Below are 72089 nucleotides of genomic sequence, written 5' to 3'. Positions count from 1 at the left end.
CTGACAAGAGGAAACTCATTCCTGCACTTTAATGATATCAGGAAGCTTATTTTCATCCTTTTAAAGTATTTTGAGTTATTATAATACTAAACTATAAAACACAGAAAAACAATTACCAAACGATAAACACGACGCATACGAAACCACGCACAAACAAGCAAAATACACTAAAAATAATTTTAGCGCCTAGCGGCTAAAAGGTAAATCTAAAGCAATGATAAACCATATAAAACACATGTATTTAAGAGGATTAATGGAAAATATCGTACGAGAACGAATTTTTAAACAAAAAATTAATTAAAATAAATTAAATTAATTAGTGAATTAAATAAATTATAAATTAAACATTTCAGATTAGTTTGAATATTACTATTATTATTGTTGTTGCTGTTATATGGGTATCTCCATGAAATTCAAAGACTCATCACATGAGACCCGCAAATATTATTTACAACATACCTATCATATTTCCCCACAATGCCTCCAAAATCTCACAACGGGAGTCACAAAATCTGTATTCACACAATACCTATCATAATTCACCTTAAACTGACTCACCCAATTCAGGAAATCCATTCAACTCGTTCATTACCCTCGTAGCAAAAAAAAATCTAAACCTCGCATCCTTGCTAACTGCAAGTTTATTCAACTTCCAATGATGACCTCTTTTCCTTCTCCCCCAACATATAATGAAAAATTCAACCACCTCCATTCTATAAAACCCTTTTAGCAGCTTTCTATCATATATCCTTGCTATCTTCTATCTGCCAATTTTTGTAACCCACAGATCACTAATCTATCCTCATAGAAAACATTCCACAGTCCTGAAACCATCTTGGTTATTACCCGTCTCTGAATTCTCTCAACCACTTCCATATTTCCAAGAAACTAAGCGACGAAATTTGAACACAATAATCCAGATGTGAATATATCAGAGCTTTATAAAGAGGAATAACGACTTCTTTGTCCCTACTCGTCATACTTTTGAGCATTCAAGTAATCTTCTGTGCTGTTTTTCCAATTTTTGCAATATGCTCTCTGAACTTCAATTCCCTATTAACCATAACCTTCAGTTCCCTAACCTCATCAATTTCTATTGGCGAAATTTCATCAAGAGAATACACTGTTTGAAACTTTTTCAATTCAAAGAGATTCACTTTCCATTTTGCGCATTAAAAGAACGACCATTATTCAAGTCATCTTGCAAGCTCGCTACATCGCTTTCATTTACTATTGCCTTCCCAACTTAACACCAAATTGTCTCCAATATCAATAACATACAAATTAAACAGCAATGAACCAAGAGCAGAGCCTTGTGGCACATGGTCACGTTTCTGCGCTTTGACTCTGTTCCACCACAAACACTATCCTTTGATGCCTGTCTGACAGTCACTCACTTATCCATCTTATTAATCGAATATCCATTCCATTCGCTTACTTATCACATTCTCATGCGGCATTCTGTCAAATACTTTTACAAAGTCCAACGATATCACGGTGTCAGCATTACTTTTGTCCCAATCTAGCATTACTGTATTATAGAAATAAAGTAAATTGCTAAGGATAAAGTAAATTTACAGTATAACCAAGTAAAAAAAAAAAAAAACATTCAACATTTATCACTGATCCAGAGTATTTTGATAATAAGGTAATTGTATACGGAAAATATGTTTTCTGCATTACTTCAATCTTGGTATCTCTTTTGGATCTGGTTCCTGCTGATGAGACTCAATAAAGGTCGAAACCGGTTTGGGTAGTACCATTAGCATACTGTATAGCATTATACTCGTCAGAACGAAATTCTACCTTGCATTATGGGATACTAAGGCAATTAATGTGAAGTCATTAGTCTCTATATAGAAGTAAGTTAGTCATGAAGAAACTTCACATGCAAACTTGCTTACCTTACATTTGAATAAAGAATTAAACCAAGAATATAATTTTTTGGCATCTTTAATTTTTAATAATAATAAAAATAAAAATAAAAAAATAAATCAGCTGACGCCTTTTATTCCCTTACAGGGAATAGGCGAGGCCTTTATACCCTATCTAGCGTGGCTTTGTTGCCTTATAATAATAATAATAATAATAATAATAATAATAATAATAATATAAAGGAAACAAATCAGCTCCTATACAGCACAGCCTATATCATTTCAGTGAAGCTTGGTTGCAAACCGAAAGAGCAAAATCCGAGGATGACACAATCTGCACCATGGAAAATCCGGTTAGAACGAAAAGTCAACAGGCTTCGAGCTAATCTAAGCAACTTAAAGAGTTTTAAAGAAGGACGGTTGAAAAATAATAACATCAAAAACAAACCGATTAAAACATATCATTTGGCCAACAAAACAATTGCTGAAGTTACCGAAGAACTAAAACAAAGAATGACAGCGACTGCACAGAAAATTAAAAGATATGAAGCAAGAATAAACTATTATGTACAAAATATGCAATTTCGACAGAACCAACGTCAGTTCTTGCAGTCTCTCCACAGAAATACAAATGCAAACCATCATTCACCCGGAAAAGAAGAAACACTCAAATTTTGGAAGTCAATCTGGGATAATCCTATTGAACACAATAAAGATGCTTCATGGATTAAGGAAATAGAATCAGAAATGAAACAAAAACAAATGCAAATGTCATTATCACTAAAAAAATGGTCAGTGCTCAAGCTAAAAAATTAAAAAACTGGAGTGCACCTGGCAAAGACGAACTACGTGGATTTTGGTTAAAACATCTAACCAGTCTACATGATCGAATGGCAGAACAATTTAATTATTTGTTGTAGTCAGGCTCAGTGGAAGACTGGATGATATCTGGGAGCACTTTTCTCTTCATGAAAGATAAGGATAAGGGTGCAGACCCAAGTAATTCTCGTCCAATAACATGCCTACCAACTATGCTTAAGCTGTTCGCTGCAATCATAGCAAATTCCATATACCACTACTTATCAGATAATGAGATTTATCCGATTGAACAAAAAGGCAATTTTCAAAAATGTAGAGGAACAAAAGACCAGATCCTTATTAATAAAATGATTCTCAGAAACTCAAAAAGACGAAAAACTAATTTAAACATGGCATGGATAGACAACAAGAAAGCATTCGATTCCCTCCCATACTCCTGGATCCTAAAATCACTAAAAATATTTGGAATTAGCAAAAACATATGTTCGTTTATGGCTACTGCTATGAATTCATGGAAAACAACAACATTAATAGTGAATAATGAACGATTTGGAGATATCAGCATAAACGTGGAATTTTCCAAGGTGATTCCTTTTCACCATGCTCTTCAACATTTCTTTGATACCTTTATCTATGATTCTGAAGAAAACAAAATTTGAATATGAAATTCCTAAATGTAATATTAAAATTTCCCATCTGTTGTATATGGATGACTTGAAGCTATATGGAAAATCGGCCCAGCAAATAGATTATTTACTGAACACTGTTCGTATTTTCAGTCAGGACATCAAAATGGAATTTGGTTTAGATAAATGCGCAATTTTATCTATTAAACGAGGAAAAATTAATGACAACAGCAATTTTAATTTTGATCAAGAGAAATATATAAATGCAATTTCAGCTGACGAACACTATAAATACCTAGGAATATTAGAAACCAGTGATATTCTCCACTCGAAAGTTAAACAACAGGCAGCATCAGAATACATTAAAAGAGTTAGAAATATTCTGAAAACAGAACTAAATGGGTTAAACACAATTAGAGCAATGAATTCTTGGGCTATACTAGTGATTCGATACACAGCTGGCATAATAAATTGGATAAAAGAAGACCTGGACAAACTGGATCGCAAAACTAGAAAACTAATGATTATGCATCACGCATTACATCCACGAAGTGATATTGACCGGTTGTACCTACCGAGGAGGACGGGGTCCGCTGCAATGAGACAGACTGTGGAAGAAGAAGAAATTGGTTTAAGAAATTACACCGACAATAGCTCTGAGCCAATGCTTCAAGCAATTAAACAAGAGCACCTTCTAAAAGCAACAGGAAACAAATCCGATTACAGAAAGGAACAACAAAATATCCGATGAGTGCGCTGGAAAAATAAACCCTTGCATGGCCAATTTCTTCGAGATACTGAGAACAAAATTGACGTGAACAAGACATGGCAATGGCTTCAACACGGATACATTAAAAAAGAAACAGAAAGATTTATTCTAGCAGCTCAAGAACAGGCATTACAAACTAATGCAATGAAAGCAAAAATTTTCAACATCAATAATAACAGCAAATGCAGATTATGCGATCAGAAAGATGAGCCTGTAGAACATCTAATAAGTGCCTGCACCAAATAGCTCAAACTGACTATAAATACCGCCATGATCAAGTGGCCAAAATAGTTCATTGGCATATATGCAAAAAATATGGCTTTCCTAATTATGATAACTTGTGGCAGCATAAAATAGAGATTACATTGGAAAACGAAACAGCAAAAATTCTCTGGGACTTTAGAATACAAACTGATCGGCATTTGGAACACAATAGACCAGACATCACAATTATCGAACATCGACAGGTTTGGATTATCGTTATTGCAGTACCCAGTGATAACAACATTAAGAACAATGAACTGGAAAAATGTTAATAAATATCGAGATCTGGCAATCGAAGTTAGGCGACTGTGGCTTAAACACACCAAAGTCATCCCAATAGTTATCGGTGCACTTGGTGCAACTTCAAAGAAGCTGTCCAACTAATTATAGCAATTAAACATCAACGAAGTGACCCCATATGACCTACAAAAAAGCATTACTTGGAACGGTCCATATTTTACGATGCTACCTGACGGACTATTCTTCGATTCTTGGGTAGAATCTGAATTGTTCTGAATCACCAGTCAAATTTTTATTTATAAGAAGATAGGGCTAAAATAGCCTCGCATACTCGCTATAAGGGAAGAAAAGGCGTTAGCTGATTATTTTTTAGATAACAACCAGCATACTTGCCTTAGCCATCATCAAAAGTCTACACTATAGCTATCAATGATTTTAGAGGCATCTGGAGAAAATACTGCGGACAATCACAGCCTTCATTCTAAACTCCAGCATTAATGTTGTTATTTCAAATAACACAATTCTGACAGGCGATTTTTGAGATGTGGGGTTAAATACAACAGTTTCCTGGAGAATATCTCCTGGCCTGCACAAAGAGTGAAAAATTCGGATACTACCTGAATCCCCAGAAAGGTTTCTGTAGTCAGCGACTACCGATCTCTCTTCTAGTGGTCTAGAATTTTGTCGCAAGAAACGTTGCCACAAGGTTATACAGACCTTCTTCTACTCTACTGAACTATGGTCGAGGCTTATTCTCCACTTATTATTGTTATTATTATTAGTAGTAGTAGTAGTAGTAGTAGTGGTAGTGGTAGTAGTAGCAGCAGTAGTAGTAGTAGTAGTAAATAATTCGAAACGCATTTAGATGTTTAGTGATTCAGATAACCTGATATGAGAGTGGCAACTATTATTATTATTATTATTATTATTATTATTATTATTATTATTATTATTATTATTCAGGCCTCCATGGAGTCAAAAGACTCATCGCGGGAGGTCCTTCCTAAGAAACACAAAGTCTATCAAGACTCATCGAGGGGAGGTCGCCCCCTAAGAAACACAAAGTCTATCATACCACTCCTTGAACTCATTGACCGTTCTCGCTCTCAACACTCCATCAGGCAATGCATTCCATGGTTCAACCACCCTCCATGCAAAGAAACCAATCCTCACCCTCTTGATCACAGTTTCCTTTCGTAACTTCCAGGGATGGCCTCTTGTCATCACTCCTTCCCGCTGTTCAACCAAGCGAAAGAACTCCCCAGTGTCAACCCTGTAACCACCTCTCAACAGTTTAAAATTCTCAATCATATCACCTCTCCTTCTTCTATCCACCAAACTCTGCAGTCCACATTCCCTCAGCCGATCCTTATAACTATCGTTGTACAGTCCTCAAACCATCTTTGTTATCCACCTTTGTACCCTTCCCACAGTTAATTTATCCCCTTCAAATCCTGGGGCCAAATCTGAGAACAATAGTCCAAGTGTGGTCTGATCAGGGTCTTATACAACGGAATAATAACTGTTTAATCTCTGCAGGTCAATGTCCTTCTCATTATTGCAGCAGTCCTCTGTGTTACCTTCACCACCTTTGCAATATGTCCTCTAAATTTCGGGATTCTATCAATCATCAACCCCAGATCTCTTGTCTCGCCTACTTCCTCCAGTATTACTCCTCCCATAGAGTATGCAGCATCCCATCGATGTTTCCTAAACCTCGAGACCTTACATTTTGCTGCATTAAACTGATACCCCCATTCGTTTGCCCATCTATCTAGCTTATTCAAATCCTCTTGCAGGGCTACCAGATCTGCACTATTACTAATAATCCTCCACCAGCTTCGCATCATCTGCAAACAACTGAACATCCCCCTGCAATCCACTGACAATGTCATTGATATAAAGGTTAAACAATATAGGCCCAGCATTGAGCCCTGTGGGACCCCACTTGTAACCTTCTATCTCCTTGAAACTGCTCCACCATACACAGCTCTCTGATACCTATCGGACAGCCAATTCGGAATCTAGTTGACCAATCTGACATCTAGACCCATTTGCTGCAACTTAGATATCAGCTTATCATGTGGCACCCTGTTAAATGCCTTCGCTAAGTCTAAGAAAATGGCAGTATATGCCTTTCCATCATCTAATGCTCTCGTAACTTTATCATAAAAGGTTAGCATATTGCTAAAACAAGAGCGCCCTTTCACAAATCCATGTTGATTCTCAATAACATTACCCTCATCTGCCCAATGCTGTATACAGTCCTTCACTACTTTCTCCAAGATCTTACTAACTACTGATAACACACAAACTGGTCTATAATTAGACACTTCCAGTCTGCTACCGCCCTTACAATGGCACTATCTTACCTTCCTTCCATTTCATGGGCACCTTTCCAGTAGCCAGACTTTCATTGAAAAGCGAGGTCAAAGGCACTGTCAGTTCCCTAGCACATTCTCTCAAAACTCGTGGTGAAATACCATCCAGTTCCACAGCTTTCCTGACATCCAGAGTACTCAGTATTTGAAACACACTCTCCTCCTGTACCTCTAAACCTCGAACCTGCCCAATCCCTCTAGCATTAAAACCTCGAGACCTTACTCCTCCAGGATGAAGTACTCCAATAAAGTAGTCATTGAACAATTCCACTATGTCCTCTGCATCAGTCACTCTATTCCCATTTTTATCTCACAATATGAATCCACAGTCATTTCTCCTCCTACTGGCCACATAGCTAAAAACTTCCCTAGGAGTTCCTTTGGGTCTTAGGGCTAATCTCCTCTCATATTCCAGTTTCGTCTTCCTTACCATACTAGTCACTCTTCCGGCCTGTGTCTTATACTCTTTATGCATCTTCTCTTCTCCTGTCTCCTTATATCTCTTCCACAGCCTCTTTTTCGCATGCAATTCTTGTTTAATATTATTTGTCATCCACTTTACTCCAAATTTTGTCCTCTTCTTCACTCGTGGTATACAACTTACCATTGCTGCTAACAAATATTCTTTCATAATTTCCCACGCACTAATGATATCCCGGCCTTCCAATTCCTCCCTCCATGAAACTTCCCCAGACTGAAAAAGTAGCTGCCACTATTTTTCTCATACAGTCATCTTGTATGTATGATTCGAATAAACTCGCCTAAATAAATAATGTTCTATTTTCTTTATTTACGTATCTGTACTGAAAAATTTGAGAATCATGAAAGAAATTATTCCATTTGCAATACAAGATAATTCTACTCCTTAACGAGAAGATGAAGAAAAAAAAGATAGGTGATACGAGTATATAAGGACTTGTCAGTCGTTTGAGTATTCAGCCTTTGTTTTATTTTTATATTTAGTTTTCAATTATTTATTATATCAGCATAAAGCTTGTGGGAAGACGCATTTGATTTAACCGTAGTAGTTTTATAGTAAAAATGTAATAGTAATACATGGAATCATGGAATCAAATGCCGTCACACATGCCAAACAGTTGAGGAAATTGATTCCAGATAACAAGAAGTCTTTTTCCTTTTCCTTTTCTATTCCGTTGAAGAAAAAAATCCTTAAAAAATTTGCTAGTTTTGCTTAATAAACGTGTAGGGCTATAACACTAGGAATAGGAAGGACACTTTTCATCGTTTAATGCAAGCCCACCTCTCCACTTAGTGAAGATGAAAGTTACTTGAAAAGTATCATGTTTGGTGTATATAGTTAACGGATTATTTAACCTTTAACCTTTCCATTGGTACTATTGCTTAAGGTACAAACTTTCACAGGTGTGATTAAAAAGAAAAAAAAAAAACTGTCCTATTAATTTGGCGTCGTGAAAATTAAAAGGTTACTCAAAACACATCTGTAGTTAGTTAAATTTAAAAAAAAAAAAAAAAAAAAAAAAATATATATATATATATATATATATATATATATATATATATATATTTGACAATTTTACATACAGTATGAAGAGTTTATCCTATATATTTCCATAAAATATTAATTTCTTTATTTTAAAATTTTTAATGTAATTTGCTGGTTGGGTTGCTGTAGCTATATGACAGAAAGAATGCCAAGAATAGTTATTTTTCTGTAATTCTTATTTTCTGTACTTACTTTAATCAGGACGGATTGCTTTTCAAAGCTGAGTATTTTCCTTGTTCTAAAATAAAATGCATTCCTTACTCATGCGGACCTCTTCCATTCCCCCCTCCCAACTAAATCATGTGTTGTATCAAAAGAGATAAATAGCAAAGAGCACGGGTAGCACATTGAGTTCTAAGGATATATGAATGTCAAGCCTACCAGTAAATGAAATGGAATGGAGATTATTCCTAAAACACAGGGGAAAGTCAAATTATATAGCACCAGGAAGTAGCAGAATATCGAATCTTGGGTTGTTTTTATTTACATCTTGGGTTTCCGTGTGATATACCTCTCCCTATTAAAGTATTAATGACATACACGAAAAATACAAATATACCGTAAATAAGACAAGAAGTAAAATACAACATATAAATAAAATATAAAAGAAACTATATAAATTTTCTAACATATATAATATATTTTATATACATTTTTAATTATCTTCAAAAAATATGCACTATTATAAATCAAAACAGGATGTTCTCGTTCGTGTTCGACATTCAATGACTTCGACTTCAATATACACCATTTTTATGGTGAGAAAAAAAGTTTGAATTTTATTGTTTGGTGTGCATGGCGAGTGTCGCCATCTAGAGATTTGGAAGCGTACTAACTCCCACTCCAAATAAAATAAAAAGTCACGATGTCGTTAATGATACCGAGCAGAAAGATTTTATATAAATTGGGAATTTTAATAAAGAAAAGTTTAGCTTTCTTTTAAAAGTTGCGTTAAGTAAATTATAGGATACTATCTTTAAATGTATAGTTTTATAACACAGTGACGGCTGAACTGGATAAGGGTAATGGGTTTACAGTGATTCTACTAGACCTTGCTAAGGCCTTTGACAGGATACCACATGGAATTCTAATCAGTAAATTGCAGCATATGGGAATGGACATAGGGTTGGTGAGATGGATAGGAGGGTGGTTGACAGAGAGATATCAGAGAGTGGTTTATTAAGGAGTAGAATCCACAAGACGGCGTGACTAGTGGTGTGCCACAAGAATCTGTTCTTGGACCACTGCTGTTTAATTTGTTCATTAATGATGTAGGAAAGGATCTGAGAGGAACAGTTCATTTGTTTGCAGATGATGCATCGTTGGGTAGGGCAATAGTGAATGCAGAAGATGTCAAATCTTGCAGGACGATTTGGATAGATTGGAATTCTGGGCTAAGGAGAATGGATGTCAATTTAATGTGACAAAATGTAAGGTTATGTATTTTGGGATGAAAAGATTAGCAGCAGTATACCACATTGGTGGAGCTGTACTCCAGGAGATTCAGGAGGCCTGGGACTTGGGAGTGTTGGCGGATAGGGAGATGAAGTTTAGGGGGCACATTGCAAAAGTAGCTAAATCAGCTTATCAACTCACTTGGTAGTTGAAAAATACCTTGACGAGCAGAGACAATCAAGTTATTGTACCTCTGTACCGAGCCTTGATAAGACCCATCTAGACTACTCTGCCCAGATATGGGCACCAGGGTTTCTTCTTGGTGGGGAGGAGGTGGAGAGGATCCAGAGACGAGTGACCAAGATGATAGCAGGTCTATGGAATGAACCTTATGAGAACAGGTTGAAGATTTGTGGGTTGCAGAAATTGGTTGATAGGCAGAAGAGAGGATATATGATTGAGACATTCAAATTGCTGAAGGGTTTTTATAGGATTAATTCAGAGGATATTTTTGAGATTAGGACTGGTGGTGGGAGAACTAGGGGACACCTATGGAAGCTGGGTAAGAGTGTGGTTAGCAGGGGTGTTAGAACTGGGTTCTTTACTTTTAGAGTGGTAAATGAGTGGAATAAGCTGCCAGAGTCTGTTGTGGGTGCTATGACGGTGAGTGAGTTCAAGGCAAGGTATGATAGATACTGTGAGAATGTCGTATAGTTGTGTGAACATGATGTTTAGGGCCTACCTCGATGAGTCTAAGGACTCCCTGGAGTCGCCCGTAATAATAGTAATAATGTGTCATGCACCTCTCATTTTGTCTAATTGTACTTAATATTAGTTGGCAGAATGTAAGTCACACATTTCAAGAGAATGGAAAGAACGGAATATAAGTTTGTTAATCCAGTTAGTTTGGTATGCATTGCATATTAAAAAAGCTTGATAATGATATCAGATAGAAGAAACGATAGAGAATTATAGTGAATAACAATTATTATTAAACTGACAGAAATACCCCATAGCAGTGAAAGACAAAATTAATCAAAGAATATTTTGGAGGAAGCAACCTTGGAGAATTGTAGAAAAAATTATCTAAAATATGTAAATAAATAAACAAAAATTTCCAGATAATCACTCCACCAGGTGTGGGTTAAAATAGATTTTATAGATTATAATGCTTTGAGATGTACAATCCAAAATCTGTTACTGATAATGCATGGCAGAGCCAATTTCCTGGAAAAAAACATACAAACAAATTCACCTTCAATGGGTCAAAGAATTGGGTATCAATTTCATGATGATTTATTTGTGTCTGTACCTGCATAGCTCAGTCGAAGTAGCACTTGCATCATCTGCGCTACGCATCCCGAAAATAGACTTCAAAACCCGAAGTTCAAGTCTAGTCGCCAACTGGAGGAACTTTTTCTAAGCCTTTCTTAGACTGGTGCCCCTAGTTAGTCGATCTCTGGCATGGACAAATGGGTGTTTTCTCTAAGAAACTTGGGTTTTTCTTCCCTCAAACTAACGAAAATTGACTGTTCAACCCACATCATTTCAGAGAGTAACATATCCTGTTAGGGTTAGGTACCAAGAGATAGCAACACTTGTTTGCTCATCTCTTCATCAGTTGCTGCTTATAATTAGTGATAGTCTTGGGCCAGCTATCTCTGAATGGCTACCACTGGAGATTGTATTGTCCACTCAGTCTCCAAAAGCAAGAAAGAGTTAAAAGCCCTTGCTTACTCCCTATAAGGGAATAAAAGGCATTAGCTGATTTTGATTTTATTTGTGTCTATATTCTTTTGCATGAAATCTCTTCACATGTAAGACGTCTCCATTGCACAAGTTAGAACCGCGAGACATAAAACTCCATGATTGGAGGAGACTTGGATTCGACTATCATCATAATGACAGGGATCTTTATATGTGCTCTTTCAATTGAAGGTGAATTAGCCAGTCTCATGCGGAAATAAGGTTCCCAACTGAAGCTAGTATATTTCCTCCAGAAATAGGACATCGAATACAAGCAATTAATAGACAAAAGAATACTATTAAATAGTGGTAGATAGTGCATTGTGAGGTCTAGAATGACCTCCTGCAATAAGCCCTCAAACATCACCATGCAATAATAATAATGATAAAAAAAATAATAATTTCTATTGTCCACTAACTATTCTTGGTCTTGAAATGTATTGATTTGAACTCATTCAAAAATTATAAAAGGAAAGCTTTGTGTAGAGTGCAATGAAAGCTTTTTAATGAGGTTTTCCAGGATCATGTCATGAACTTTAAATGCTGCTTCTTGCTATGTTGCTTAGGTATATCCAGAACAAAAAAAATACTAAACTATTCCCAATAAGCAAGTTAATAATAAAAAATAAACAAAAACTAATTATTTTAAATGCACGGTTGACATGCACAAAGATGGATGAATTAAAAAAAAAGAAGAAACAATGAATGTATATTGGCAGCAAATAAATTTTAGCCTCACCAGTTAGGTTATATTCGAAAGTGGTATACACTTCTGGTACATATCATATAAAAATGAAACGTGGACATGGACTAAAATATTGATCAACAAGTTTGGGACTGCCCAGAAAAAAATGGAAAGATAACTACTCGGTATTATCATTGAAAGTAGAAAGCGCAATTCTTGAATCAGAGCTCAAAAGATTCAAATGGCAATGGACAGGCCATACTGTAAGAAATAACACTCAAAAATGAACAAAGTTGATATCTGGATGTTATCCCTGAGATGCAAGTAGTGCTACAAAGACCAAAGAGATGGCGGGAGGATGAGATTAGACACATGATAGCAGCTCAGTGGCTAGAAAAGCTCAAAACAGGACAATGGAGGATTTTGGAAGAAGCCTTCATCCAGGAGTGGGCAGAAAATGGATGAGGAGAAATTGCAATTGCCATATTCATTGTCTATAGCACGGTTTCCCGAACTATGTTCTGCAGAACACTAGTGTTCTGTGGAAAGTGAATAAGTGTTCTGTGAAAAATTATCAAAATTAATATGATCCTGGAATGGTTTTAAACATGTTTGAAAATTAGGCACTCCTCATTTGGCATGTGGATTGTGCTATTATAGCCACCGCGCACTGGCCTTGACTCAACCGCCCACGGTTGTCGAAACCTCCGAGCGCGAGTTAAGTACGGAGGTATCTATTCTAGGAAACGTGGGGTCACAAGCACGGTCAATGCGGTCTGGCACGCCTGTAGTGTGCGCCGTCGCATTTGTGCGATTCGATACAGTCTGCTTCGGGGATAGTATGTGTGATTAGCTTTACATTGAATACGAGCTGGTTTTCTGATGTAGGTTTCCCTACATCAGAAGACCTTTGGCCCAATTGCCCAAGAATACCAACATTTCCCGCTAGAGGGCGCAATCAGTACTTTATGAGTAATAATAGCTTCCTACTTCTTCCTCACTTACTTGTTTTGTTGTGCCTGCGTGCACGTGTCTTGTACTTAAGTTCTTGAAAATGGCAACCGTGACGTTGCCGAAATATTGAAATATATTAATTTTTTTTTAATGTATATCCTAGTACGTTGTAATTTCCTTAAATTATATACTGAAAATGCATTTGAATCTCATCAATTGTGAGACGAGAGAATGATGTCTACTTCCTTCAGTGCATGAAAAGGTGTCATGGGATTTATTTTGTTTGGCCTGGTTTTTTATTTGTTTTGTTGAGCCTATGTAGTTCAGTAGAAGTGGCGTTTAAACTCCATAGGGCTTGACTGCACGAATGAAGGCTTGGGTTCAAGTCTAGGCGCCAACTAGAGGAACATTTTCTAACCCTTTCTGACCGGCTCCCGAGTTAGTCGATCTCTGGCACTGGTAAGCGGGTTTTTTCTCCCTTAAAGAAACTCGAATTTTTCGTCCCGTAAATTCAAGAAAATCGACCGTTGAACCCACACTATTTTCAGAAATTAAAATAGTGTGTTAGGATTAGGGAGCACGAGATGGTTGCACTTATTAGTCCACTCTTTACTGCGTGGCAATTAACTTATTGATAGCGTTGGGCCAGTTATCTTTGACTGGCTACCAGTGGAGATTGAACTGCCCACAGTCTCCAAAAGTAAGATAGGACTAAAACGGCCTCGCCTACTCCCTATACGTTTGATTTTTCTTTTAATTTTGTTCGGCCTATGATTCTGTGTTGGTTTTTTTTCATCTTATATAATAGGCATGAGTAGCAGAAGAAAACACAAAATTAATACAGATAACATATAATACTCATTGTCTTAGTTAGTTTTCGTATTTTAAAATAATCCACTTAACTTCAACCAAGTGGAAAAGGAAGATCCATAATTTACAGTCAATAATTTATTGTCAATTCCTTCGTGTTTGCTGTATGTTAGATGGCGCTGGCAACGTAGCATTTTTGTTTTTTTAAACTTAGAGTTGTGTGTTGTCACATGAGTTTAATTTACTATAACCATATAATTAATAATGTACTTTAATATATTAGGCGGTATTGCTGTCACGTAGAAGCTGACTACAATTCGTCTAATTTCTTTCAAGCATGTCTTTCAAATGAAAGTCAGTATATCATAGGTTACGTCATTCCTAAAACAAACCAAAGTTTTAAAAATCAGAACATGAACAACCTAGTGACCTATTTGTTATAATCGCATAATAGATAGCGGTACCGGCATTTTTCGGTTAAGTGATATTTTATATATTCTCCTTTGTGATGGGCAAATGTGATGTATCAGTATGCGTTTCAGAAGAAGAGGTGATTCTAAAACTTGCCAAATTAATTGAGAAGAAGGCAGATGAAGCTATTAAACGAGAAGGATGCTTTAAAGTTGGTTTGTCAGGTAACATTGCCCATTTATTTTCACTCATATTCTGTTTTGGAATGCATTGTTTATAATACTTTCTGCATTTGTTGATTCTTTACGATAATTCGAAGTCGTGAAAAATTTACGAATGTCTTCTGACTGCTTTAAATAGATCTGGAAGATAATAAAAGCATTATTGCAAAATTCCAAACACCCACAATAAAGAACCTCCTTTATAAGAACATTCAATCGGAAGATGAGCCTGTTTCATGCAGGAGAGACAGGATTGTGTTCCCAGGAACTTGCCCCCCCCCCCAAAAAAAATGCAGACTATCGAAGAGTACATGCAGTTAATCAACATAATACTCGCATAGCGCAATTATGTCGTGTAATGTAGCTCCAACCTTAAAACATACGGGAGAGGACTCCCATTCATCTGAACGGATATATATATATATATATATATATTTATTTATTTATTTATTAATTATTATTATTACTCCCCCAAGACCTCATAGAGTCAAAGACTCATCAGGGAGGTCCTTTTATCACACACACAGCTCATCATACAGTGCCTTGAACACGTTCAAACTCTTTGCAGACACCACACTCTCTGGCAAGGCATTCCAATCATTTACAACTCTGCATGAAAAAAACCTGCCTCTCGCTCCCCTGCTCACACCCTCTTTATACAGTTTCCAGGGATGACCTCTGGTTGGTCGATTGGTAGAGCCTCTGCTACTAATGGCTCACGCAAAAATTTAAGCAAGTTTGAGCACGGTTAGTAGTTGGAAGGGGAGTAATCATTCGATGCTGTTGGCACACTCTCCCTTGATGAGTCTTTGGACTCCATGGAGGTCTCACATAATAATAATAATAATAACAACAACAAAAATGATATTAAAGTAACTGCTTTAACCACAAGAAAGAATATACTAGTAGCAGAGTTATAAAGGTAACTTATGTTCTTATATGTTCGTATATTGTTTCTTGTGGTTAAAGCAGTTGCTTTAATATCATTTTTGTTCTAGGTGTTTATCAGAACTTTCCAGACTTCCTCCCCTCGTATATATATATATATATAACGGCTAAACCTCTTGTATGTTATAGCTTGGCCCAGCAAATTATTAAGGGATAAGTTAAGGAATCATTGATATTAAGTTGAATAAAAGTTATTCTACCTGAATACGAAGCAAAATTTAGAGATATTTAAATAATTTAGAGAAATTAGATAAATTTAGAATAATGATTACATAACCTTTTATACCTCTATGACTATAATCAGGTCTGTATAGAACTTGTAGATTTCGCTGCCTTTTAGTTATACTAGTATTATTATACTTGCCAAGAAAACATATTCATGTTTAATCCTTTATCCTATATGCTATCCACTCTCCACCCAAAAGGCTGCAAGTTCGAATCTCGCCATGGGCGTTTGTGATTGTCTGTGAAAATACCATGATGGTTGGTGGCAGATGGTGGCAGTGTAGTTGTGGTCAGTTGGTGATTGAATGGTGGAGATGGAGTTGTAGAGCAGGGGCCCTCCCTCAATGAGTTCTTGGACTCCCTGGAGGTGTCAAATAATAATGATAATAATAATCCAAGTGCAAGCAAACAAAATTTGCTGTGTGAAGTATTTTCACAACTAGGCTTCTTGTATATAGAGGCTGATGACTTTACATCAATTGTTTTAATATCTGTAATGTAAAGCACACAGCCTTTTAATGTGCATAATGCTACTAAAGGGATTTTATAGAGTAGATACTGAAGAATTTTCAGAGGGCCACTCCTGAATCAGTGGAATGAATGAAATCAATGAAGACAAGAGGGCATCCTCGATATAATAAAAATGAATTAAGAAGAAAGGCTATGATGGCAAATGATTCGATGCATAGGCTATGTAGAAGGAATGGATGTTAGTTTATGAGACCTAACACAGAGAGTCAGGGAAACTAAATTATAATGGGAGGAATATAATTTATATAATTTTGGTGAGAATATGAGTGTAAAAGTAACAATGTTATATAATTGTGCTAATAACAGGAATGGGCATTATCATGGAAATGATTACGAGGAGAGAACAATTTTGACTTTGTGTTTGTCTGGTTCAGACATATCAAACATGTGCAAAGATGTCTGTGTATAAGACACTAGAGAAGAATAGAGATCTGTAAGTCATGTAGACTGCAGACAAGAGTATACAAAAGAACATGCAGGTAGATTATTATGTCTATACACAAATGCTAGGAGTATCAGAAACAAAGGGGTAGAGTTTGTTGCCTTGGTCAGTATGTTAAGACCTCAGATTGTAGGCATTAGTGAGACCTGGCTATCCGAATCAGACATACTAACTGGCATTGAGTGTAAAGGGTACAGTATTTTTAGGAAGGATAGACTGGATAGAGGAGGAGGGGTATGCTACTATTCATATTGGATGACTTAAATCCAGTTAGAGTTGAGACCTATGATTGTAGTATTTCTACTAACAGTATTTCATGTGGCAGTGAGTTTGAAGCCATCTTGTGTGAGGTGGAATACAACAAGATCAATTACATAGTGGGGTGTTGTTACAGACCTGGTGGATCAGTTGCTAGTGATGAAGAAATGCATCATCAAATAGAAAAGATGAGCGTGAAAAGTGTAATCATAATGGGAGACTTTAATTATCCAAATATTGATTGGGTAGCAGTAAAATCTCCTGAGAAGAATGAAACTGAATTTATTGAGCTGTTGCGAGACAACTTCCTCAAGTAGCATGTGGCAGAAGGAACTCGAGATCAAAGAGTGTTAGATTTGTTATAGTGTCAGAGGGTGTTTCATTAAAGATGCAACTATTCTGCCTCAGGTCAGTGACAGTGATCATGCGGTACTCACTTGGGAATAGGTTTTTATCAATGTTCCATTCAGAAAAGGTTACATGCTGAACTTCAAAGCAGGAAGTTATGACCAACCGCGGAGTATACTGAGTTCAATGGAAGAATATCGACAGTGTATGGGAATCATTTAAAAAATACTTAAATGATGCAATATCAGAATGTGTCCCAATAGCCAGACCCAGAAGTGATACCAAGATTGAAGTAATGCTGAAGTCATAATTCCATATACAAGTAGTCTAAAAGGTGTCTCATCTTATTACTAAAATACTCTGGATTAGAGAAAGATGTTTGAAAGTTTTTTCACTTGGTTGTACTAGAAATTATATTCTTTGGGTGTCACTTTTGGGTATGGCTCCCACTGATGAGACCTCAATAAAGGTCAAAACCAGTCTGAGTAGTAGCCCTTCCCATAATGCTGTGCATTATGGGAAGGGCTACTACTCATATGTCTTTACCCATAAACCTTACATGTCTGCAAGGATATGTGTATTGTATTATGGATACTAAGGCAATTAATGTGAAGTCATTAGCCTCTATGAAAAAGTACTCTGTCATGATGTTACTTCACACATAAATTTTTATTTGCTTACACTTGGATAAAGGATTAAACCAAGAATATAATTTCATGGCATCTTTAATTTATAGTATAACCAAGTGAAAAACTTTCAAACGACCTTGTAAACAACCACCAAAACTCAGTCCTGTCAGATCCCTCTCCCCTACCTTCAATATATATATATATATCTAAACACAATTAGATTGCCCTCCTTAGACTGACCTACAGCTCTGATCTTTCCTAGCACAAACACATTTAAACTATAGCTCCTGCAGATGTCAAAAAACTTGGTGTATATTTTCACACAAGACACTACTTCTGCCTTGTGTCTCTTTTACAGATACTTTCATGGACAGTGCTCTGCTGAATTGGTCATTGTCATGCCTCCAAAATCATTAGAAGAAGAGCCACTCCTAACCAACACCCTTTTACATTCCACTTTAAACTTATCAAACCAACTTCACTGCCTCCTCTTTCCTTTCATCTACTTTGTTTTTTGGAATAGCCTCTCCCACTTTGCCTTCCCAAAGAATACAACCTTCAACTGTTAAAAAAAAAAAAAAAAAAAAAAAACTGTGAACAGATTTCTCCTTTCTTCTTTTGCCCTTGCCCATATATTGCACTAATCTGCTTATAGATCTTGTGACTTTTCATCCAACTGTGCCTTAAACTGATTCAATGTCAACTGCTAGAAAATTAGCACCTCCTCTAACCAGACTGTTTAGTTTAAGCCTCAGTTCTGGTAAAGTTATAGAATGGAAAAAGGGAAAAATAATTCCACTGCATAAGGGAAGCTCCAAGACAGAAGTAGCAAATTATAGGGTAATCAGTATATCAGGAGTGGTAGTTAAGGTTTTGGAGAAATTGATAAAAATTAGAATTCAGGACTGGGAAGACAGAAATATGATACTTTAAAGGACAACATGGTTTTGTGAAGGGTAGGTCTTGCCTTAGTAACTTACTTACTTTCTATAATAAAGCAACGGTGGAGTTGGATAAAGGAAAACCTTACTCAGTGATACTGCTGGATGTTGCAAAAGGCATTTGACTGGATTCTACACAGAACTCTGTTACATAAATTGGATTGGATTCGAAGTTGGTGATTTGGATTAGAGGGTGGCTGATGGACAGATATCAAAAAGTGGTTAATCGAAGAGCTGAGTCCAGGAGAAGGCAGGTGACTAGTGGTTTACCTCAGGGCTTGGCACTTGGTCCTCTGTTGTTTAATTTCTACATTAATGATATTGAAAATAATTTGAAAGGAAATATCCACTTATTTGCTGATGATACAAAATTGGGAAGAGTGATAGTCAATTCAAATGATGTAGATATCTTGCAGGATGACTTAAATAGGCTGTCGGTTATAGGAGATTTCGGGAGGATCACATGCTGTGCACTATATTAATGGAACTGAACTGCAACAAGTTGATGAGGCAACGGACTTGGGGGTTATTGTGGACAGAAAACTTAAGATTAGAGGGCATATTGCAAAGGTTGTCATAATATCACATCAAATTACATGGTTGTTGAAGAACATCCAGACAAGCAGGGATAGGGAAGTAATTGTTCCATTTTATAAGGCATTAATAAGACCACATTTGGACTGTTGTGCACAGATTTGGTCACTTGGATTTTTTGGTGATGAGGAAATAGTGGAGAGGATCCAGAGGTGAGTTACAAAGATTGTTGCAGGCAATTGTGAAATGTTTCCATAGAAATATTCCCAGACAAGCCACTTCAGGAATCCAATAGCCAAGGATGATTTCGCATTAGGCAGTGAAATTCATCTCTCCCCCAAGTATACAACCATCCATGCCCATTTGAACCCACAGCCTGTTGGAGAGCAGATATGCTAATCATTTGGCCAACCAGAATGGTATGAATCAATGTTTTTTCTCAGTATGTCACTGAGTCTCCAAGGTTCAATTCTTATTGAAATGCTTTCATTTTTTTCTCCATTAATATCATATATTTGAGTCTACAGTTCTTTGAAAGTTGTTTCATATTGAAAACTTTCTTATTTTTCTTTTCAATATGATATTCACTTTTATCTTAGTCAAAACCAAATAGTGATAATTTCTCATTCAAATTCCCTCTTTTAATCTTGTGTCCTAAACCAACATGAATATATCACTATCAACAGCAACTTAATATGACTTTTCCTATTTCTTGTATCGTCTCTTCATGAGAATTTGTACATATCTTTATGTTAGAACATGATGTTAGTGATGACCATCCTGTATTCTGAACTGAAATCCCATAGTTTTCCCAACATATTTCTGTATGGCTGGTATTCATTTTTTACTTGCTCTGTTTAGATCTCCAACAAGAACCAACTTTTTTTTTTTTTTTGTGGGTTGTCTTTTCTAATGACTTGAAAAATTCTTCTTTAGTGTAACTTAGTGTAATTCATTTCTTCCTTAGTGAAATGTTTTGTGGGATCGTAGGCACAAATAAGTTTCATTGTCCTGTTCTCATTTTGATGTTTTCGTGTTTTGTGTTTTGCTGCATTATTTTACCTGAAATTGCTGGAACTAATCACAAAGAATATTATCTTTGTGTTTAGTGTTGAATACTGTACCTATTCCTTCCTTTCCCAGATCATTGTTGCCTGAATATAACATCTTACGGTCATTATTTATAAGATCACCTATGTTTGCCTTCTTTGTTTCATTAACACTAATTATGTCCATGTGGTACTTTTTTAATTTTTCTGCCATTTCCACTTCTCTTTCATTAATACATATATTGGTGGTGCCAATTTGAATTCTGATGCTGTTTATTATTATTATTACATGACACCTCCAGGGAGTCCAGTGACTTATCGAGGGAGGACACCTACTCTACAACTCTCTCTCTTAACAACTACAACAAACCATACCTACACCACCACCACGACTAGTATTTTCACAGATAATCACAAACATCCATACCCATGGTGGGATTCGAACCCACAGCCTTTTGGCTGGAGAGCGGATATGCTAACCACTCAGCCAACCAGGCCGGCTGTTGAGTTTGCTATTTAAAATTCTGAAGAAATTTTTTTTTTAATGGCAGAATATAAATTTGTTTTGTGGAACCTGGTGTTAGTATTATGGCTAGAGACAAATTGAGGCTTTGAGGGTAGTTTATCATATCTGTTAATTTCATGTCCTCCAATCACTTTGCTTATTTTGTTGTATGAAAAACCTGACTTGTTTGCAGGAAAACTCTGCCACTGCTGTAATTAATCTAACTCTCCCTGCTCGAGAGACCAAATGGTGGAACTTCTTTTTCTTTTTTTCAAGCCTTCAATAAGTGGGGCATTTGTCTCACACTATTTGATGAAATTCATCTTCCACTGATAAACATCCATGTCCAGAATTGGATTTGAAACTGCAGCGTGCTGTTGGAGAATGAACCACTTGGCCATCCAAGCTGGTGACACCAAACATAGACATTAATAGAAATTACATGGAAAACAATCTCTCACTTATTGTTTTCTATATAATTTCTTACCCAGATAATATAGGTAAGAAATTACTTTTACTGGGGATGAGTGATTTTAATTCTATTAATTTGTTCCATAATAACTTTTACTGAAAATATCGTTATAAATGGTACACTCAGTTATATTATAATCCATCATGATAATGGCTACAGAAACTTTTTTTTGTACATACACAACTCAAGGGCAATATATAGTAAGTGCTTATTGTTGTTTCTTTATTACTATTATCGAGCCTTTGCTGCCCAGTCAATAACGAATGCTCTTTGGTTGGAAAGACCTGGATTTGAATCCCATCTACGCTGCCAAAGCCTCTTCATAAAGCTCTTCAACAAAAAGTGAGTTAGTAAATCTCATATGAAAGTGATGGAGTTTTCTTCCTGAAAACTTTATTTTTTATTGGCCATAAAATACATGCAATTTACAGACCTTGCAGACAGACAATGCAGATAGCATTAACTGCTTATCACAGCATTAATTAGGTTTCTTTGATGCCAAGGCTGTTACAGGTCATTGGTAACTATTTGGTAATAATTTTTAATACATCAACACAATAACAGTTTAATGATAATAAATAAGTAGCAAATGCATCAGATTTCACATTCAAGGTATGATTCACATGTTAGAAATGATAATAGGTTATTAATGATAGAATGTAGTATAAAAAGAGAGAAATTAAGATTAAGAATCTCCCAGACTTTTAGTAAGATGTAATTTTGATTCAGGTTTAGGCAATACAGTAGAGCCTTGGAACTCTTTAAGTAAATCATGCAAATTTTAAAAAAGACACCTGTGGATATGAATTATTTTCAATTAACCACCGTACTGGCCTTAACCTGTATGTCCATAATCTTAACCTGTATGTCCCTGTATGTTTGTGTTAATATAGCCTTTTGATATTATAGAAATACTATGGAGACGAAGTGCATATTTTTTATATATTTTATCCATGTGGCCGTTTGGGTGGTTAAGGGATTGTGTGGTCTGTGTTGGCTCCATGTTGTGCAGGATAAGCTTATGGGATTTCTTGTAGCAGATATAGTGTTCCTCTTTTCTCAATTGTGTGCTTTTCCCAAAGCAGAGATGACTTTCACAAAAAATGCTTGGAAGATGAGAGGAGACGTCTGTCTTTTGAAATGAAAATTTACAGAAGACTTTAGAATTCCCTATACCACTCACGAAACCAATGAAAATGTCTGAAAACTGATTGATTCAATAGGCGGGAGAAAAAGGGAAAATATTCTGACAGTCATCAGAAGAAGACAGATGAAATGGTTCGGACATGTGGAGAGGGCTGATGGCATTCCAAAGCAAGCACTAGAAGGAATCGTTCCGGGATCAAGGGTTAGGGCCGACCTCGATTAAAATGGACTGATAACATCAAAAAATGGACAAATTCCTCCCTTTCTCAACTAACATCAAGAACAAGAGACCAAGATGATTAGAGGAGGCTAACAAAAAATATCACCTACCAGCCATGAGTGACCCAATGGTCCATTTAGGACTATGGGAGAGAAAGAAAAAGAAACTTCCAGAAGAGACAGCAGTGGAAGTTTATTCTTTCTTGGTGGATGGTAATAAGAAGAATGGTCTATTGACAGAAAAGATTTATGCACAAGGTTGTATTTTCTTAGGATGCTTAAGATTGATTCTGAGGTACCAGTGGGGTTTGAACCCTATATTCAACATTAGTTATGAAGCATCAGCTTATAAGTCTGTAGTGTGTTAGGTCTTCCAAGGGTTAAAACTTTAAGGTACACAGCTTTTTGATGGTGTCCAGTTCTTTTTGCAGGTTACAGGCAATGTGAGCTCTGAGTAGAGTTTGACAATGCCATTTTTTCTTTGTAGGATGATGTGCAGAATCCTGTTGAATGTTGGATTAAAAATTACTAGTTTGGATAAGAGGATAACTGAGTGACAAATATCAAAAAAGTAGTGTATTGGGGATGTGAGTCTGCAAGATTTAAGGTGACCAGTGGTGTACCCCATGGATCAATCCTTGGAAAGATTAAATAATAATCTATTATTAATGATATTGGGAAGGATTTATCAGTGACATACAACCGTTTGCTGATGATGCAAAAATAGGCAGGTTGATCAGGAACGCAATGCTGACATGAGTACTTACAGAATGATTTGAATAAGCTGGAATTTTGGTCATCTGAAAAATGGCTGTCTGTTCAATGTTAGTAAAGTTATGAACTTTGTGTAATGAGCTATCCAGTGGCATATTATATTGGCTTGATTATGCTATAAGAAACTGACCAGGTCAAGAATCTTTGAGTTTTAGTAGATAGGAAGTTGAAATTCAAGAGTCATATCATATAACAAAATTGTGGATATAACTCACAGGATTATTGCAATCTTGAAACGAACACTGCCATGTAGGATCGATGCCGCTTGGGTGCTATTCAAGAACTATCCAGTAGAAGCAATGTCTGAATGCATTCCAGGGGTCAGGAGATTAAATAAGGTAGGTGCGAAATGGATGAATGAAGAGATTAAGCATGCAGTACAGAGAAAGAAAGGCATTATAGAGACAACATGAAGTAATAGTCAATTCCATGAGGAGTACAAAGAACAGGCAAAGAGGGTGACTAGGTTGGTAAAGTTAGCAAAAGTGTGGTATGAGCAGCAGTTAACTAATGGATCAAAAAAAAAAAATGATAACATTGATTGAAGAGAATGGTATAAGAATAACTGCTGCAGAGGATATAGTTTAGATATTTAATGAGCAGGTCATAAAGGTCTTTCACCCTTATGAATGTGACATCATGGCAAGTTTGAGAGCAGTGGAGGAGGAGGAGAAACTGACTGTGAGTGAGCAAGAGGTATATGTGAAATTGAATAAATTAGATGTTAATAAGGCTGTGGGACTTGATGCTATATCATCACGTATTTTGCCAGCCGCATTGGCAGAGTGGTTAGCATATCTGCTCTCCAGCCGAAAGACTGCGGGTTCGAATCCTGCCATGGGCATGGATGTTTGTGATTATCTGTGAAAATACTAGTGGTGATTGTGATGGGCAGTAAATGGCGGTGGTGTAGATGATGATGATGGTAGTTGCAGTTTGTTGTAGTTGGTGGATTGAGGGTGGAGACAGAGTTTTAGAGTAGGTACCCCTCCCTTGATGAGTCTTTGGGCTCCCTATAGGTGTCACATAATAATTCTTCTTCTTTGAGTGCCATCTCCTATCGGAGGTCGGCGACCACAATAATAATAATAATTTTGAAGGAATATGCCAGCAAGTTGACATCTGCCTTGGCTTTTTATGTTTGCTCCCACCCACAAGTTATTTGCAAATCTATGTACATTTTGTACCTTGGATGGACCAAGAATTTTTTTCTATTTTTATCAATTTTATATATATATATACTAGGGGAGCTCCGCCTCCCCCCCCCCCTGGTGCCACGGCGCTCAACCCCCGAATTCCGGGCTGGTAAGACAAAAAAGTGACATAAAAGCGTTTCAAATTTCGGCTTATATTTTTATACATATGTATATATATATATATATATTTTTTTTTTTGTAGTTTAATTTATTTTATACATAGTCTGGAAACCCTGCTCTAGAGACAAAAACATAGAACTTTTTTCAAGCCATTTCAGGCCTCCAATTCATCTCCCACCTAAAGACAATCACAAACATCCATGCCATGGCAGGATCGAAACCCACAGCCAACCAGGTTGTCAAACATGAGTTTAAACTCATTGAGTCTTACATTGGGTCAAGTTCCAAAGAAGTGGAAGGAGGGTAGGATTATACTGCTTCATAGTTTAAGAAGCTCTAGAGACAAAAACATAGAACTTTTTTCAAGCCATTTCAGGCCTCCAATTCATCTCCCACCTAAAGACAATCACAAACATCCATGCCATGGCAGGATCGAAACCCACAGCCAACCAGGTTATCAAACATGAGTTTAAACTCATTGAGTCTTACATTGGGTCAAGTTCCAAAGAAGTGGAAGGAGGGTAGGATTGTACTGCTTCATAAGGGAAGTGACAGAGCTCGAGCACGAAATTATAGGCTAATCTGTGTATTGGGTGTTGTGGTTAAGGTGTTGGAGAGGTTAGTGAAAACCAGGATCCAGAATGGAGTTGACAGCAGTGGTATTGTCTTTGATGGACAGCTCTGATTTGATAAACGAAGATTATGTTTTAGTAATCTACTTATTACAATAAGTTAACAACTGCATTGGACTAGTGAGATGGATACACAGTAGTGTACTTGCATTTTGCAAAGGCTTTTGACACACTGGTATCCAAAACCTAAGGACGAACAATATTTCTGAAGATTACACCCACAAATTCAGACGAATCAGCTTGTGGCAATTTGTATAACTGATGATTTCAAGTAAAAAGCAGGTACACATTCAGATTTTCAAATTGCATGCAAAGGGGTCACGTGGTAACACTCAACTGGATAAAAGATAAAAGGCTGCACTAAGCGAATTGTGTGTGAAGGGAGCTCTTTTCATGAAGGAATAAAGTTGCAAACTTGGATTCCTTGTAATGTCTCAAAAACATTATCTGGATGACTTCGTGTGGGGAAGAATTATTGGAAAGCTTGAAGAAGGCTGCAGGATTACTGATATTGTCAGAATGTTTGGAATCTAACATTGCATTGTATCCAGTGGTGAGCTATGGAAATTTTAACAAAGGGCTCACATCATCGAGCAAAAAAAAAAAAAAAAAAAAAAAGGCCTAACTTAGCTCTTATAATACTTATATTGCGACTTTGTAGAGCTTCTGACAGATATGATAATTCTTGTAGGATATCAATCATTAATGCTAGATCTTTAAAAAATTCCAAATTGAGAAGTCGGTTTAAAAAGCCCTTATATTTATCGTTTGATGCAAAATGCTTGCATAAAGCTGGATAATTTCTCCACAAAGCAAGAGCTGTTCGTAAACTGCAAGCTGCTGTTAGATCCTGAATGGAGAGCTTTACAAGTAAATTCTTTATTCAGGATTTAACATGATATTTACTACTAATTAAGGAGATATCTGCACATCAGCTATTAATTATGAAGTATTATTTTATGTTATGTAATAATGTGTAGTCCATGTGTGCCATATAGTGAGTGTTACTCCTGCATAACTGAAATGAGAAGCAGAGAAATTTGTGTCAAAATAGTAAGAATTGTGTAAGGGAATTGTTACGTTATTTGTAATTCCCATTAAGCTGTCCAGTACATTATGAAATTCTGAGAAAAATTATAAGTAGTAATCCGGAACAATCGCGTATAATCTGTATGAGTCAAGCGTAGCAATGGAGGCTATACCTACGCAGAAAATGACGTCAGAACGGCTACCTGGAATAATGTAACCTAACAGATTAGGGAGAGTGTAGGATCACCCAAGGGGCATGAACGATGGGGTTCGTGGGTGAAAACCACATCGAATAGAGGGCGCCTGAAAAGGGTGAATAAAAGACGAAGTGTGCCATTTTACAGGGCTTTTTCTTCTTTGGTTCCTGGATTCAAGTTTTAGCAGGTTTGTCGGGCGAGTCGTGAGAGAGTAGTGGATCTATGGTGGACTATGGTGATGTTGGACGGCGGGTTCTTTTCTAGAGAACAGCGAGATTTCCAAGCGGAACTGATCGCGATATGACAGCCTATGCAGAATCGAGCCTTAGTAGAATGTCCCATCGGAGAAAGTTTCCTGCGGAGCGATAGACAGCACGCCACAGTCAGAAACGATAAAAAGAAAAGTGTAGTGCATCGCTAGGTGAAAAGACAGCCGAAGAATATACAGTAAGGTAACCCATATCTACATGAGATGACAGCATGAAATCTGAAAGGATCCGGTAATGTAAAGATTTTCATTCTATGTTAAAAATCGCTTAGAAGAATAAGAAATTTGTGTATACTGTAAACTAAAGGACACTAGTAGAGAACTTTTAAGTGAGAATTGATTGAATTAAGACCCTGTGGAACAAACAAGAATTGTTGATAGGCAGTATTTTGATTGTGAATGGCTAGGCTTGCTTAATGAAATTTAGAAATAAGATAGTTATTGGTAGAGTATTAATGAAAGTGTTCAATGCGTGTTCTGTGAATGACTTGTGAAAGGAATTATATCCTAGTAGTATTATGCTTACACTTAATGTTATCCTTTCATAATTGAAGGATTTAGCATACTCAGATTCATTGTGATTTAGTATGAACCTTAACTTAGAGTAAATTTTGATCCATTGAATAATTGAATTTTCTTAACTGTAAATGTTTTATGTTTTTCCAATAAACATGTTTTGTACCTTATACCTGAGTTTATGTCTGATTATGAATTCAACCTACCACTTATGAAATAGAACCTTTTGGTGGGAAGGAATTTAGATATAATTGCTTAAGTGAGATTCGAGTCACGACTGCTAACTGAATTTGCACAGCGCTAGTGTGAGAATAATTATTGTGTGTATCCCTTTTGAATTTGGAATTATTTCCCTGAACAAGAGTCTCCCCTGTTATAGGATGTTGGCTGGCACAGCATAATATAAATTTTGCCAATATCCTAAGAGGAGATAAATCTGAATTAATATTTAAGGACATGACAGTAGATTAGAAGGAGGGCTATTTAGAGGTGGAACAAGATATAATATAGGGTAAACAGCGAGATAACAATATATATATATATATATATATATATATATATATATATATATATATATATATATATATATATATATAACAAAGACGCAGCGAATTAACACTGCCCATCGTGATCCAAACACACGGCCGATCTTTAAAATTTCAATACACGGTCTTTTGCAATCGTATTTAATTCTCGTTGATTTTTTAGTGATTGATGATAAAAAGCATATAATTTATCCATAAATATTTCAAAATGATTTATTTCTTTAATGTTTTTTATCGAATCATCTAATGCTAAGTGTAAAAAATGAGCACAATGCCAAATCACAACGTTGGGAAATTTTTGTAGAAGCAACACCTGATTTGTTTCCTAACATAACACTAGTTCCATCAGAACAAAATGCAATGAAATGATTTTTTATATAGTTATCAGAAAATCCATATGAATTTAAAGTAGCAATTGTAGTGGCATGTATACATTCCACGGTGGTATTTTCTAGTTCTACAAGATTATTAAACAAGAAGAACAAGGGGCTTGCAAATTTGAGAAAAATTTAACAAAGGGCTTGCGCGAGCCCCTTATAGCTCACCACTGATTTTATTCAGTGTTTGGGCAGCATTTCATACCAACAGAATATGTTCCAGACATTCACTAAGAGGAGAGGTTGCCCTTGCTCTACCGTGGAGCATGAAAGCAGATTTTTGTTTATAACAGCAAAACATAATCAATACACCATGGCAGAACAGCTTGCAAGTCTGCTCCATTGAAGCACAGGTAAGTGAATATCTCGACAGACTGTGGTAAGACATCTGCGACAAGTAGGCCTACATGCCCAAAGGTCTGTAAGTCTGTGTCCCTTTATCCACAGCTCATCATTGAGTACATTTTTACTGGTGTTGTATCCGTAAAAATTAGACAAGACACCAATGTACTCTTTACAGATGAGAGTTGTTTTAGTCTTTCCTCTGATTCTAGACTACACTTAATCTAACATTGCTTTAATGGACACACCAAGCTACAAGTGCTGTAAAAAAAAAAAAAAGGGACTATGACGGTGAAGGATATTGCAACAGTGTTGGAAAATGTAAAGTTTTAAAATTTGAAAAATAAAGATGGGATATAGTTTCCACTTGGTATTGATATAGTGTTAGAAGTGGAAGAAATAAGAGATATTGAAGTGATGGTGGATAATGATCTAAAATTTAGAAAACACATTGCCAAAATTGGAAGGACAACACAACAAATTCTGGCAATGATGCAGGGGACACCAACTGGTAGAAGTTTGGTAGCTTGCTCCACCTTTGCAAGGAGTCGCCCGGTGTTGTACCACTTTACCCCAGTCCTGAAGATACTTTCAGGCGCAAACTTTGTTTGCACACACTTGGATAAAGGATTAAACTAAATTTATTATAGTCTGACCAAGTGAAAAATAAACTTTCAACATCTTTTTCTAAATCCAAAGTAATTTAATAAAAAGTTGGCACACCGTTTGGCAGCTCCTATAGGAGGAGATGACCTTGCTAATGCTTCTGCCTTGGTATCTCCACTTGGGCCTGGCTCCCACTGAAGAGACCTCAATAAAGGTCGAAACTAGTCTGGGTAGTGGCCCTTCCTTTAATGCATAATATTATACATATCCGCAAGGAGATGTGTTATGGGAGATACTGAGATAGGAGTGTTGGTAGCTTGCTCCACCTTTGTAAGGAGTCGCCCGGTGTTGTACCACTTTACCCCAGTCCTGAAGATACTTTCAGGCGCAAACTTTGTTTGCACACACTTGGATAAAGGATTAAACTAAATTTATTATGGTAGAAGTACAGAGATTCTGGTTCCTTTGTAATAAGGTCTTGATTAGGCCACATGTAGACTACTGTGCACAGATTTGGTCACCTGGTTTTCAAAAGGATGAAGAGGTACTGGAAAAGATTCAGAGGTATTTGAGTAAGATGAATGTTGAATATAAAGAAATCTGGAATGTTGAATATAAAGAAAGGTTGAGAAGATATGATTTAAAACTCTATTGAATAGGAGGAAGAAGTGTGATATGATAGAGACATACAAGTTGGTAAGAGGTTGTTATAGGATTAATGTTGAAGAGGTTTTTCATAAATTGGTGGGAAATGTGATGAGAACATCCCTAAAGCTTATAAGGAGTTTGTAAACAAGGGAGTGAGAAGCAGATTTTTTTTAATGGAGAGTTGTGAATGATTGGAAGCATTGCTTGAGAGTATGGTGTCTGCAGAGAATTTAAATGAATTTAAGGCATGGTATGATGAGCTGTGTGTATGACAAAGGGACTGCTCACGATAAATCGTTTGACTCCATGGGGATTGTTGGGATAATAATAATCATAATAAGGGAGTCATTTTGTATTGTAAAGAGGTGGATCTCCTGGTTTCTAAGGTGATATTGGGACTGTGGAATTTTGATTATGAGGAAAGATTGAGAATTTATGAACCTCAGATGTTAGCAGACAGTAGAAAGAGAGGTGATATGATAAAGATCTACAAACTTTTGAAAGGATAATATACAATACCAGTACTTTTACTTTTTTGGAAGATGGTGAGAGATTGTATCCATAGAAGTAGAGAATAAATGCAGTCCAGAAAGGGGCAAGATCTAGACTTTTCTCAGCTAGAGTAGTGTAGAGATAGTGAGTATGGTAAGTGTGAATGAATTCAAGAGAAAGGTATGGCATGGTGTGAGTGATATGTCGCCTTTCTCAATGAGTCCCTGACTCCCTGGAGGTCTCTTGTAGTAATAATAATAAGAATATATTCAACAGAATTCTGCACAAAGAATGGGAGAGCAGAATTTCTGTCTATTTCATTTTCCGTATATCACTGTAATTTCATGCAGGTATGTAGGATGTTGATTATGCTACGAACGGAACCGGAGCATCTTCTGGATGTAGCCAAATTGTAAAGATGTCATCAACATAGATTACCAAAAATGAAGACTTGATTTCGTCTTCCAGGTGTTCTAAACAGTAATTGGCTAAGGTAAATAAGAGGCAGAGCTCCTCGTCACTACTTCCTTGCCTGTAGATTTTTTTTTTTTTTTTCAGCTGAGGTATCCACACTGCATGACAAAATCAAGTCCTTATTATGTCAGGAGAAAAATCTTGTGATAGTAACTGAAGATTTTAGGCTAGTGAAACATTTGTGAATAATGAATGCACATCAATAATTTCTGTAGGTTGTAACTCACACCTTAACAATTTTAAGGCAATATGTTTCCCTCTTTTGTTATTAAATATTATGAAGTGTTAATGAAAGCATAGGACTATTTCGTAAGTGTTCAAGAAACTTGAAGGAACTTTGCAGTATATATATATATATGGTCTCATCTTCCTTGTATATTTTTGGTAGTCAATAGATGCAAGCAGTTCTAACAAAGTAAGTTCTCAATTTATGATATGATTGTCCCAGTTGATAACTTCATCCAGTTATGATCAATTTCTTGATTTGGCTTTTAAGGGATTATTGTCAGTCTCTTGGGTTTGTAGGCAGAAAGTCATTTACCTATTGTATTTGGTAACATTCACGATCACTGCTGCTCTTCCTTGGTCTGCTTTTGTACTTGTTAGATGGCTATTCTATCTGAAGGATTTTAAGGCATTAAATTTGTTGACAGGTTATGTGTAGGAAGTTTGGTTTGAGGAGTATAGCTAGAACTTCAAAAAGTGTTTGTTAGCTTCTTCATTGGAAAGAGATGAGAGGTTGCATTCAGTTTTGTGGATGAAGTTCAGGTAAAGAATGTTTTTAGGAACTATGGAAAAATTGTCCTTTGTAGACAATGTAGTCTCATTAGAAGGAAGATGATATCAAGGAATGTTGAATACCCATTTGTTTATAGCTGGGTTATTGATTTTTGATCTTTGTTAAAAACAAAGAGATTCAGACCTATAGTTTAGGTTTATTACATTTATTCAGTGAATGTGAAATATATTGTTTTCTGCTCTGCCTTTCTAAACTTGTCATAACTCACTTATGATGGTCTTATTTTCATAATGAAATATCTGATGTATTTTGATAATTATATATTATTTAAACTATTTGTGTATTTAGGTTTAACTGCTGGTTGAAATTCATATTAAGGTTTAATGTTAATATGAGCTCAAAATAATTATGTTTCACAAGAAACATAATTATTTTGCAATCCCACAAAGAAATAAAGTAATGTCATTCCCATTGTAGATTACATGATGCGTGCGTGTGTGTGTGCGCGCGCACGTGCGTGTGTGCGTACACCATATCTTGCCTGAAAAGCAAGATATGGTTGTTGTGAAGAAGTAGTTAAAATCATGGTACTGGTTGCTTCTTAGCATGCGTGCACACACACACACACCACTTGATATTCCAAGGAAGTATTTCACTGTTACTCATTCTTAAATGTTGTTGTATAACCTAAAGGCAGTTGTGATACTTTTTGAAATTTATATTTCTGTTCATTTTATTTGGCTTAGGTGGAAGTCTTATTAAGTTCTTATGTAATGGTTTGCCAGACATAACAACTGAATGGAGTAAGTGGTGCTTCTTTTTTTGTGATGAGAGACTTGTTCCTTTTGATGATGCAGAAAGCACGTTTGGATTATATAAACAAAAGCTCCTTCCTCATATTCCAGTAAAAGAAGATCAATTCAGTGTGATTAATCCAATATTAAATGGTATTCAACCTCCTTTAAATTTTGAATTATTCTTGATATTTAAGTAAGCTGTTTAATATCTTTAACAGATAAAGAATTCATCCTTTTGTAATAGCTTGAGATTATGTATATTATTATGAAATTTGTGCACTTACACATATGATTTAACCTAAATGGAGGATATAATTTACCAGTACATGGAGATTTTATATATTTGAAAGACAGGATTATGCATTCAAATGTTATAATCCTCCTGTACAGTGCTGACACCTAGTCTTTTCTTGTGTGTGCGATTAATGTTCGGCACCTTTCCAAAAAAACGTTTTTTTTTAATAAAGTGTGAATAAAACGAACAGGAAATGAAAAACAAATGAAAACTGCTTTACAGTATAATGTTACCTACGGATTAGTCCTGTTTATACAAATTTTTTTTACACAGAACTCAACAATTAATCATAAGTTGATTTATGAAACATCAAAAAATAAAGAAGAACTATTTTAGGTATATTTTCGTAAATTTTAATAAAAAATTACAGTGATATAATCGGGTCCAGGATACAATTTCAGAATTTATTTGTTCGTTTCTGGGAAGATCTGAAGGAGCCCGAACAGAAGACGATGTACATTCATAATTATATGTACCATTCGTTGTTCGTTTAAACTCTTATCTCATATTTTTTGACATCTTTTAGGTGCCTTTTCTTCTGCGGCACCTGTGTATATTGCATACTTTGCACATGCCACCAGCCGGGCCTGCTCCTGTATACCAATGAATGTATATGATTAATGTGGAATAATTACTATTTATTCATTTGTTTCACTAATTATTGTATTTAGCATTACAAGGGACTGAATTATACAATCTAAAATTTAACATTTAGGAAACTCAAGGCTAATCACACTAAACAGAAATATGGTGTAAGTAGATTATGCTAAGCTATATCTATTTTAGGAAATAGATACATTCTTCGATGAGATACCTTCTGTATTTGAACATCATAGCTTATCGTCATTATCGAGAAGGCTGACATTTAAGAAGAGAAGGAAAAAATCTGTAATAAACAATATTTTAACACTTGGGGAGGGGGGGGTAGATTAGAACATATATCATCATCATCATCATCAAATTTCTGACATATACATTCATGGGTAGGTATACAGAGGATTATAACATTTGAATGCATAGTCTTGTATTTCAAATATATAAAATCTCCATGTACTATAAATCATATCCTCCATTTAGGTTAAATCATATTTGGCAAGACAGAAAACTGATGATGGACTTGTAATTTAAAATTTCAAGTACCTATGTTAGTAGATTGGCCTGAACAATTCATTTTTAGGTGAAAATCATGAGTAGATATGGCCTAGTGTCTTAATAGTAATCTAAAGGTTGAAACAGTAGTTGTTAAAACAGAATTTGAAGAACACATACACATTCATTGAATAAATATTTAGTTTATAAATAAAGATGTTGTAGCTTGAGCTCTCATTTTTGCATGAAAGTAATATAAATGGAAAGGCAAGCCTCTTCAGTGTTTTTACTATGATGGATGGAGAGTGACCAGTTAGATTCACGTTAAAGATACTAAGAAATTATATACTATACTTGGTTTGAATCCTTTTTCTCAAGGAAGCAAAAGTTTTGCACTTGAAATATATTCACATCTGAGCTACTTGTATGTAGAGGCAGTGGTGTAGCTAGAGCTTTTGCTGCCCGGGGGCGGTCCCTGAGTTTGCCACTCCTCTCAATACACACCAAAAAATACTACAAAAAGTCAAAACAACATATAGGGAAATAAATTAAAACCCTATGTTTATTTTTGAAGTAAAACTTTAATTTCAACATTCTAAAGTGTTATTTTTCTTGCTTTTCTGTTAGCAAAATCGTCAATGACATTGTTGAAGTCTATATCATAGCAATATAGGTACAGTAGGCTCTCGACTATCCAGAGCCCGGATTTTATCACAGAGAATTATAATAATACAGTAATTCTCTGTGATAAAATGAGGAATACGTACTGTAATTTATTTTGCCAAGGCGTTGCAAGTGGGGCGTCTGCTACAATCCTCCTATGTGCCGTGTGCATAACACAAGTTGAGACATGCAAAGTGCCGATTTCCCCGCTTCATCAGTTGTGTATCGGATGTCCACAAGTGTGGAATACGTTTGCCACTGTTCCTGGTTACGTTAGTAAATTGTTAGTAAAGAGATTCGAAACATATCACTTGTAAAGTCTTGGAAAATTCTCTTGGACCATGAAGGTGGACATTTCAACCTTGAACCTGTGTGTGCAACCGAAGTGGAAGATGAAAACGATAAACTTGTTCCGTTGCTCAAAAATGTACCGAGTTGTGAGTCAATGCAGGGGACATTACAGAATGGATGTCAAACGACGAAGTTGATGAAATAACTGACAACGATATTGTGGAAATGGTGACACAGGGGGAAGAAGAAGAGGAGGAGGAGGCATCCTTAGATGACAGGAAAAATCTCATCCCACATTCGGACGGGTTCAAGACGATTGAGGCAGCGCTGCAGTACATTAGTGAGCAGGAGGAAGTGACGCCAGCTGATATCATCTGCTTGTGTAAGTGGAGGGACATTGCATCGTGGAAGAGGGCTAAAAGGGTGAAGCAGTCATCTATCAAGGACTTTTTCAAAAACTAAAAACTGTAAGTTTTGATTCTTTCATCTTAGGCCTACCTTTTCACAATTGTGTGAAAAGGTAGGCTTAGAACTCCAGCCTATCCGGCTTTTGTGTTATCCGTCCTGCCCTTCCGCCACATTAGGCCGGATAGTCGAGAGTCTACTGTAATTCTTAATCAATTTTATTTAGAAAAACTCCTCTCACAACTAGTAACACTTACAACAATTGTGAGGAAAATTCGCTGTAGTATTACAGTAGTTGGAACTGAGTTCTCGAGACTGTATTTTAGAAAAATGTTCAAAATGCTGCCCCTCTAGCTATGCCTCTGTGTAGAGGCTAATGACTTCATATCGCTTGCCTTAGTATGTCCCATAATGCAAAGTATACCCCGCTTTCAGGTGTGTATAATGCTATGCATAATGGGAAGATGTTCGACCCTATTAATAACAATCTCTGGATGAGAGAAAGACATAGAAAGATTTTTTCCTTCGGTTTATTATATGTTAAAGATGCCAAGAAATTATATACTTGGTTTTAATCCTTTTTCCCAAGGAAGCAAAACAAAGTTTTGTGCATGAAATATATTCACGTCTGAGCCACTTGTACATAGAGGCTAATGACTTCATATCACTTGCCTTAGGATGTATCCCATAATGCAAACCATCCCCCCCCCCTTTCAGGTGTTTTTTACCTTTATCCAAGTTAAAAAACTTTCTACATCTTTCTCTCATTCAGAGATTTTTAGTAATAAGGTTGAGCACCTTTTGGTCACTTGTATATGAGATATATATGACTTCAGCATTAACCTTGGTATCTCTCCCGGGTCTGGCTAGTGGCCCCTTCCCATTATGAATAGCATTATACATGCCCAAAAGGGAGTGTGCTTTGCATTATGAGATACATACTAAGGCAAGTGATATGAAGTCATTAGCCTCTATATACAAGTAGCTCAGACGTGAATATATTTCACTTGCAAAACTTTGTTTTGCTTCCTTGGAAAAAAAAGATTAAAACCAAGTATATAATTTCTTGTATATATAATATAATTTTAACATATAATAAACCCAAGGTAAAAAAAACTTTCTGCATAGACCAGTTAGATTATTGGCACCACAGGGGTAGGTTGGGTCAATCGTTACTAAAATTCAAACCCAATTTTGGAGACTGATGCAATTATTCCTATTAATATTAGAAGTGATGATTCACATACTTCTTACATTCAAACCAGCACATAAATAAGTGCAATGTACAAGTTTTTTTAAAATCATTTCATGGCACATTTCAATGGCATGGTCAGAGATATGATTTGGCATGGTGCATGAGCTTGTCTACTAGGTGATGTGTAGTAAATATTTTCATATCGTACTGCAGAGCATGCATACTAGCCAGATGAACAGACACAATCACACTATCTTCATTTGTTGCTTTTGGCCATAAATCCAAAACTACTAGCCAGCTAACTTGCCAGATTTTGTTGAGCCTAATCAAATTATCAGTAAAGAAATTTTATGTATTTGCTGTATAATATCAAATGTGTTCTAATGTCATATGTTATTTCTTAAGAGTGTTGAATTGTGAATCAGATTGGTCCAGTGGTATAAATGCTGTGAACCTCGTATTACCTTTATAATTTAACCTCTATTCAAATGAGAATTGCTATTCATTTAGTCCCCTCCCTTTTTTTATAGGGTTATTATTATTATTGCGGGCGACTCCAAGGAGTCCTTAGACTCATCAAGGGAGGCCCGAGACATCATGTCCATCACAACTATTCGACATTCACACAGTATCTATCATAATTTGCCTTGAACTCATTCACTATCATAGCACCCACAACACTCAGGCAGCTTATTCCACTCATTCACCACTCTAAAAGTAAAAAAATCAGCTCTAATACCCTTACTAACCATACTTTTGCCCAGCTTCCATGGATGTCCCCTAGTCCTCCCACCACCAGTCCTGTTCGCAAAAATATCCTCTGAATTAATCCTATAGAAACCCTTCAGCAATTTGAATGTCTCAATCATATCTCCCATTTTCTGCCTATCAACCAATTTCTGCACCCCACAAATCCTCAACCTGTTTTCATAAGGTTCATTCCATAGACCTGTTATCATCTTGGTCACTTGCCTCTGGATCCTCTCAACCTCCTCCCCATCAAGAAGAAACCTAGGTGACCATATCTGGGCACAGTAATCAAGATTAGGTATTATCAAGGCTCGATACAGGGGAACAATAACTTGCTTATCTCTGCTCGTCAAAGTATTCTTCAGCATCCAAGTGATTTGATGAGCTGATTTAGCCACTTTTGCGATGTGTCCCCCTAAACTTCATCTCCCTATCCAGCAACACTCCCAATTCCCTGGCCTCATCAGTCTCCTGGAGTACAGTTCCACCAATGTGATATACTGCTGCTAATCTTTTCACCCCAAAATGCATAACCTTACATTTTGCCACATTAAATTGACATCCATTCTCCTTAGCCCATACCTCCAATCTATCCAAATCATCCTGCAAAATTTTGACATCTGCATTCACTATTGCCCTACCCAACTTAGCATCATCAGCGAACAAATGAACCGTTCTTCTCAGATCCTTCCCTATATCGTTAATGAACAAAATAAACAGCTGTGGTCCAAGAACAGAATCCTGTGGCACACCACTAGTCACAGGCCGTCTTTTGGATTCTACTGCTGAGTAAACTACTCTCTGGTATCTCTCCATCAACCACCCTCCTATCCATCTCACCAACCCTATATCCATTCCCATATGTTGCAATTTACGGATTAGACTTCCATGTGATATCCTGTCAAAGGCCTTAGCCAGGTCCAGCAGTATCACTGTAAACCCATTACCCTTATCCAGTTCAGCGGTCACTGTGTTATAAAACCTGAGCAAGTTACTGAGGCATGATCTACTCTTCACAAAACCATGCTGTCCGCCATACAGTATCTCATTTTCATCAATCCATTCCTGTATTTTACCCTTGACTACGTTATTCAAGACCTTGACACCGACTCCTGATATGCTGATCGGTCGGTAATTTGCAACAGTAGTCTTGGATCCTCCTTTATGCAGTGGAACTATTTCCCCCTCTAGGTTTCTGTAATAGACTATTCACCTCCACTTCATTCAACACAATTCCCATTTAAACTAATGGTTCCTTCATTCCTTCAACATCACCACCTGAATGATATACTCTTGCAAAGTGCTCACTCAGTAATTCCACTATATCGATTGATTCAGTGACCTCCCTACCATCGGCATTCCTTAAAATCATTCTGCCAACCAACCAAGGCCAAAAATTCTTCCTTCTTGTTCCTAATACTACTGGCATTAGTATACATGAAATGCAGAGGCCTGTTTGTCCTACCCCTATCTTCATGGGTTATACTAACTATCCCATTCTGATTTCTTGTCCTTCGTACTGGCTCAGGCACATTATAAACATTCTTACACTCAACTGCCTCACTGATGTCTCTATATCTACTTCCTACCCTCCTTAATAGTTCTAGTTTCTCTGATTTTGCACATCCACTCTCACTTCACTCAGCAATACTTTTTCCAGTCTTCGCACACCAAATTCATTCAAATGTAAGCCATCCATATTGTACAAATCCTTTTGTCCATCAAACTCGCTCCACACATCCATGAACTCCACACCACACCGTCTGCATAACCTGCACATAAAGTCATTTGGAATTATGGCCCTCCTTCTAAACTCTTCTCTGTCATACCGCAGCAACAGACTCACTATCCTAACTCTGTCACTCTTTTCTTTCGCTACCTCTAATAATTCCTTCACGTCCTCTCTCATATCAAATTTATCTCCTTTCAAATCATTCGTTCTCGCTACGACTATCATTTCCTTCACCCTCAGCTTCTGCGCACTAATACTCTCACTTACATCCTTAATTTTCGCACCTAGTAAGTACAATTTAGTCAAATTCTCATCTACCACACCTCTTACTAACGAGTCACCATACAACACTCTTTCCTTCATTTCTGAAACACTCCCGATCATACGCTTATTATTCCTTTCGTACACTTGTTTATTTCCTTTTGTCGGGGCACTCGGAAAAGAGTTTTGCAGTCTCTCCAACTGCAGCTTCGCCCTATGTATTACTCTGCGTAACAGTACAATCTCACTCATTACAGCTAATTTCTCATTTTTTTCATCATTCAAACCATTTTCTCTCTCTGTATAATTACTTCCACTCTCTCTTTCATCACCGCTCTCATTACTATCTTGTACAACATCCCAATTTACTGTCAAACCACTATTTCCTCCCACATTCTGGCTTTCTTCGTTATGAAGATTATCTTAGTAGAATTTCCTTTGTAGTCTTTTTTTATTTTGTAAATGTTTAGTTCATCTCTTGAGACAGTCATAGTAAAACAACCCAGGTTAACTCTGACCTTTATACAATCCTTATTGTTTCCTGGTTTCCTTTAAGGGGAATATACAGTACTATTATACTAATATACTTAGGTTTACATTATTACTAGCTTCCTATCAACAATTTTTTTCCAATTTATTCTGTTATTTATCAGTTTCCAATACTTCTAATCTTATATTTCAGTCTACTAAGGCTCAATTAACTGCATCAATAATCCACCTAGAGCTTGGTTTTCCTCTAAGTCTGTTTTCTTCCAGCATTAAACATCTGTTCTGCTAACTTTTTCTTCTCTCCTGTTCTGTTTGTGATGATATTACTTTAAATTACATCTGCTCATACATTCTTGAATGCAAATTTCTTTTTAATATCTTCATTTTTAATATGCTTCAGCTGCTGACCACCTGCTCACTCCCCTAATTTTTCCTAGAATTATCATACATGTGGTCTCTGGTCTTCAATCAACAGTTTTATTTTTAATCAAACCCTCAGATCATAAGCTAAAACTGGTTTGCAACTGTCTTTAGTGCTAATTTATGTTGGTAATTTCTTGCTTATTCAATATAAGTTTATTCAGCTAGCTTCCTATTTTACTGCTTTGGCTTATTATTCATTTCCATATTTAATTTGCCATCTTCACTAAAAATTGTGCCTAAATATTTGAAATGTTTTATGAAGGTTCTCCATTGAGAATGTTGTGTGATGTTTTCCACGTTCCTGCTTGTTGTCACAGTTTCCTGTTGACTTTCATACAAAATTTATTATAGTAGTTATTCAATTTAGTGAAAGAATTCAGAACTCAGACTTTCAAGATCTGAGTTGATTATCTCAGATTTTGAAAGTTCATTGTCACTTTCCTTCATAATGTCGTTTAATATAGATGAATAACAGTGGAGATGGCATATACCTCCTGTCTCACTCCTATTTTATATCAGACCATAAATCTTGTTATTATCCGGGGTATCTCCATCTAAATGTATTCCAAGGGTGAGAAGGTTAAATAAGGTAGGTGTGAAATGGATGAATAAAGAGATTAAGCATGCGATACAGAGAAAAAGGGCATTATGGAGGCAGCACAAGAGAAGTGGAAATAACCAATTCCATGAGGATTACAAAGACCAGGCAAGGTGGGTGACGTGATTGGTGAGGGTAGCTAAAGTGAGGTATAAACTGCAGTTAGCTGAAACCAAAAAGAATCCTACAGAGTTCTTTCAGTATATAGCCAGCAAAATTGGTTCTTTCAATATATAGACATTGATTGGAGAAAATGGTATAAAGACAGCTGTTGTGGAAAGTGTGGGGGAGATACTTATTGAGCAGTTCATAAAGGTCTTTCAATCTTGTGAATGTGACTTCATGGAGAGATTGAGAGCAGTTGACGATGGGGAGGAGAGACTGACTGTAAGTTAGCAAGAGGTGTATGGGGAGTTGAGCAAACTAGATGTTAATAAAGCTGTGGGACTTGATAATATATCACCACGTATTCTGAAGGAATGTACCAGGGAGTTGATCCCGGCCTTGACATATTTTTTTAATACCAGTCTTGCGCTGGGTCAAGTTCCTAAGGAGTGGAAGGAGGGTAAGTTTGTGTCACTTCATAAAGGAGGTGATAGAACTCAAGCATCAAACTACAGGCCTATCTGTGTGTCAGGTGTTGTGGTTAAGTTGTTGGAGAAGCTTGTGAGAACTAGGATCCAGAATTGGGTTGACAACAATGATATTATCTTTGATGGACAGCATGGATTTGCTAAAGGGAGGTCATGTTTTAGTAATCTACTTACTTATTATAATAAGATGACTGCTTCCTTGGACAGAGGAGAAGGATAAACAATAATATACTTAGATTTTGCAAAGGCTTTTGATAGATTACTGCATGATAAGTTGATAGTCAAACTAGAGCAGATGGGGTTGGATATTACATTAGTGCATTGGATTGGAGACTGGCTATCTGATAGGTATTATTATTATTATTATTGTTCCGGGAAACTCCAAGGAGTAGACAGACTCATCGAGGGAGGCCCTAACATCATGTCTGGAACAACTATTCAACATTCACACAGTATCTATCATATCTTGCCTTGAACTCATTCACGGTCGTAGCACCCACAACAGACTCTGGAAGCTTATTCCACTCATTCACCACTCTCCAAGTAAAAAACCTAGCTCTAACACCCTTGTCAACCACGCTCTTGCCCAGCTTCCATGCATGGTCCCTAGTCCTCCCACCACCAGTCATATTTTCAAAAATATCTTCTGGATCAATCTTATAAAAACCTTTCAGTAATTTGAATGTCTCAATCATATCACCCCTCCTTCGCCTATCGTCCAATTTCTGCAACCCACAAATCCTCAACCTATTCTCATAAGGTTCATTCCACAGTCCTGCTGTCATCTTGGTCACTCGTCTCTGGACCCTCTCCACTTCCTCCCCATCACGAAGAAACCCTGGTGCCCATAACTGGGCACAGAAGTCCAGATGGGGTCTTATCAAGGCTCGATACAGAGGAACAACAACTTGTTTGTCTCTGCATGTTAAAATATTTTTCATAAGCCAAGTGATTTGGTGAGCTGTTTTAGTCACTTTTGCAATGTGCTCCCTAAACTTCAACTCCCTATCCACCAGCACTCCCAAATCCCTGGCCTCATCAATCTCCTGGAGTACGGTTCCACCAATGCGATATACTGCTGCTGTTCTTTTCACCCCAAAGTGCATAACCTTACACTTTGCCACATTAAACTGACATCCATTTTTCCTAGCCCAGTCCTCCAAACTATCCAAATCATCCTGTAAAATTTTGACATCCTGTGCACTCACAATTGCTCTACCCAACTTTGCATCATCAGCAAACAAGTGAACACTTCCTCTCAAATCCTTTCCAATATCATTGATGAACAAATTGAAAAGCAGTGGTCCAAGAACAGAGCCCTGCGGCACTCCACTAGTCACAAGACGTCTTTTTGACTCCACTCCTGAATAGACCACTCTCTGGTATCTCTCCTTCAACCACCCTCCTATCCATCTTACCAACCCTATATCTATCCCCATCTGCTCCAGTTTACTGATTAAGGTTCCATGCGGTATCCTGTCAAAGGCCTTGGCAAGGTCCAGTAGTATCACTGTAAACCCATTACCCCTATCCAGTTCAGCCATCACTGTGTTATAAAACGTGAGCAAGTTATTGAGGCATGATCCTTCACAAAACCATGTTGTCCCCCATACAATATCCCATTTTCATCTATCCAATCCTGTATTCTTTTCTTGACTAATTTCTCTAAGACCTTGACAATGATTCCTGATATGCTAATCGGTCGGTAATTTACAACAGCAGTCTTGGAACCACCTTTATGCAAAAAGTTGTGTGTAGGGGGAGCGATATCCAAGAAAAGGAAAGTCACCAGTGTATAACCTCAAGGGTCTGTTTTAAGGCCATTACTATTTAACTTGTATATTAATGATATTGGTGAAGATTTGGATGGAGATATTCAGTTGTTTACAGACAATGCAAAGTTTAGACGAACCATGAAGAGTAGATAAGATGTTGGGGCCTTACAAAAAGACTTGAATAAATTGAGTGATTAGGCATGGGAATGAGGATGCGAGTTCAATGTTGCAAAATGTAAGGTTTTAAAATTTGTAAAACACAGATGGGATGCAGAATTCATTCTTGGTGAGGATATACTGTTGGAGATGGAGGAAATGAGAGATCTCGGGATGATAGTGGATAAGGATCTGAAATTTAGGGGACACATTGCCAAAATTGTGAAGACAACACAAACACTTCTGGGAATGATGTGGAGGACACTGACTTGTAGAAGTAGGGAGATTATTGTTACATTGTATAAGGCTCTGATTAGGCCACACATGGACTTTTGTGCCCAGATTTTGTCACCTGGTTTTCAGAAGGACAAAGAGATGTTGGAAAGGGTCCAGAGGTGACTGACTAAGGTAGTTTCTAACCTCTGGAATGTCAAGTATGAGGAAAGATTGAGAAGATGCAATTGGCAGAATCTGGTGGACAGGAAGAAGAGGGGAGATATGATAGAGACCTAAAAGGTTGTAAGGGGTTGTAATGGGATCAATGCTGAAGAGGTTCTACAGAAAATAGTGGGAGATCATGGGAGAACCAGAGGTCATCCCTGGAAACTGTATAAAGAGGATGTGAGCAGGGAAGTGAGAAGCAGGTGTTTTGCATGCAGAGTTGTGAATGCCTTGCCTGAGAGTGTTGTGTCTGCAGAGAATTTGAGTGTGTTTAAAACACGGTATGATAAGCTGTGTGTATGATAAAAGAACCCCCAGATGAGTTTTTGACTTCATGGGGTTTTTGATGATAATAATCTCCATGGGGTCAAAAGACTCATCACAGGAGACCAACACTAACCATTATTCACACAATGGCTATTGTATACCTCTCCTTAAACATATTCACCGTTGGGACACTCACAATCACTTACACTAACATTGGCAATCCATTTGACTCACTTTCAGTGCTGTCCAAGCAAAGAATGCAGTCTGCACATCCTTATTAACCACACTCTTACATAACTTCTAGGAGTGATCCCTTGTCCTCCTATTTAAGTATTAAAACATTTCTTTTATGTCAGTCTTATAATATCTCTTTAGTAACTTATATGTATCATGTCCCTTCTCTTTTCCTTGCAATTATAAACTCTGCAACCCACACATTTTCAGTCTGTTCTCATAAAGAACATTCCACAGACCTCTCCAGCTTGGTCACTCATTCCTGAATCCACCACCTCCTGTTCTCCAAGAAAGATAAGTGACCAAATCTGTGCACAGTAATCAAGATGTGGCTAAATCATAGCCTTATGTATTTATATATTTTGATGTCATGTCTTTTTTTTTTATTATGCCATATGCTAAATAAATAAATAAACATAGCCTTATATAGAGGATTAATAACCTCCTTATCATTAGTTATCATAGTATTCCTCAACATCAAAGTGACCTTTCAAGCTATTTTGCCAACTTTTGCAATATGTCTTCTGAATTTCAAATATCTATTCACTATTCCCCACCCCCAGATCCTAACCTCATCTTCCTGTAATCTAATAATACCATCAATATGATACAAAGTATCTAATCTTTTCATCCCGAAGTACATTACCATATATTTTGCAACATTAAATCGACAATGATCGTCCTTTTGTCCACACTGCCAATTTATTTAAATCATCCTGCAGGATATTCACGTCACCTTTATTAACTATTGCCCAGCTTTGCATCATCAGCAAATGACTGAATATCCCCTCCCTTAAATCTTTCACTAAAGCCAGCAAAGGTTGGTCGATTGGTAGAGCCTCTGCTACTAATGGCTCAGCAAAAAGTTAAGCAAGTTTGAGCACAGTTAGTAGTTGGAAGGGTTCAGTCGTTCAATGCTGTTGGCAAAGAGTAGTGGCTCTAGTGTAGAGCAGTGGGGCACTCCGCTAGTCACCCTCATTTGTCTTGATTTTAGTGTACCATACACCACCTTCTGATGTCTGTCAGTCAGCCACCCCCATCAGTGCCACCAGCCTCATATCCATGCCAATTTCTCCAACTTGTAATAGTTTTCCATGTAGTATTCTGTCAAATGTCTTTGTAAAGTCCAGCAGCATCATGGTGTAGCCATTTCCTTTATCCAGTTCCACTGTCACTTTATTATAAAATGTGAATAAATTACTAAGGCAGGACCTACCATTTGCAAAGCCGTGCTATCTCCCCTATGGAGTGCCATGTTGTTGGAAGTTTTTCCAGTTGGTTATACTATATAAATTAAAGATACCGAGAAATTATATACAGTCATCCCTCTACTTACGTCCTTTCAAAGATACGTCCGTGATCCCATAAGGCAATAAATAACATTTTCGGCTATACTTTTTGAACAAGACGCAAGCGAACTTAAGGTAAAGCATGCATAGTGGCAACCTTCCTCGGCAGTCGGTACGTGTCTTCAACAGTTACTATGTTGATTTTGTGTTTGAGAAATAGGTTATTTGTGTATTTATCGTTAGTTATTTCACGATGCTTTGTGAAATATGGCCCTTACATGCACAATCAAAAAACCTAGTGAAGAATCGCAGAAAAAGAGGCGAGCAAGTGATCTTGAAATGAAGTTGCAAGTTATAAAGCAACATGACTTTGGATGGTCTCATTCTACAGTGACGACCACTTTGAAAAATAAGGATAAAATCATAGAGGCTGTGAAAGGATCTGCTTCCATTAAATCAACGATAGTGACGAAGCAACGACAAGGTCCTTTTCCATATTACTGATGGGACCAAGGTCCTATCGGTAATGTGGAAAAGCTACTTGCATCATGGATAGAGGACCTAAACCAAAAAAGCATACCCCTTAGCACCGTGACCATAACTGCAAAACCACTAAGTCTCTTTAACATTTAAAGGAGAAAGCAGAACCTGATTATGACTATGAATTCAATGCTTCTTCTAGTTGGTTCATGATATTCAAGCAGCATTTTGTGCTGCATAATGTGATAATGTATGGGAATCTGCAAGTCCTGAGAAGGCTGCCAAGGAGTTTGTGAAAAAATTGTATAAAATTATTACAGAGGAGAATTATTTGCCACAGCAAATATTTAATATGGATGAGATGTCTTTGTTTTGGAAAAAAATGACCAAACGGACATTCATCGACAAAAAGCTAAAATCTATACTTGGTTTCAAAGCTCTTAATGCCCGTATTACAATTCTGTTAGGGGGTAATGTGGCTGTATATAAACTGAAATCATTTGTAATATGGCACAGTGAGAATCCACAAATCTTCAAAAACATTAGGAAGCATACTCCCAACTTCATTTTCGGAGCAATAAGAAGTCGTGGATGACTCAAAAATTGAGGATGCCTTAATCAACTGATGCGAGTGAAATAAAAAGCTATTGTATGAAAGAAAATGTAGAATTTAAAATTTTATTCTAGATAATGCTCCAGGTCATCCGTCCTATACATCTTATAGCAGTGATCTTCACCAAGTTCAAGGTCATGTTTCTTCCTCCAAACACTACTTCATTGATTCAACCAATTAATCAGGGAGTTCTTGCAGTGTTTAAGGCTTATTATCCACAGAGAACTTTTTCACAAGCCATTTCTGCTACTGAAGGAAATGACCAGACTCATGCAATTCTGGAAAACATTCAATATTTATCGTGCTATTAAAAATATTGCTGTGGCTTGGGACGAAGTGACCTCTCAATGTATGAGTGGCATATGGAAAAAGACATTAAAAAGGTTTGTGCATGATTTTGGAAGTTTATAATGGTGGATCTAGCAAACAATCTGAATCTCGAAGTGAATGATGATGACATGATTCAACTCATAGAAAGTTCCCCCTGAAGAGTTGACCAACGAAGAATTGGTCAAACTAGAACCTGTTGCAGAAGAGGAAAAAATGAGAAAAGGAAGAGGTAGTTAAACAATTTACAGTGAAGGGTCTTGCAGAAGTGTTCTCTGCAGTTAGTGATGTCCTCAAAATGGCTGAAGACATGGACCCCAATGTTGAATGCTACTTAATAATAGAAACGAAAGTACATGATGCATTTGCTTGCTATGAACAAATTTATGATGAAAAGAAGAGGAATAAGCAAAGCACATTGGACATTTTCATAAAAAAAAAAAACAAAGGTTACACCAGAAGATCCACAGCCTGATCGTTCCCACAGGGAAGGAAATGAAGATGTGATTGTGGAGGAAGATTTGGGCGATTGTTCTCCTGTTTTGTAGTAGCAGTAACACACAGTAAAGTTTTATAATAAATTTTAAGAATTAAAATGACAGTATGCTTATTACTGTTAAGTCCCTAACCCCAATAACTCTGTTGATTTAATGCAGGGATGTCAAACTGGCGGCCCCCCGATGCCTCAAGGAAAGATTTTAAAAAAAGGATGATTGCTTTTTATAATAAAACAGAAATACTGTATTTACTCAAATATAACTCGCCCTTGCATATGACTCGCACCCCTGTACCCTGATTTTACTTTATGAAAAAAGAAATTAAAAAGTTTTACGTGTACTGTACATCGCACACGAAAATAAAGTTTAACCACTTTCACTTCGGGACGATAACTCGCTCCCCCCTGTAATAAACAACATGCCTTACCCAACTGCCATTATACTACAGATGCAAGAAAAACGAGTAGTTTTATTGTACCACTGAATAAAGTACAGAGACATTTGCTGTCTGTGTAATATATTTCTCAACATGTGTAATATACAGGTATCCCTTGATTAACACAGTTAATTAATCCCTCGATATTATCACATATATCAAAATCGCATTAATCAAGTCTAATAATCAAGGGTAAAAATTACATTTTGTCTATGATAGATTACTGTATTAATTTGTTTTATATGGTACTCTTTTAGGAAAGATAAAAAAATGAATGCAAAGTAAATGTTTAATAAATACTTGTACCTACATTATTTACTGCAATTTTTTTATCAAAAGAAGTCATCAAGAGTTGTTTGAACAGTTTTAGTTTTTTTGTTATCAGCATAAATTCTACGTTGAACAAACAAAATGACTCTCCAGACTTTGCTGAGGGCAAACAAGCAATAAGACATAAAGAAAAATACTGCAAATATAATGCATGATATTACAAATTAAGTGAATATTGAATCCAACATTATTTCATAACTGAGTATAGAAACTACAAGAGTTTCATGCCGAATATATCGAAACTAAAAGTTTTGGCAGATGCGAGCATAAGCAACCTTATGGGCAACTCGTGGTAAAGTTAGAGTAAGATCCAGATCACTATCCTTAGTATTTTTCATAATGTAAAGCACATCTCCTATAGGTGTGATAAATAAGCCTTTGGCTTTCTATTTTAGTAATACATGATGGTTTATTTATTTTCAGTTACAATCTAGAAATTATTGAACAAAGAAAAAAAAAAATAACTAAACCATACTATACTGACATCGGAGGTCGTGGTATCTCTCAGATACAATTTACTGTCAAATATCACAAACCTTTACATAACATGTGTTAAACCAAACTGACAGCAAAAAACTGCGGAATATCACTCGTAACATATGAATGTACAGCTACTCATGACCTCCAAGCTGTACACTGAATTGTATAAGAATATTTATATTAAATATTTTGCATGCATCTGTCAGATCAGCTGCGAGCTCTTCAGGGTTAAAGGCGCATTAATCAAAACTCTTGCCGCATATATCAAGGGATTGCCGCAATTAATTTCGGCGTGTTAATCAAATCCCACATTAAGCAAAGGATACCTGTATTTCTTTAGTACGATTAGAGACAACTGATATAAAAACGGCACTAACTAATGAGTCACATGTCCCCCACCCCACATTAACCATTCTGTTTAGACTTAAGCAAAACCATATGTTTCACTGGCAAACACAGTATCTAACTAAAATATATTGTTTTTAGTTAGATGTGTGTCCCACTAACTCAAACACAAAGCTGCAATAAAATTCGTAAACGTGTTAAAACTAAGATATATAGAGTGAATGTTGTATGACAGTTTCAGATAATATGGAATTTGGATGAACGGAATTAGCGTTTCAGCTCAAAAATGTCGGCTTAATTTTGTGTTTTGGTAACGCAATCTTTTGTTAATACCACATCTTCATAGCTGTTCTATCTCTATTGGCCTACCATTGGTGTCTATTTTACGTTCTGCTTTCACTTCTCAGACATTCGTGAAGGGTGTTCATTACGTATCTGAAATCTTGAAATCTTGTAAATTACTTGTAATTTTTACTTGGAATAATAGGAAAGAAGATGACAATGCACACAAGGAAACCGTACTCGATGCTGGAAGTAGCTATAACGAAGAGGAGATTCTTGGTAAGTCATCCACATTTTCAGTTTTTTTTCTGAAAACTTTCTAGAAAAGATAAAAGAAGAATTTGATAGGCGATTTAAAGATTTTAAGGAGCAAGAAGAAGTTTTTTCGCTTTTTACAGATCCTTTTTCCTTTAATTTCGAAAAAGCACCTATTTGTATTCAAATGGAATTTATTGATTTCCAAAATGATTCCTTTCTAAAAGCGAAATACCAAGAAGTTGGTGTACCAAAAATATAGTTATTTAGGTCAAAAATATCCGAAAATAAAAAAAAGTTTGCAGCAAATATTCTATGTTATTTTGGAAGCACCTATTTATGTGAACAATTATTCTCATGTATAAAAGGTAACAAAACAGCCCACAGATCAAGATTAACCGACGTCAACCTTTCTACCATAATGAAGGTTGTATGCTCACAATCTTTGAGTCCTAATTTTGGCAGGCTGGTTAATAATAAACGTTGTCAAGTGTCGGGAAAAAAATAAAATACTGAAATTAAATCACTATAATTATATTATGCAAATATGTGTGTGTGTGTGTGTGTATATATATATATATATATATATATATATATATATATATATATATATATATATTAACCCAAAAATATTATTTTTCCCCAAAATATTTTCAGTAACATTTAAAAAATTCCCCAAAATATAGACTCCCCCCCCCCTCAAAAAAATATAGAAGTATTTTATTTCAACACAAACACAAAATATTTCAAACTGACAGGAGGCTCTGTAAATTTTTGTGATGGTTATTAATGAGAGTTTATACTTTTTTTAGAATGTATAAATATATAAATATTTGATTTATTCAAATAAAATTTAATTTTGGTTTAATTTGGATTAAATGCTATCTATTGTAAATATTAATATAATAAAAATATTCTTTATATTATTTTTTTTTGAGTTGTCATAATCATTATACTATTATTTTATGTCTTGTAATGACTTAGAATAAATAAAATTTTTGTTATTAATTTTCCAATTTATTTATACTCATTCTTTCACTTCCTTTCGATTCTAATTAGTGCAGGTTTTTTTAGTCGAAATTTTTTTGTGGCCCACTTGAGATACACTTTTATAGCAAATGGCTTGCAGTCCAATTGAGTTTGAGACTCCTGATTTAATGTATCGACTTACGTCCTCTCTGATGGAACGGAACCTGGACATAAGTCGAGGGGTGACTGTATTTGGTTTTATCCTTTATCCAAGTGTAAGCAAACAAAGTTTGCACCTGAAGTGTTTTCAGGACTGGGGCAACTCTTATATAGAGGTTAATGATTTCATATCACTTACCTTAGTATCCCATAATGGAAAGCACATATCCTTGAGGACATGTATAATGCTATGCATTATGGGAAGGGTCACTACCCAGACTGGTTTCGACCTTTATTGAGGTCTCATCAGTTGGAGCCAGACCCAGATGTGATACTAAGGTTGAAGTAATGCAGATGTCATATTTTCATATACAAATAGCCAAAAAGGTTATACATTATTATTAAAATACTCTGGATTAGAGATAGTTGTTGGAAGTTTTTCCACTTGGTTATACGATAAATTAAAGGGTTATACTCTGCAAATTGCATTCCTTCAGTTATTTTCATATCCCATATTCCAGAGACCATACACTGACTTCCTGAATCTTTCCTGAACCCCCTCTCCAAGATATCTTCATACACTTTAAAACCAGGCAACCAGATCTGCATATATAGTCCACATGGGGCCCTTATACAAGGGAACCATAACTTCTTTGCTTCTCTGCATATCAAGGTTATCCTCATCATTACCATTATCCATTATAATGCTCTCACAGTTTTAGCAATGTGACCCCTAAACTTCAAGTCTCCACTACCACTTCCAGATCTCTCCCACACTCCTCTAAGGCCACAATCTGCTGTGCTTCCCATAGTTCTTCAAAACTTTTCATCATCCACAAACAGCTTCATGTCAACAGTTAAGTTTGTCGTAATATCATTAACATACAAGTTAAACAATAATGGTCCCAAAACAGCCCCTCTGACTGTTATATCTTAAGATACCATTCACTTATATACAACCTGCAGATACCTGTCAGCCCATCACCTATCCATATTAATCTTATGTAATCCTGTTCCATTCCAGTTTAGTTGCTAGCTTGTCATGTAGCAATCCCTTTTGAAAAATCCAAATATACCACTGTAGTGCATCTTCCTTATCTAGTGAATTTATTGCTTTGTTATAGTACATAAGCATTTTGCTAAACCATGACTTTTCCTTAACAAATCCCTGTAGACCACCATACATAATACTACTATTATCACCTCATTTTTGATTCCTAGCCCTCTCCAATACTTATACGACCCCCCAAACATGCAGACCAGCCTATAATTTATGGCCTCAGTCTTTTGAGAAGTAGAACAGTTATACCCTCTTTCCACTCCTTTAGAAATGTTTATCATGAGTCTTGCTCTGTTGCAAGACTCATGTTAAACATTTATGCTAAGAATGCTGTTATCTTTCTGAAGCATTCCTTCAAGACACGTGGTGATACATTGTCATGTCCTACTGCCTTATTGACATAAATTTTACTTAATTTCTCATATACCTCTTGCTCACTCACTACCAGTCCCACCTCCACTAGACCCTCAAACACTCAAGCTCCTTATGGTGTTGCATTTACGAGAATGAAATACCCTGATAAACTGTTTATTTATTACCTCAACTATATCCTTTGCAGTGCAGCAGTTATTAATTTACATTGATCATTCTTTCTTTCTTCTGCTTGCCTCACAGAAGTCTTCATATGGCTGGCCACCATCCAGGTGATCACCTCATGATTATTCTCACCATTGTAGGGGAAAGGGAAATGTGACATCCCATTCACAATCACATCCTCATTGATATGATCAGATCTAAGACTCTCAATCCTTATGTGTCCTCTGTTACATACTGCCTAAGATTGTTGTCCCTCAAGAACTCAAATTCATTCTCCTTTGTCCCTAATGCTATCTCTTCATTCCAATTTTTTAACATAATTAAAATTACTCATAATACCCTTCACTCTTCTTTTGCTCACTAAGCCAGTGTTTGTCTATACATTTCTTTATCTCCACCTTCACATTCTCTAGCCTATAGCAACATCCAAATAAATATCTTATCCTATCAACTTCCACCTTACACTATACCTGCTTCAGAACCACAGCCAATATTTCTCCCTTATCCCCTTACTTGCTATTTCCTCATGAAAAATATCATACCCTATTTTCAGGTGAATTAACTCAGTCAATGTAACAGTTTCACCTCCCTTATTTCCGGTCCTCATGGCTTTTGTAAATAAGCATAAAAATTAATTTCTTGGTTTATAACCAGTCCTGTCTGTGACTTTCCACACATGCTGCTGTCTGCTTACCTTCATAACTCTTGACTCCATATATCTTCCCCAGAGTCTACTGCCCCTATGCATCCCAGGCCATTCCATTCCTGTGATCACCATTGCCATACATGAATTCGTTACTGCATTCAGAATTCACTCCTTACACTGTGTCTCATCACTAACCACTCTATCTCCTCAATTTGCATTCATATTCTCACATTTCCATCTCTCACACTAAACTGCTCCTCATTCACAAACACTTCACTCTGATATGTTTTACTCTCTTGCTTGTTTTCACATCACCTCTAACTTCCTCTGATCTTTTGTTCACATCTTTCTAGTCAGTTTCTCTAGTTGATTTATCAAATCCATTTAGATGCAGTTGACCTCTTTTATGTCATTCTATTTGACTCTCGAATGTTCCACAAATCAACAAACTGCACCTGTTTTCTCCTCACGCAACACCTCCAGCATGTCATTCATGATTTTTGCCCAACACACCAATGACCTTTCCTACCACACTGTTGTCTTTCACGCTTCCCAATGATTTCCTGATAGCCATCCTCACATTCTCCCTATACTCAACTAAATCACGACTAATGCCCTCACATTTTTGCTTCTTATATCCAGAACATCAATCATCCTGTTCAACCCGAAAAACAAATCTTGTGAACTCTTCAGTTATTTTCCCATCTCTTTTTCTCCACTATTTTTCATTTTATTCTTTTGTACTCTTTTATTTGTATCCAACAAACATCTAATCTCATTCTTCAAATGCCTCATCTCATTCTTTTAACTCTTGCATTCCTCACACTTTTGCTCTGTCAGTCATGCTGTCTTCTGCTCCCACACTCACCCTCACCTTTTATCTTTCAGTCTCTTCCATATTCACAATCATATTCTCTTTGCTCATTCTTTTGGCTAATACCATTCTTAGTCATACACTCCTTGCTTCCTTCAACCTTTCATCTAATATGCATTCCTCATTTTTGACTCTCATTTAACACCTCACAGTCCATCAAAAAATGACACTTTCTGCAGATCCGTACCCTCTCATTTCTCCTGTTTGATCTCTCAACAAACACATCTTCCTTTACACATAAATACCACACTCCACACATTGACAACAAATGAAAAATATGTTTAAAATTTATTGATGCTTAGATTTTGATGTTTTCAAATTTTTGAAATTGCTCATATTATCTGCTATTTAGTAGCAGACAGTATGAATAAATAAATATAAGTGGGATGTTTTATTTTTTTAGTGGAAAAGGCTGCAGAGGATTATAGCCATAAATTAGAACAGATATTTCCTTCAGGAAATTGGCCAAGGTTTGATTTGCTACTTCTAGGAGTTGGACCTGATGGACATACTTGTTCTCTTTTTCCTGACCATCCAGTGTTGAAGGTGAGCTTACTCAATCATTCATAAAGGAATAATAATAGCTAGAGAGAGATTTTGAATATTATCTAACTATAATAAAATTAAATATTAGAATATTTACATTATGAGGTTAATTTCAAAAGTTTTGAAACTTTACTCTTGTTCTTAAAGCAACAAGTTGTGTGTGAAATATCTTAATGAGGCTACTTGTTTAGAGGCAAATGACTTTACATTAATTACCTTAGAATCCCATATTACAAAGCATACATCTTTTCAGTTGAATAATGCTATGCATTATAGGAGGAGACACTATCCAGACTGGTTTTGATCTTTTCTTTAAAACTTCTTCTTGTAAAAAAAATAAATAAATAAAAATTTCAGTGTCAACAGTCGAAGCTTAAGTTAATGACATGGATTATAAAGAAAGAAATAAAAGTGATAATAGTCAATGGAATACATGCCTCAACTCTGACAACAAGATATGGTAAGACATTTCTGCAAAAGATTTTTGTGCCTGAAAATTTGCAGCAAATGAGCTCGCATGTTTGCAGCTGAAGTCTCATTTTGCACAACAGTACAGGTTTTCAGAATGGAGATTTTTGATCTAATCTCTATTCTACCTATCACTGTTGCCCATCGTTTGTGTAAGTTACATATTCCTGTCAGCAAACTTGTTTGCTGGTAGGTTTGATAAGTTGAATCACTTCAGCAGAAACCTTGTCAGTGATAGTGAAGTATTTCCTACAAAGTGTTGTTTCAACTTAAGGAACAGATCAAAATCTGGGGGACTCATATTAGGACTGTACAGGAAGTATAGACTTTTCCATAAGGTCAAATATTTCACATAAAACTTGCACCGTCATGCAGAATGAGAGTTTCAGCTACAAACATGCGAGATCTTTTGATGCAAATTTTCAGGCACAAAATGTTTTACCCTATTTTGTTGTCATAGTTGAAGTATTCCATCGACTGCTATCACTTTTACTTCTATCTTCATTAGCCATGTCATCATTAACTTAAGCTTTGACTGTTCACACTGACATTTTTTTACAAGAAGAGGTTGGATGTTTTCACTTTAAGGATTGACTTTACTGTTCTAGTACCAAATCTCATATCTCTGTTTTGTCTGTGGCAATAATTCTTTTCAAAAGCTGTTTGCCTTCAATCTCGTAATGATGCAGCAGTTTTTGTGTGGTGTACTTGAGAACTTCTCTGTCAGCTGGTGTAGGACCCATTTGGCAGCACCTTTTCTCTTCTTTAAAATTTGTCAGAATTCTGAAAACAGATGTGGTTGATATATTTGCTTCATTTGTAATTTCACCACATGTTTTATACCATCCTCCAGCAGGCTTTTAACAATAACCACTGATGTGCCTTCTATAACTTTCAGTGGTCTACTACTTCTTGGATTGTCTTTAATGACTATCTAATCTTCAGAGAAGCAGGATGCCTCTATGATACTGTGTTGCATTCCATTGCAACATCTCCACAAATTTCATGGAAAGTATTTTGAATCTGCTGGTTTTTTTCCCATATAAGGTTTCAATATTGGTATATTCTTGAGTCTCGATTCTTTCTCTATTTTGAAGTCTAATTTGCATAAAAAGAACATCAGAACACAGGAAATGAACACCCTGCATTTTTTTACTTAAGTTGGCTTACAAACTGATGTGAAAGTTGAAACTATTATTATTGCATGGAAACTTCCATGGAGTCCAAAGATTCATTGTGGGAGACCCATACTATCCATACAATATCTATCATACCTCTCTTTGAATGTATTGACCGACCAACAGAAACTATTACGTCATTCCATTGGCCACATATACATATTGTGCAGAGCTCTTAAAATGACTCATGTATTTAACACTAATTATTTCACTTTTTCCATGTTGTTCTCTTCGTACTCTTCACTGACTACAGTAAATCATATCTGACAACATTTCTTAGTAATTTGAGTAATAAATAAGTAATTATTATAAGTGACTTAAATTATGTGAATATTGATTGGGTAGCAGGGAAAATTCATGTAAAGACGGAGAATTTATTGGTGTTGGATGACAACGTTCTCAAGCAGCATGTGAAAGAAGCAACTCGAGTACAAAGAGTGTTAGATTTGATCTTAACATCAGAGGGTGTCTCATTTATGGATGTGACTGTTTTGCCACCACTTGGTGATAGTGATCATACCATACTGATCTGGGAAGTAGCTAAATATATAGATGTTCCAATTAGAACAGGTCATCATGAAGATACTTCATATGCAACCTTGTTTGCTTACACTTGGATAAAGGATAAAACTGAGAATATAATTTCTTGGCATGTTTAATTTACAGGACAGGTTATATGTGGACTATAAATCTGGAAATTATGACAAATTCAGGAGAATACTATTTTTAGTTCCATGGTATCAGTTAAATTAAAAATGCCAAGAAATTATATTCTTGCTTAATCCTGTATCCAAGTGTAAGCAAACAAAGTTTGTGTGTGAAATATCTTAATGAGGCTACTTGTTTAGAGGCAAATGACTTTACATTAATTACCTTAGAATCCCATAATACAAAGCATACATCTTTTCAGTTGAATAATGCTATGCATTATAGGAGGAGACACTATCCAGACTGGTTTTGATCTTTTCTTTAAAACTTCTTGTAAAAAAAAAAAAATAAATAAACATTTCGGTGTCAACAGTCGAAGCTTAAGTTAATGACATGGATTATGAAGGAAGAAATAAAAGTGTTAATAGCCAATGGAATACATGCCTCAACTCTGACAACAAGATATGGGAGGAGACACTATCCAGACTGGTTTTGATCTTTATTGAAGAACCAAATAAACTCTTAGTGATCCACAAGATCACTCTAAATGTCACCGTGTGATCTGAAGGATCACTACTAAACTTATCACTCAAGTAATGGCTCACTCCATGATAGGCAAAAATCCACCACTGACAGAAACACTCTACTCCTCAGGAAGCAAGCAAGCCCAAAGATGAACATTATTAAATTATTAAATGCCATCAGTGAGAGCCAGACCCAGAAGAGAGATACCAGGGCTGAAGTAATATAGAAATCATATATTTCCATGTATAAGTGATGAAAATGTAACACTTTATTATTAAAATACTCTGGATTAGAGCTAGCTGTAGAAAGTTTTTTCGCTGGGTTATAAATTAAATTTAAAATGCCAAGAGATTATATCCTTGTTTAATCCTTTGTCCATGTGTAAGCAAGCAAAGTTTGTATGTAAAATATCTTCATGACTACTTGTATATAAAGTAATCCATAGCACACATCATTTCGGGTGAGTATAATGCTGTGATTATACACATCCGAAACTCCTAGAATAAAGGCATGATATTAAAATGTTTGAAAATGCTAAATGTCAGAGAATTAAATTCATCTTTAAATCATAGAGAAAAGACAAGTTAGTCACAAGACTAGTAAGAGAAGGTTAGAAAAATTTTGTGGACATATGACAGAAGAAATACAGAAGTCTGCAGTGTTAGGCCACATTGGAAAATTGTATAAGATGACTAAGTATGCTCCAAAAGAAGGAAGGGGAGGGGGGGAATGTAATAAGAGATAAAAATGGTGTACAGGCATACCACACTTTAGGTTCCAGACCACATATAGTGAATCACAGGATTTTTTTTTTTCCCACTGTGTAAATGATATAAAAAAAAAAGCATTTATTACTTTTTTTCTCCCACTCTTTTTTTTTTTTTTTTTCCCCACCTTAATCAAAATAATAACCATTTTAAACTTTAATATTCAGTGATCGGCTTGTTTTTAATGGTCAAGAAGCAGTTTTACTTCTCATATGGTGTTTAAAATATTGCGTATATTGAAAATGTATGTATTACTTACAGTTGTGTACAAATGTTAAATCAACTTAAAGGTTTATTTTATGATAATGGAGTACATTGCACAGTAATATAAATTAAAGATGCCAAGAAATTATCTTATTGGTTTTTATCCTTTATTCAATGTAAGCAAACAAATTTTAAGCAAAAAAACTTTCAATATCTATCTCTAATCCAGAGTATTTTAGTAATAAGGTGTGACACCTTTTGACTTCTTGTATATGGAAATATAACTTCTGCATTACTTCAACCTTGGTATCACTTCTGGATCTGGCTCCCAGTGATAAGACCTCAATAAAGGTCAAAACCAGTCTGGGTAGTGGCCCTTCCCATAATGCATTGCATTATACATATCCAGATGAAGACATCTGTCTTGATGAAGACAACTGTCTTCAGATTGAAGACAGTTGTCTTCAATCTGAAGACAGTTGTCTTCAGATTGAAGACAACTGTCTTTGTTTGTTTGTGTGTGTGTGAGTGAGTGAGAGGGAGGGAGGGAGGAGACGATACCTGCAGAGTCCTCTTCTAGTGAAATAAAATACTGATATTATTTTACTACTAACAGTTACGTTTTCATCTGAATTACAATAAGAAATTCATGATGAAAATATTAAATTACTTTTGTATTTCATTATTAGCATTATTAGTTTTTTATTAATTTAATAGCAGTTATAATTTTTCATAATGATTCCAATCAATCTTAGTATCATCTATTTTTTTAGGAAGATGTGAAGTGGGTGGCACCTGTCAGATTTTCTCCTAAACCACCTCCATGTCGTATCACTCTTACCTTGCCAGTTTTAAACAATGCTCATTGTGTTGTATTTGCTACCACTGGAGCAAGCAAAGCTGAAGTCATTAAAGTAAGTTTATAAGACTTCTTAGCCTTCATCTTCAAAGGAAACTTTTTATTAACTTCATATGTAACTTTTTTACAAAAACATTTTGTGTGCCATTTTTGGTTATGTCTGAGAGAGAGAAAAAAAATGTAGAGATCTGATGTTATATATACTGTTTTAAGAGGACATATATAGTAGACATATTAAGTAACAGTTAGCACATTTTAAAAAAATATATATGGAATTGATGAACTCTATGAATCTATTTCTATAAAGAAAAGATCAGTTGACAACATTGAAAACTGGTACGAGTCACATAGCATGTGTTTATGTACTTATATCTTGGTCACAGTTGAGTAAAGAGGAGAACACACTATTAAAGTACAAAAGAAACAATCATTAATATTTTATAATTCAAATACAGGGTTGCATAGATATTTATTTTTAAAAAATGAATAATTTTTAAATGAATTGTGATTATTTCCTAAAAGTTTGAGATAGGCATGCACTCAATGATTGAGATTCAGATGGTGTCATAGAGTTTCACAAGTTCAAAGAACAGATGATCAGAATTAAAAGTATTTGGGTATAGAAATCAATGGCATATATATATATCAATGGCATGGGAACCAAGGCCAGACTTATCAGATTCCAGGAATTTAATACAGGGTGATCCAGAAGTTATGCACATTAAAGTTGAAGCTGAGCTGTGTCGAAGTGTTTCAATTCTAATTATTTGTTTAGCCTATAGATGGCAACCTAGGACTATTGGCCACTATCTTGTAATCTATCTGCCTCGTGTTGGTTATTGGGTGTGGATCCGTTGCATAGTTTTGTTTATGATGAAAGCGGAATAATACTTTCCCAGGTGCAATGAATTGTTATTTTGGAATGTTATTTTGCCTGTCATTCTTATGCAAATGTTGTGGAGGAGTTTTTTCAAAAGTATTTTGACTCTGTTGTTCCTCAAAATTCAACAATTATGAGATTAATCAAATGCTTTGAGCTAACTGGATCAGTTGTAGACAAACAGCAGCATGGAAGTCCTTCCATTTTGACCAAGTCTAAAACAACAGCAGTACATGGCAATATTGCAATGTAATGTTAAGCTTCAATGAGTCTTAGAAAACTCTTTGCACTGATAGGTGTGTCATATGGCAGAACTTGGAGAGCCACCAAAAAATTAAAGCTTCACTCTTAATGTGTTCACTCAGTTCAGGAATTGAAACCACTGAATAAGGAAAAATGTGTTTTGTGGTTTCAATCATTTGTTGAAGAAAATGGAGTTCACAAGCTGGACGTTGTTTTCTTCAGTGACAAACCATGGTTCCTAAGTGAATACATCAATAGCCAAAATAACAGAATTTGATCATCGGAAAATCCTCATGGTTTTCATGAAATGACCTCTAACAATCGGAGTGTGGCATACAGTATCACGACGTTGCATTGTTAGACCCATTTTCTTTGAGACAGTATTGAGCAGTACCAAGACATCATCATCATCACCCAGTTCATGGCTCCTTGAGATTGAAGAACATGATTGCTGTTTTCAGCAGGATGGTGTCACTTGCCATACATCAAATGAAACAATGCAATTTTTGTGAGTTTTTTGGTGACAGACTGATTTCTAAAATAATTTGGTCCCCAAGGTCACCAGATTTCTTCTTATGTGGTTACCTGAAAGGTAAGGCATATAAAAATGGCAAAGGTTGGTCGATTGGTAGAGCCTCTGCTACTAATGGCTCAGTTAAGTAAGTTTGAGCGCAGTTAGTAGTTGGAAGGGGAGGCCAATCGTTCGATGCTGTTGGCACACTCTCCCTCGATGAGTCTTTGGACTCCCTGGAGGTGTCAAATAATAATAATAATAAAAAAATCCTCACACAATTGATGAACTGAAGATGAACATCACTGAAGCTATCAGAGCAGTCATTAATTCCATGCTTTTGAGAGGTGTCTTTAATTTAGTAAAAAGATTAGATGTCTGCATTCAAGAACAAGGTGGCCATTTTGAACATTATTATTATCTGAGACCTTCAGGGAGTCAAGGACTCATCAAGGGAGGCTGTAAATCACCTAAACCAGCTATCATACCTTCCCTTAAATTCATTCGCACTAGATGCACTCACTACCCCCTAAGGGCAAATTATTCCACTCACTCACTGCTCTCTGGAAGAAAAACATAGCTCTTACCTCTTTCTTGACTGTAAATTTAACTTCCGTGGATGCCCCCATGTTCTCTTCCCACCTTCCATATAATGAAAAATTTCATCAGTTGATATCCTATAACACCCATTCAAAAGTTTATAGACCTCTATCATATCACTCCTCTATCATTTGCTTTAGTAACGTTATCTATTTTTGCCTTTGTTAAGATACAGTTATAAGCTTTGTTTGTAGCAATTTAGTTCTATAAAGTTTGTCACTAATATTGAAAAATTCAAGTTTATTTTATGATGTGTGCACAACTTTTGGATCATCTTTTTTAATTCATAACATTAACACATACTGCTTATCGGAGATTTTCTTTTGTATTCTTTTTTTACATGTACTTTAAACATTATATTATTATATAATCTCTGCAAGGTCCTCTGATTATTGCTGAAGATATTGTTTAACCATGCAACTGATCTTTATGTGCATACACGTCAAGGTTGCCATGGATGTGAATGCATGTTAAAATTGTAATACCATTGATACTAAATTAAAATATCATGGATACAAAGCAGATGTTTCTAGTACCAATTCTTATAGTGCATTCGCTATCTGAAAATTCAGAAATTATTATTTCAGTTAGGAAAATAATGACCATCTTTGTTATCTTAGACTACCTACTAAGGAAGTGCTTTTTAGAATTTTCTGTTATTGTTTAATTGCTGTTCCACTTTTGTACTGAATATGCCTGTGAAACATGGGCAAAAATTTTACAAATAAACATAATTTTCCATTTGGTTTTAAATATGTTTATATTTATTCTGAGTCATCAGTGACTGTAACACCACTGTGTGGAACTGTAGTGGAGGAATAAAGAAACAGAACAAGACTAGACTATGTTTCAAGGCTACTCACGCTGCAACCACTGTGAACAAGTAGGCATTAATTTTGGAATGTCTTTCACTATACATGTCTGGGATTCATTTCCTGCCCTATTTAGATCACCAATAAGAGTCAGTTTTTCATTTTTCTTTTATCAGTTGCTCTCTAATGATTCAGAGGATGATTCCTCTACTTGTAACTCAACTTTTATAAAAGATTATAGTCACAATCAAATTGCATTTTCCATTTCCTTATTTTGAAATTTGACCACCTCACTTTAAAATTAACTACATTCAAGAAGTTTATTACAGGCTGATATTACATATATCATCAAATGCTATAGCTAATTCTTTATTTCCCTGATCACTATTTCCTTAACGGGTTATTCAAGGAGAATTTCAAGAGTACAGAAATATTTTATCTGTTGTAGCTCCATCACTGGGAGGTTCCCCTCTGACACCTGTCTATGATGGTAATTGACCCTTCTCATTCTTCTTTTTTACCAATATTCTTCATTCTACTTCTCCTGAGTCTTTTTTGCTATCTTATTTTCTGGACTATCATCACCGGTATTCAACACCTTGCTGCTGTGTTTGCTTGGCAAACACAGCAGCTGGAAAGTGTGGATCCTAGTAATCCTGCACTAGTTTGGTCTCTGCTTCAGCATGACAGGTGGCCCTGGATGGACTAGCAACGTTGCAGTAAGTCTCTTACCCCATCATAGTCAGGAATGGGCCGAAGGCTTGCTGTAGTGTCAGTATTGCATCTTGGGTAACCGTGACATTCCACTTTCAAGTGTAATCCTTGTTTGCAGGTGAGTGGACATCCATATGCGGCTCCATGGTGTGTGTGGGAAACTAAACAAAAAAATCCCTTCAGCATGAATTCTTCATCCTCCAAATTTCATGGAGCCCTTACAAGATCTACCAAGTACTGGTACCATTGATAACAAAAGTTAGAAACAAAAGATATGATACCAGTATAAATGTGCTGTTTCTCATTCTCTGTGCAACAGGTAAAAAGCCAAGAGAGAAAATGTCACTCTTTATTTAAAAGGGTTTAGAAGGACTGGCAGGTTCTCCCAGGAACCATAAGGATATCACCTAAAGCTATGTTCTAATGATATTCTTGTGGGACCATCATGTCAATAACATTCAGAAAAACTTCTCAGAGCAGCATCAATGGGCAGAATACAAATTACAGTAATTTGTATTCAAATTACTGTAATTTGAATACAAAAAACACTAAAACTTTTCTAGAAGAGCAATATCAGAGATCTCCTTGATGTTCCAAATAAGGATATATGTCTAGAGCTTAAAGATCAAGGAATGATAGGTATGAGGTGCATCCTGATACGTAGGGATGGTCACATGGTTCCAACTAGGAACATCATCCTTACTTTTGTTATACCTTAATCTCCAATATCTGTAAAAGCAGGGTATCTAACTGTTAGCCTGTACATCTCTAATTCAGTGAGATGCTTTAAATATCAGATTTATGGGCCCAAACTGCCTGTTGTGGTTCTGCCACCTGTGACCAATGTGGTGATAAAGAATATGATAATCGGTCTTGCTCTGCAAAGAAAACTAAATGTGTCAACTGTCACGGAGATCATCTAGCATATTTCTGTGCATATCAGCAATAGAAGGATGAAAAAGAAATATGAAAGATATAAATAGAACAAAATATATCTGGATGCAAAGAGGAAGCTAGTCACCACCACACCTGTCCTGAAATCCTCTTATGCTGAGACGGTCATTAAGAAAATGTCAACAGCAAATGAAATTCATGTATCCATTACATCATCTGATAATTTCACCATCCCGAACTTTATAATCGTTAGTGAAGCACATCATTCAACCTGTGATCTCACTCCTGAAACAATTCCAAAAATGATCCCATTCAATGAAATCCCACTTGTCAAGAAAATTTTGGCAAAGATATTGCTCATGGGCAAATAGCTAACCTAGTGAGCATTCATACTCCTTTCCAAACATGTCCAGCTTAATACTGCTTTGAAAGCAGTAGCAATAAGCCACCAGACACCTCCACACACACACACACACACACACACACACACACACACACACACACACACACACACACACACACACAAAAATGGATACTTTTATATCCATCGAAAGTAAACTAAACTAACCAAATGATCCTGACACATCAGATGATGTATTAAACATCTTCCCAGAAGAAGATGAGTTGACACTGGCTATGACAGCATCATACTTCCCTAAATCATCAAATAAATATAAGCCTGACAGAGGTAAGTTACCAGCATCTTGGAAATCAGACAAGTCTACAAAGCCCAAACAATAAGAAAATTGTTACAGTGAAACTGTCATGGGTTTCACCAAAATATTGATGATAACAACATTCTGCTGCAGAAACGCAAGCCCTTCTGTTTCTGTCTGCAGGAAACTTATCTAAAACCCAGTGAAGATTCCACCTTAAGGAATTTCGCTGTTGTTCATAAAGATAGAACTGGAGATAGTCCTGCTGATTATGGAGTAGCTATCCTAGTGGGCAATCATACCCCTTTCCAACATGTCCAGCTTAATATTGCTCCAGAAGCAGTAGCAATTCGCCTATCATGAGAATTTCTTATTACAGTATGTTTGATTTATTTACCACCAGGTTGTGGGTTAAATGAAATTGAACTTGATGATTTTATATTGAACTACTTGAGCTCGTACTTCTCATGGGTGATGTTGATGGACAAAACACACTGTGGAAGCGGTATCAATATGAATTGATGAGATCATATCATTGAGAAGATCTGCTCTCCAGCAGAAGGCTACAAGTTCAAATCCTGCCACATGGATGTTTGTCTTTAGGTGAAAGATGGAAATTTATTTCACATTGTGAGACCACCACCCTGCTTATTGGATGCCATTCAAGGCCTCCAATAAGCAGGGTGGTGAAATACTTGAAAATGTATTTCAAGGAAAAAAAATACTTGAAAATGTTCTGTTTTGTTTCTAGAGGGGTTTCTGGATTATGTAAAAATTAAAGAGAGAAAAAAAAAAGAACTTTGCCTGACTTCAAGATTTTTTTCTTTTAAATTTGAAGTCAGACAATCTCTCCCAGTACTTCAGATTTGAAAGTTGACAAGTATGCTGCTGTATGAAAATACAGTACATGTTCACTTCATGTTTCAAATTTTGTCAAAAAATAATCTTGAAACCAAAACTGAACTAAATAGGTATTATTTTAATGGCTAATATAGCCTACTTCAATTTAGGAGTGCCCCTTTTTTTTACAATGTCATTGGCTCTTTACCCAAATCTTAGGGCATTACTGAAGTTTTATAAAACTAATATGTGAAGAATAATATAGGAGGAAAATTTGGACATACCTTTTTCGATGTTGTTTTCTGTCGCCTTATCCTGGCAATGTGCATTCATCTGCTGTTAAGCTGTTAAAGGAGGGGGGGGTAAAGTAATGTGGGGGAATTATTTGAAAAAAATCTGTTTTTTTTCTCAGGTCTGCATATATTAGTTTTATAACACTTCAGTAATGCCCTAAGAGTTGGGTAAAGAGCCAATGACATTATAAAAAAGGGGGCACTCCTAAATGAAAGTAGGTTATTTTAGAGGAGTAACATGGGAATTTTCCCAGAAATAATACCTATTAGAACTCATCATCATGCATATCAAGGATTTAGGCCTAGTGTGGCCTGTTCCGGCCTTAGAAGTCATCGTTGAATCTTTTAAGAGGATGTCCTGGTTTTCTTTTTCCTAATGGCTTGTACTTTTTTTGGTAATCTTTCTATTTTCATTCTTTGAACATGTTCCATCCATTTATGTTTATATTTTTTAATTTTTTCTATTACCGATTCTTGGTTTAATTCTTTCATAACTTTTTCGTTTCTTTTGTGATCAAATAGAGTATACCTTGCAGTTTTTCTCATGAACTTCATTTCTGCTGTTATTAATCTTTGTTTGTCTTTTTGTTTTATTGTCCAGATTTCACTTCCATACAATAAGACTGGCAGGGCTAATGTATTGTATACTTTTAGTCTAGTTTGTTTTTGAACTAGGTTTCGTTTAAATATAGAGTTAATTACACCTGTTACCTATTAGAACTAAATAGGTATATTTCAGAAAATACTACAAATTCAAAATTTCATTAAATTCCATCTAGTAATAGCAATTAATAGCCATGTTAGAAATGTTTCTAAATTTTTTTCCCACAAACAGGGAAAAAAAAAATTAGATGGCTTGACAAAATTTTTAAGTATTCCAAATACTCAGTTACAATAAATTCCATCTAGCTCAAACTGGGAAATCATGCATACAAATAAAAATCTAATGGGTTCTGCATTTTGCAAAATGTGCTTTAATTTTCTGTGAAAGGTTGTAAATTTATAATATATTAGTAGGCAGGATTATATAATTTGAAAACCTTACTTTAGAGACCAAACAAGACAACTGATTTAAGTCCACTTTAGACCTCACATAAGCAGTGTACAGTCTCATGCAGGTTGAAAATTCATCTTCTGCCCAAAGACATTCACAGATATCCATGAAATAGTGGGATTGAAATCCACAACCTGTTTGCAGAGTAGAAATGTTGTCCAATCAGGCTACAAAAAACTTATTTAATAGCACTAGGCTGCCCAAAGAAAGACTATTCTAAGTTTGATTTTAGTTGTCTACCAGAGGAATTTTTTTTTTAAGCCTTTCTTCAACCATTTCCCAAGTTAGTCGATCTTTGGTACAGGCAAGTAGTGTTTTTCTCCTGGAATCTAGGGTTTTAAACTCAAGAAAATTACCATAGACCATAAATTATGATGGTCTATGGTCAGCTATATGTGATGAGCTTCCTACTCCCATTGGGAAATAAAAGGTGTTAGTGTATTCACTTCAATTCACTTTTTTTTTTCACTGTCTCTTTTATTCTTTTAATATTCTAATCCTATTTATGGAAAAAGTTTTCTTTAAAGTTAGGATTTTTTATTCATGATGATCATAATTTTATGATTTTTTTTTTATTTTGAATAAAATATCATAGTTTAAATACTGCTCAAAAATGTCAGTAGAACAATTTTGCTTGTTTACTTTAAATTAAGTTTTCCAGATATTATAACAAGTTTAAAAATGTTTTATTTTTAACATTACAGATTACTTTTTTTTTGGAAAGTCAAGTTCCGTCCTAGGAAGCAAAACATACATTTGCTGGCCTGGTTGGCTGAGTGGAGGGCATTGCTGCTCTCCAGCTAAGCTGTGGGTTCATAAACTATTGTGGCATGGATAGTACGAAGTCTTGTCAGCTACCTAGTGTGACACCACTATCATGCTTATTGGAAGCCTGAAGAGATTTTTTTGTCTATTATTATTATTACCGAAGACCCCATGGAGTCAAAGACTCATGAAGGAGATCCTTTTATCATACACACAGCTCATCATACCGTGCTTTAAACACACTCAAATTCTCTGCATGCAAAAAAAAACTGCTTCTCACTGCCCTGCTCACACCCTCTTTATACAGTTTTCAGGGATGACCTCTGGTTCTCCCCTGATCTCCCACTGTTTTCTGTAGAACCTCTCCAACATTGATCCTATAACAACCCCTTACTAACTTGTAGGTCTCTATCATATCTCCCCTCTTCCTCCTATCCACCAGACTCTGTAAATTGCATCTTCTCCATCTTTGTTTTCATATTGACATTCCAGAGGTCTGAAACTACCTTAGTCAGTCGCCTCTGGACACTTTCCAACATCTCTTCATCCTTCTGAAAACCACGTGACCAAATTTGGGCACAGTAGTCCATGTGTGGCCTAATCAAAGCCTTATACAATGGAACAAGAATCTCCCTACTTCTACAAGTCAGTGACCTCTGCATCATTTCCAGAAGTCTTTGTGTTGTCTTCACAATTTTGGCAATGTGTCCCCTAAATTTCAGATCCTTATCCACTATCACCCCAAGATCTTTTCTTTCCTCCACCTCCGACAGTATATCCTCACCAAGCATAAATTCTGCATCCCATCTTTGTTTCCCAAATTTTAAAACCTTACATTTTGCAACATTGAACTCGTATCCCCATTCCTGTGCCCAATCACTCAATTTATTCAAGTCTTCTTTGTAAGGCCACAACATCTCTACTCTTCATGGTTCGTCCCAACTTTGCATCATCTGCAAACAACTGAATATCTCCATCCACCTTTGCCAATATCAACAGTAATGGCCCTAAAACAGACCCCTGAGGCACACCACCAGTGACCTTCCTTTTCTGGGATATTTCTCTCCCATACACAACTTACTGATACCTATCAGATAACCAGTCTCCTATCCAATGTACCAATCTAATATCCAACCCCATCTGCTCTAGTTTGACTATCATCTTATCATGCAGTAATCTATCAAAAGCCTTTGCAAAATCTACGTATATTACTGTGTATCCCTCTCTTCTGTCCAAGGAAGTAGTCACCTTATTGTAATAAGTAATAGATTACTAAAACATATCCTCCCTTTTAGCAAATCCATGCTGTCCATCAAAGATAAAACCATTGTTGCCAATCCAATTCTGGATCCTAATTCTCATAAGCTTCTCCAAACAACTTATACCACAACACCTTTATCCCACCTATGCCCCTAAATTTTTGATAGGTTTGTGGGAATTCTGACCTTTCATTTGCATAAAAAAAATAATGTATATAATACTGAACACGAAGTAATATTAAAGGAAATAATATCATTTTCACTCTGCTAAGCTGAATTGATTAAAAAAAAAAGACTAGAATTAAAACTTTGAATAATTAAAATGTGATATACATAGGTACATAGATACCAGTTCAAAGCAAAGTGAGTCTTACACACTCCCCCCCCCCCCCGTGTGTGTGTGTGCATGTATACACCTGAATTAATATCCTTACAGTTGATTAGACCATCCTGCTTGTTTAAAGTATTTATAATAATGCAAGATGGTCTAATCAACTGCTTATAAATATATTAAGTACATTGATCTCCCAATTATTCAGTGTTGAAATAATTAAAACCTCAGTAAACTGTTCGTTGAATAAGTTATGATAATAATTGAGAGACCAATGCATTAAATAGATAATTAAAGCATGCAAAACTTGTTTTTTTTTTCTCCAGAATATTCTGCAGTCTAATGTGGCTAATGATTTGCCTGCATCCATGGTCCGTCCAAAAGATGGAGAGTTATATTGGATTTTAGACAAGGAAGCAGGAAGACATCTTCATGAATAAAGCATCTAATATTTCATTTATTAAGTTTTCAAATTTAAAAAAAAAATGAAAATGTAAGCTTTATGTTTAACAATATATATATATATATATGTTTCTTCATTATTTTAATATGATCAAAATATTCATTATAAAATATCCAAGTGATTTTATAAAGCTTAATATAAACTTAATATATTTTATAATTATGTAATGTATAAAATATTTTATACGTTATATTAAGATATTTGTTGATGTGATATCCTACTGTGATTCATGTAAAGAATTTTATTTTTCAAAAAAACATAAATCAATAAAAATAAGCAAAAAGTGATAAGGCATTCTGATAATTTAGCATTACAAGAAAACTAATAAAATCATCACCTGAATATCTGCCCTCGTACGACTCTCATTTGCAGTATTTTGGTTTTTAACATTCAATGATATACAGTCTTTCAGATTACTCTTCAGTGCTCTACTTTTAAAAGTTCAAATAAGCATTTATATAACTGTAATGTGTTATTATGATTATGATCCACGCTGTGCATATAAGCTTATAAGCAGCGAATACAAGAAATAACATCACATTAAGCAATAGATGCTATGTTCCTTTCTCTGGGTTTGTTACATTTAAAATATTTAATATGCTTTTTAAATGCTAATAATTCTTTTAACTATGCAAATTATTATTTGAACTTCTAACCTTTTCTTTTTTTCGTGTGTTTCTGATACAAAATTTTCATTTTGCATAACAATTTCATTATCTTGTTTGAGAGAAAATAGCATGAAAAATAATCAAAAATCATTGCTTGTTATCAAAAATGAACAACCTCTAGTAGTATGTATTGTGTCACAGAAATGGTCCCACATACAAAACCTACTCCTTTTTATTTAAAAAATAAATAATAAAAAAAAAAATGTATATTCTAAATAAAATTATATATCTAATATTATTGTATATACTGTAATTAGCTTTAGGCACAATTTTTAGTGAAGATGGCAAATTAAATTTGGAAATAGACAGCCGAATTAGCAAAGCTCGATATGATAAGCAGTCAACTGAATAAATTTACATGGAATAAGAGAGAGATGAGAGATTAGTCAAAACGCTAAACTAGCTGTATACAAGACAGTGTTCAAACCAGCTTTAATTTATGAATCTGAGAGCTGGGTTAGAAATAAAACTCTTGATCAAAGACTGGAGACCACAGATATGGGAGTTCTGAGATGGCATCAATTGCAGTATCATATTAAAAAAAATGAGGATATTAGGAAAGAACTTGACATTATTAGCAAAGCCAATCTCAGGTAATATGGCCACTTAAAAAGAATGGGAGGGGAAAGATTGGCTAAACAAGGTTCTTTGTCAGGAAAAAGACCCAGAGGAAGACCAAGATGTAGGATTGATACAGTAAAAAGTGCCTTAGAAGACAGAAATATGAGATCTGATAATGTTGTGTTGACAGATAACAGGCTAATCTGGAGGAAAAATTGTTGATAGGAACTTGGTAATGATGTAACTTTTCATGTAGTACTGTTGTGAGATCCTGTACCCCTTCCCCCCTGAAGTATATGTCAGGAATTTGATGATGATGATGACTGTAATTAGCTCAGTTTGAGCTAATTACATTGTGCACACTCACACACAAAATGTTGCTAAAATTATACGGATTGCTCAACATTTAACAAATCTCAATTATCGACCAGCCTTTGACCATAGTTAATGTCACTCTCTTGGATAAACATTCCACTAAATGTTGATAACATTAGATATAATATTATATTTAATGATGATGATAATCCACATAATACATGTTATCCTTGAGTGCAAATGGGAATGCAAAGGATGTCCAGCTAGTCTTGGTTTGAACTCTATAAAATATTACAAAGTTATAATGGGAGTGCAAAGGATGTAATATTAAAAATATTACATCCTTTGCACTCCCATTTCCTAAAATCATGTTATCACAGCCACTCAAGGATAATATGTATTATGTGGATTAACATCATCCCAATCACAGAACTGCTGCTGAAGTAGGGATGGGTAACCTTATAACATGTTTTCATTTCCCACACAGTAGTCAAAACAGAATTGTTCAAAATATCAGTATAATATTGAGTGGTGTCGTTCTGAGTACTAAATGGGTGATCTTAGTCCAAACCAGAAAAACCATCACCACACTTAACAAATGAGGACCACAACTCTGCAACAATCATACCCAAACACACACATACACTCATCTGATTTGAAGAATATGAATTTGATTCGTCATGCCATAGCACACCTTTCTAACAATCTCCTCTCCATTCATGTTACTTCTGAACACAGACTTGAAGATTTTTTGAAAAAACTTCTGTAATTTCTTTTAACATTTCCAAAGTCTTTGAGTAGGCTTAAGTAGGCCTCTGACACAGAGGCCTACTTAAGCAAACTACAATCTTATTGTCTGCCTGTTACAATGAGGTAAGTAGTTTCATTCCTTATATTATGCCATAATGGACTGCTCCTGTCTTCAGATGTGGACAGGAGCTGTACAGAACTTTGGGACCACTCTGCAGTCCCAAAGTTCTGTACTTTCACTCTCTTCTTCCTATACATGTTTTTTTTCTTTTTGTCAGTCTCATTCACAAAAAAGGTGGGCTAAGGGTTAGATAATCTAGAAACTTTGTT

The 72089-nt window shown here is 35.9% G+C and overlaps 1 protein-coding gene across 1 annotated transcript; it reads left to right on the top strand.

Annotated features, from left to right (window-relative positions):
- Positions 1–14287: 14287 nt before the first annotated feature.
- Pgls (6-phosphogluconolactonase) lies at positions 14288–69807 on the top strand. Its single transcript, XM_090396715.1, has 5 exons — positions 14288–14723; positions 32669–32869; positions 54359–54501; positions 59065–59205; positions 69329–69807. Exons 1-5 carry the CDS (start codon positions 14597–14599, stop codon positions 69440–69442), a joined length of 726 nt encoding a protein of 241 aa, XP_090252841.1. The 5' UTR covers positions 14288–14596; the 3' UTR covers positions 69443–69807.
- Positions 69808–72089: the final 2282 nt, after the last annotated feature.

The sequence above is a fragment of the Typopeltis vanoorti genome, chromosome 8, assembly GCF_054136105.1.
Source record: "Typopeltis vanoorti isolate ZY-2024b chromosome 8, IOZ_Tvanoo_1.0, whole genome shotgun sequence".
NCBI lineage: Eukaryota > Metazoa > Arthropoda > Arachnida > Uropygi > Thelyphonidae > Typopeltis > Typopeltis vanoorti.
Note: the sequence above shows the minus strand (reverse complement) of the source record. Positions and strands in the feature narration are given on the sequence as shown.

Bases quoted from the DNA above. Each gene is read 5' to 3' on its own strand.
- Pgls (XM_090396715.1), top strand. From the start codon at position 14,597: ATGGGCAAATGTGATGTATCAGTATGCGTTTCAGAAGAAGAGGTGATT. The intron at 32,870-54,358 runs GTATTCAACCTC...TTATTTTTTTAG, and splicing joins GATTAATCCAATATTAAATG to TGGAAAAGGCTGCAGAGGAT. The intron at 54,502-59,064 runs GTGAGCTTACTC...CTATTTTTTTAG, and splicing joins CTGACCATCCAGTGTTGAAG to GAAGATGTGAAGTGGGTGGC.